Source organism: Podarcis vaucheri (genome assembly GCF_965113315.1).
Source record: "Podarcis vaucheri genome assembly, chromosome: 4".
In the NCBI taxonomy this organism is placed as follows: Eukaryota; Metazoa; Chordata; class Lepidosauria; order Squamata; family Lacertidae; genus Podarcis; species Podarcis vaucheri.
This window is the reverse complement of record NC_138762.1, coordinates 58827346-58878848: the sequence shown is the minus strand read 5'-3', so window position 1 is coordinate 58878848 and position 51503 is coordinate 58827346. Positions and strand designations below refer to the sequence as shown.

At 42.5% G+C, this 51503-nt stretch overlaps 1 protein-coding gene and 1 long non-coding RNA gene across 5 annotated transcripts; one reads left to right on the top strand and one right to left on the bottom strand.

The window, feature by feature from the left end:
- Positions 1 to 20663: 20663 nt before the first annotated feature.
- On the bottom strand, positions 20664 to 44806 carry PKNOX1 (PBX/knotted 1 homeobox 1). 4 transcript variants are annotated; one of them, XM_082219868.1, is made up of 12 exons: positions 44705 to 44806; positions 36403 to 36490; positions 33315 to 33445; positions 31937 to 32108; positions 29887 to 30057; positions 29496 to 29573; positions 27661 to 27760; positions 26803 to 26900; positions 26573 to 26701; positions 23983 to 24059; positions 23193 to 23365; positions 20664 to 22098 (listed from the first exon to the last, which is right to left on the bottom strand). In XM_082219868.1, exons 2-12 carry the CDS (start codon positions 36451 to 36453, stop codon positions 21887 to 21889), a joined length of 1392 nt encoding a protein of 463 aa, XP_082075994.1. In that variant the 5' UTR covers positions 36454 to 36490; positions 44705 to 44806; the 3' UTR covers positions 20664 to 21886. The 4 variants fall into 4 exon arrangements, with proteins under 4 accessions (XP_082075994.1, XP_082075993.1, XP_082075996.1 ...); XM_082219867.1 differs by lacking the exon at positions 44705 to 44806 and adding an exon at positions 38071 to 44231; XM_082219870.1 differs by lacking the exons at positions 29496 to 29573; positions 44705 to 44806 and adding an exon at positions 38071 to 44228 and having other exon boundaries at positions 33315 to 33442.
- Positions 44807 to 44921: 115 nt separating this feature from the next.
- LOC309530787 lies at positions 44922 to 51021 on the top strand. The gene is made up of 2 exons (XR_014218889.1): positions 44922 to 45595; positions 49969 to 51021. It is a non-coding gene; the product is annotated as an uncharacterized lncRNA (long non-coding RNA).
- The last annotated feature ends 482 nt before the right edge of the window (positions 51022 to 51503 follow it).

The following is a 51503-nucleotide window of genomic DNA, read 5'->3' as shown; positions in this document are numbered from 1 at the left end:
CCATGAAAGGTTCCTGGGCATAGGAGACCATGTGCATACCAATGGTTACTACCTCTAAGAATCTGACAGTCATAGAACTGCCATAGCAGGGTGAGGCTGAAGGAGATCTGATTCTGGTACAGATAAACACAGCTACATGTTGATGACTTCTGTAGCCTACCTATGAATTTGGGGAAATACACATAGTCACGATAGGTGAGTCCCAAGGGCCAGATACAGATACTTGGATGACCACATTTGCCCCCCTGGTCTGAGGTTCCTCATACCTGCCTTAAAAGAACTACCTATGAAGCACAATAGCGACTAGATTACTTCAATCTAGACCCCAAAATTAGTTGCAATTAAGTCCCATTGAGAATAATTTCTATCTGCCTTCACATCAAATGGAAATTTGAAAGCAGCTTTATAATTACATTTAACAGACCTTTCTTTCAACCCAAGGTGTTATATTTGGTTCATAATGGTAACTCCCCCCCCCCCCAATATAGCAGAAAACAGAACAGATGATTTTAATTCTGCAGAAGTTCATAAAGCAGAGCAGTAAACAGTAGACTTGCACTCTTAAGTGCATAGCATCAGAACTACTTAGCTATATAAGTAGCTTTCTGTCTTTGAGTAGACTGGAGAAACGGGGGCCGTGATCTACTTCCTGTTGCTCAGTCCACCTTTTTGTGAAGTTGAGGAACTTCCTTTAGCAGAAAGAAGGCTGAATTCAACAGCTATACTGGCCATTGATTGTGCACCTTTTCACCTGCGATTTGTATGTACCTTTTTCCTTTTTTGGTATGTAGTTTCTCCTAACCAAGCACTTACCTTGTGAACAAAGATGGAGGTTTAAGATGCTCTGAACAACCTGCTGTGCATGTGTAAGCCAGCATTAGATCCCACTGCAAGGATCCCCCATGAAACATTCAACCACATGTGAGGTTTATAACTGGATTCCACTGTAGATTGGTTGGGGATGGGGAATGACTGGTCCATCCAAGTAAGGAGGCCAGTTGTCAACACTATATGCACATACCTATACGATGCTGACTCAGGAACCTATCGCAGAGTAGATACGGGTACACTCTGCCCTCCATCTCTCAGTATGGGCAGAAATGCTTATCTGCATCTTGTATGCCACCACATGGGTTTTACTCCATGTGAAAGTAGTTGTATAAAACATCCATTTGCATGCATGCATCTCTGGACTGAACCCACCAATGGACTGTTCCAATGTAAACATTTCCCATGCATGAAAATTCAGATATTTTAAAATGAAGGTCACTTAATGCTGCTCATGTGGATGCTGTTTACAGCAAAATAACACTACATAATTTTGCCTGGCTAGACAATCAAGACTTCTCGGAATTAGAAGTTGGCATGCTTATGAATGTGATTCAGAGACGTGGCAGGAATTTATTCAACCTTTTTATTGGGAGCTTTAACTACGTCTCTTAAGTACGCACGTGAAAATCGCTGACATCGCTGACAGAGTGCTCCTTACAATGATAGCAACACCGCAATAGCCAGGTTAATTAGAAAAGCCTTTTGTGTTGCTGGCTGTACGCAAACTAAAGATAATTACACGTGTTCATTCATTGTGCAATATGTGAACAGATATTCCCTTTTGTGTTTAAAAAAATGCTGGCTCTTATTTTCACCGGATATCCTGTTAATTTTTTATTCCAATGTATTAACAGTTCAGTACTCACCAACACATTCCTCTCACAGAGCTACTAGTCCCAGAGTTCTCTGGGAATAGAGATTGACTGTTAAACCACTTTGAGAATTGCAGCTCTATGAGGGTAATAGTGGTCTTTGAAGAACTCTCAGCACCCTTAACAAACTTCTATTCCCAAGATTCTTTGGGGAAAGCCATGACTGTTTAAAGTGGGACTGTACAGCTTATATGTATCATGTAGACTTGGCTAGGCTCAGAGAGTTTCTTTATAGGCTAAACCAGACAGTATAAGAGGAATCACATAAGGAAAATGGGATGAAAGTATAGATGGTGGTTTTGTCATGTACAGGGGTCAGCAAACTTTTTCAGCAGGGGGCTGGTCCACTGTCCCTCAGACCTTGTTGGGAGGCCGAACTTTTTTTTTTTGGGGGGGGGGAGAACCAATTCCTATGCCCCACAAATAACCCTGAGATGTATTTTAAATAAAAGGACACATTCTACTCATGTATAAAAACACGCTGATTCCCGGACTGTCCGCAGGCCGGATTTAGAAGGCGGTTGGGCCGGATCTGGCCCCCGGACCTTAGTTTGCCTTAGTCATGTAGTTTGGCTGGATCAAAATCACCATGATTATTATCAGAATTGCTGCACGCTTCCTCAATGTCTGCTATTTGCAGAGGGATCAGTTGGAGCTTCCCTCCATTTTGAATAGAAGGCATTGGGGAGTGATTACAACTGGGAGCATGGTGGGGCCAAAAGTTTAGAGGCTCCTTCCTTCATGCCACCATCCAGGACAGCCTCACCTGCTCCACTGTGCAGGGCCAACTAGAAGACAAACGCCACGTCTTGCTTGACCCAAGGTCATGAGACAAGCTCATTTCTCCCTCATCCAGGCAATCTTTTGTTATTCAACCCAGTCACAGAAAAGGGGCAAATGTTAACTAGATCACTGGAGGGAAGGGCATGGTGTGAGGTCTGCAGTTACAATAGGAACATGCTTAGCAGGTAGAAGCAGATTTTAAGCAGGCAGGTTAGCCTACATTTTTCCTGTGAGGTAAAAAATGCTGCCTTGTCGTCTGGCAATTATTGCCCATTCTAAACTGTGGACTGACGTGTAATTCCACGTGTACAAAATGTTAAAATGTTGTTGTGGAATGGCAGGCTATTCTGAAGAAGATAAATGCCAGTGCATTTGTAATGTGCCAACCTGCATCTTGCCTCATCCCTTGCTGCTCAGTAAGCAACAGTGACCCAGCTGCCAGGAACCAACCATAGCAGCTCCATGCCGCCCATTGAGCCACTTCCACCCCCCTCCCCCGATAAAATGAGGATAGTAAAACCTACTTATTAATCAAGGCCTTATATGGGTAAAAAAATGGAGACAAGATAAAGCAAATTTGGCCCTGCTTGGCAAGGGTTTCAGGAACTATGGAATAGTAAACAAGGGACAATTACCAATTTTTTGCACCATAACACTCACTTTTTTCCTCCTAGAAAGTAAGGGGAAATGTCTGTGCGTGTTATGGAGCGATTGCCTGCGGGTGGCGGGGGGGATCTGCTGCAGTCATGAGCAGAGGATCCATGGTTCCCCTTCCTTCCCTCCTCCGTGGTTACAAAGCATGGATCCACATGGATCCTCAGGATTTTTGCATTGGGCTACTCCAAACTCACTGTCAGATCACATGTCTGTGGCCACAGCATGAACCACAAAAATCATATATCCACTATTTTGTTTAGAATATTTTTTTTCTTGTTTTCCTCCTCTAAAAACTATGTGCGTGTTATGGTCTGGAGCGTGTTATAGAGCGAAAAACACGGTAACTATAGTTCTGTATAGTTACAGGATGTACTTACATTAAATTTAAGACACTTTCTTATATAGATAAATAGAGAGGATCCCAGCTGTTAGAATGCAAATTGCTTACATAATATGGAATATAAAAACTCTTTTGACAATAAATAATACTATAATAAAAGACTCACTGGTAATAAATTAGAAAGGGCTCTTAGCTCCTCCCAGCTGTTCAGGTTTATGGGTTTTCCCTCTGCTGTGACATTATAAATAGCATACCTTCCAGCTGAACAGCTACTGAGGAAATATCACTACCTGAGGACCAAACCACTTGCAACACCCACACCTGAAGCCTATCCAGGTAAACTAAAGCTATTTCCCCTTTTCATAGATCAGCTAAGCATTTGACCCAATGCATTCCCCTTTATTATCATGGAATAAAGTTAGAAATGCTGACTGCATCTGAAGGACAGTTTGCTGTTTTTAAGAAATAGAAAGAGCTGCACAAGATCCTTCCTTCCTTCTGCAGTAATAGGTTTTTGACAGAATGTTACCAATTTTTAGCACTCCTCAAATTTTATGAAGCTAAGGCTTGGAAATGTAATACATTTTATAACTGCACACACACACACAACAGCAGGAACGAGGCCCAAAGGGGTTGTAAGTGGCACTTCCTTGAACAAGTGGTCCGAGTATCATCGGAGGCTGGAGAAGGCAACTATCAGGAGCAGCATGTTGCTTTGAAGGCAATCCATTGGGAAGTGTACCCTGAGCTCCAGTGGGGCTGATTCTGTGAGCCAATCCGCAATGTGCTATGTAATCAGTGTTTGTGCCCCTGGTGTGAGAAAATGCTATGTAAATTGGTGTTCTACTGAGAGAGGGCATTAGCTCTGTATTTAAAAAGGCAAAGTTGGGCGAGATAATAGAAAGCCATGAATGAGCAAAAATTGCTATGCTGCTAAAAGGACCTCTTTGCATTTGATCCAGAGTAATGAAGCCTAAGCACTTCCTCTGTCTGCTGCTGAGCTGCTGCTTCCTACAAAATGGTGACTGCAAGCATCACAGGCCAGACTGTACTGCTGTTCTCTGCCTAGCTTGTCCTGACAATCACAAAGCCGTGACCCGTAAGGACCAGTGCTGTCCGCGCTGCATCCCTCAGTGCAAGTGCCCTGCGTTTCTGAAGGAAGCTTGTATCCAGGAAGGCTATGAAGATGGCATCCTTCTCCTGGGACAGTCTGTGATTATTGACTTTGGGACCCGAAAGTGTACCTGTGGAGAAGATCATAACATTGTCTGCGCTTCCACTTGCCCTAAAATTTCTCCAGCTTGCAAGTATATAGGAAGACCCCAGGATGGCTGTGGAATGTGCGCATGTCCCACTGATGATGAAAATTTTGTACCTGCTGGTGAAGTCATTGAAAGAGAATGTAAAATTTGCAAGTGTCCCCCAAATGGGGGGCAGCTTCAGTGCACCTTAACCTCTAAATGCTCGCTAGGGTAAAAAGTGCCCTGTATCATGGGAGCTGGGTGGTGGTAGTTCCACAGCATTACTAAATAAGCATCCCGGTGTTTTAGGGAATACAGTAGCAGAATTTTAGCTTTGAGAGGGACTTTGAGGGTCATCTAGTTCAGTGCCAGAATCTTAAAGCTACATCAGCTCTCATGAATGTCAATGAACTTTTCCTAAGAATTAAAGAGTTACATAATCTATGGTATTATTTTAATAAAAATAATAATAAAGATTGGAGTTTAAATATGTTTGGATCCTTACTTAAATCATTATTTGGTTGAGGCAAATATAGGAAATGCTTGGAATTTTGAAAAATAACTGTGATAATAATGGTTAATAACATATTATATGCATAAATGAGGAAACCTTGGCATACCCAAATGGGATGCAATTGCTAAGTGGCACCATTAATTGGCTTTCTGTAAAAGCAAAAATGGCAAGGTTTTATGGTTTGGGATATTTTGAGTATTATTTTTTGCAATCGTTGTTTTGCCCCAACCCAGTGAGGGGAGTCATAACTAGTATGTATTCTCACTCTTCACATTATCTACAAAAGCACAGTGTATAAATTGCTTCGGTATAATGAATAAAGGGAAGTTCTTCTCCCTCTGTCAAAAATACTAGAACTTGGCATCAAATGAAATTTCATTGTCTGGGAATTCTGAAGCAGCAAAAATATGTCTCCACACAACACAGAATTCATTTATGCAATTCATTCCTAAACGTTGTAGTGATTATCATTAGCTTAAAGGGCATTAGAAGCGGATTAAACAAATTCATGGAAGACTTATCTATCAACAACTGTTTTGAATAATGCTAAATGGGGTCCTTACGTTAGGGATGGGGCACCTGTGGCCCCCCAGGTGCTACAGAAGTCCATCTCCTAGTGGCCAGGAGACTCAAGAGTTCGTTGCATTTCACATATGCTAAAGTGAACAGTGAAGCAATCAGCACTATAGTGGCACCTAGAGACAGTAAGCAAGTATGAAATCACTGACAAAGGGGGACAGCACATCACCATCCATGCATTCCATACAATGAGAGAACACCAGGAAGAGAACTACCAAATGCTTGTGGGCAAGATATCCATGTACAGAACTGCAAAAAAGCAGCTGCACATATTGAATGCATGCACTCATCTTAAAGCTGCCACTTATGCATCCTGCTTCTGAGTTAACAAAATGGGATCATAGCAACACGAAAGAATACAATCCCCTCCCTTTTGGTTTCCAATATGGGCTGTTCTTGGCTAACTGGATTGTTTTTATTACAATACAAGGGGGACTATGACACCCTGCTCTTATATACTCTTATGCTCTTCTATATACTGCACTTATATACTCCTCTCCCCGACAATCCCTCCACAAGACACTTGCTTGCTGAATCAAGAAATCATCCCAGCGTCTCCCTTCTGTTCTGAAGTCTGGTCTGCACGTGTTTTCAACATCACCCCAAGTCCATGCCTTCTTCTCCCCTTTCCTTTTCCGCAACCTCCACCTTGTTCACAGACCAACTCCAGGGTCATCTCCCGCATCTCCATCCTCCCACACATTGCAACTACTAAGCACCCTTTTCCCGTTCCACCCAATTATGAAGCCACCCCTCTTCCTTCATCTTCACCCCATGCCCATGCCTCCTGCCCGCTTTTAGCAACTCTCCTTTGCACTCCCCCATTTTCACCTTCACCCTTTCCCCTCCCTCTCTCCAACTACCCCTTCCACACAGAGCACCCCCATTTCCATACCAACCTCATATCCTGCAGCTCCCTTTGCACACACAATTTTCACCCCCCCTTACCAACTCTTCTTTGCATAGAAACAACCGTTTCCATGCCTCTTCCCTCCTATATCACACTTCTGCAAATATATGTTACTGTATGTTTAAGATGAATAGAGCAAGGCTGTTCGTTTGTTCAGCTGCAGAAGGTTGTGATGGATGTTGCACCTGTATGGGTGTTTGCTTGATAATAGAATGCCTGTCCTAGATTACTGCATTGAATTTGGAACTTTGGGCTTATCCACACTTCCTCTTGCCCTGGAGAAAACCGCTTTTTAGTGCTCAATCAGTGCAAACAGCAATTTGGGTTTTCCCTGGGTTGCTGTTTGTTCTGCTCTATTGCTAAGGAGTGGGTTTTCCCTTGGGAAGAAGCAGGGCAAGGGGAAAACTGCTTGGGCCTGTGCTTTCTAGGCACAGCAGAAGTGTGGATGAGCCTTTTGTGTAGTAGGCAACACATGGTACCAGAAATGAAATGAAATTTGAGGACTCTCACTATGAGGCAGCTGAGTGGAAGAAGGGAAGGACTGAGTAAAACAGGGATGCAACAGCGCTGAAGGGGAAAGGGGTTTTCAGACAGTGGCAAATGTCTGAGGAGAGCAAGCTGAGTGAGATTCTGAGAGGAAAGAAACGGTGGTCTAAAACAAGGTTTGAGCACAACAAGAAGCAAGTTGAGAATGACTTTGCTGTGCTGGCTTTCTGACGTTGGCTTCTGTATCATAACCATCTCTATTATTTCGCCTTGGTAATTTTTTTAAAAAACAACCAACCAACCAACCAACCAACCAACCAACCAACCAACCAACCGACAAATGCCTCAGTGTTTCTCCCTTCCCAGTCTATTCAGATATTTCCTGTTGTTTCCTGTTGCCTCTCAGTGTTAGTCCCTTCATGCTCCCATGCCACAATGCCCATTCCGAACTCAGGAGGAGGGGGGGTTGCGGGCTCACGACCCCGCCCACTCTCACTCCCGCGAGGCTGGCGCCAGCCTCGCGGGGTCAGGAAATCCCTTAGTTTGCATCCATCCCCCCGCAGCGCCAGCCAATCAGCTGGCGGCAGGGGCGGGGCCTCCCAGAGGCCACTTAAGGTCGGGGCAGCCCTGGGGCTCGCCCCTTTTCCCCTAGCAGCCGACGCGGTTTGGTCGCGAGCCGGGATTTCCGCCTTGTTGTTTGTTTGTTTTTTCTCTGTCGTTCGGGAGCGGAATTGACGGCCAGCTTTTGCCGCGGAGGATCGCGTCGGGCAGCATCTCACCGCGGATCCCTGATCGTTGTGCCCGCCCACCCGCTTGGTCTTCAGCCCCTGCCGGAACGGGATAGCGTGAGCTGCTTCAGCGCTCACGGAAGGTGAAAGCCGGAAAGCGGGCAAGCCGCGGGCGGATCAGCTGTTGGGCGGGTGGATCAGCTTTTGGGCGGGCGGATCAGCTGTTTGGCGGCTCAGTTTTGGTTTTGGGGGTGGGAGCGCGCGGTCCGGGTCTCGGAGCGATCGCGCAAGCACAGTCTCATTCTACAGGGCTCCGTCCTAAAGGGCTCGAGCGCTAGTCCGTGCGCGCACCGGTCAGCAGCGGTTGCGCGCCCTCGCCGTTTGCTTGCTTGGATTGATTTTGCCCCTCTCCGCTCCTTTACTTCGCGTTGCATCCTTAGTACACTGTGCCGCGTTGCGTAGGCTCCCCTCAGCGGCATTTCCTTGCACGTAGGCGTCCTGGTTGCCTTAACGACGACCTTGCCGGCCGCCATTTTGTTGGTACCACGTGGCATCCACGGCCGCCATCTTAAGTGAGGCATTATAAGCAAAAGGGGGCTCAGCTTGCAGCCTCCCTCGTATAACTTTACCATCGCAACAGCTGCTTTGCCTGGCAATTCCCCCTGAGGATTCTCTGTACAATTTAATAGGGACTGGTGACGGCTTCTCTCTCTCTTATAAGGGCAGACAAGAGGTTGAATTCAATAAAATAAAATAAATAAATAAATAAATAGAATAAAATTAAAATTCACCCTTTGCCTAGCTCAACTGCCGCCTGCTTAAATTTTATAATTATTTCGATCGGTTTGCCTGCTGCGCAATAACTCCTTGCCCAGCCTCTGCTGATTCATCTATCCTTTGCGTGGAGCGTGGGGGCAGTTGTTGGTCTTTAATTGTGATTGGTGCTTTCTCTTCTTGCCTGCCTTAACCTCAACTTTTAATAGTAGTTTGCTTGCACTATTTACTCTGGGTATCTAAAGGGTATTTGGGGGTTTACTAGGCTATTCTCAGCTTGTTAGTCGATTATATTTGGGGCAAATAGATAAATATAGAGTATTTTACTGGGGCGGCAGGAACCAGCTGGCCACAGAGACCACAATCCCCTCTGTTTTCCTGGCCTTTCCAGGCCTGCCCTGCCTGGAGGCTCACCTGGCGTTGCCATAGGAACGCGTGAGTGTGTCACTGAAGGTTTCCAAGCGCTGCTGGTTAGCTCGTAGGTTTCCATAGAAACCCTATTGTCTTGCCAGCCAGCAGGACAATTTAAGGCTAACGACCAGTAGTTGGAGCCATTGTTTCCTGGCAGCTTAATCTGGCCGTGTCTGTTGCAAGTTTCTAGCCAGCCATAGCAGGCTAGATTGATAGTGATTTAGTCCCACTCACTCAAATATATACAAATAGCTAATCACACATTAGAAATAAATAAACAAATAAATAAATATAAATAAATAAACAGATAATAAATAAATAAATAAATAAATAAATAAATAAAAAATAATAAATAAAAATAAATAAATAAATACATATAGATAAATTAAAAAAAAATATATATATATATATATACATTCGATTGGCTTCCCCCTCCCCGAGGCGCGGCTTTCGGCTTACTCATGGAGAGCAACAACAACCCCCAACAACCTCAGCTTGGCAATGCCTTAAGGCCAACAGGCCCTGGTAACCCGCAGGTTGTGGCTCAGCTCGTTTCCGCACTGCAAGCATTCTACGCACAGTGCACAGCGCCTATCACTCCCTCCCCGAACATCGTTGAGTTGCCACAGGATTGCATACCGGACACCCCTCCCAGCCAGCAGGGTCGGGATGGTCCTTCCACTAGTGCAGCTAACGCGGCTGAGCAGGCCCCCAGCAGGCCACGGACGCGCTTACAAGCTGCCAAGACTCAAAAATCTAAGTCGGGTCCACTAAAAGGCAAGGCACCAGCTAAAAAACCTAGGTCAAGCGCGCAAAGGGCCGGACCAGCGGTGGCCTCTACATCGGCCCCGCGCCGGGAGGTGATTGATGTTCCCAGTGTTTTCCAGGATAACCCTAGACAACCAAGCACCTCAGAAGAGTCATCTTCTGAGGAGGAGCTGCCCCCCCAGCAGGTGGCCGCTGCCTCCGACCCGGCCCCCCGTGACGATGCTCCTCGGGGCGGAAAGAGGAAGGCGAAGAAGAAGCATCGGTCGAAGAAAAGCAAGAAGAGGGACACTTCGGACTCCGAGGATGAAACAGGTACCTCTTCATCAGATGGGGATAGTGACGCCCCAATGGAAACTTATTGGGGGGAGGGCGAGGAAGTGGGAGCTCCCCAGTGGGTGCATGAACGAAGGGCCAACTCACACAGGAAGGCATTTAATGGCACACTTGACTGGAAGGATGGGGCTCTGGTCCCAGACGTTAAAGTCTCAACCAACGCTGCCACGGACTTTATTCTGGGGAACCACCTCTCTAAGAGGAAAAGGAACAAGATATTGAATGGTAATTACGTTGATATGTTTTCCTTGCTGCCACCGGCCCAGGTAAAGGGGAAAGGGGAGAAAATTAAGTACTATGGGAAGAGGAGGTACAGGGTACCCCGGGTAGAGCGATCTTTTGAGAATTGGCTCAATGGCTATCAGGTGTTTATGGCTGTGGTGTCAAGTTGTTATCCTAAGAGGGGCGCGCACCTCGTGTCCTACCTGGCTCACGTCAGGAGGGCACGGGAGCAGGCAGGTGATGAGGCCGCTTTGGCGTACGATGAAGACTTTCGGAGGAATGCCTCGCTACTGTCTTCAATGCGCTGGGACCAAATGGACAACAACTGCTGGTTCGAACACGTGGGGCCCAATATCGAGAAGAAAACCGCTCAACAGCCAAAAGCTGGTAAGGTGGAGACCCAACGCCGTAGACAGTGCTGGGACTTCAACAGGGGTACCTGTCAACGCGTTACCTGTAAGTACCTGCACGAATGCGAGAGGTGCTTAGGCAGCCACTCTGCAGTCAACTGCTTCAAAGGGAGGCAGCAGCCCTTTCGGGGGGGCAGGGGTCACCTCTCCCGGGGAAACAGGGGTGGCTCCGCCGGAACTGCACCCCCCGCCCAAGGGCCAGCCGGTGCCCGGTATTAACGTCTCCCTAGGCCTCGCGTGCTCTCCGATAAAACTGGAGCCCATGAGAGCACTCTTGAAGTTCTATCCAAATAGACGTGCAGCTCAACTACTCGAGGAAGGGTTTTCTGAAGGTTTTAGAATTCCGATTGCTTTTACACCCAATTCCGCTTGCCCCCCTAACCAGAAATCAGTGTTAGAAAGGCCCGACATCGCGCTTAAAAAGATACAGAAGGAAATTACAGCCGGCAGGGTAGCCGGTCCATTCGCAACTCCGCCTATTGAGGGGCTTCACATCTCCCCGCTGGGTATTGTCCCAAAGAAGGCCCCCGGTGAATTTCGAATGATACACAACCTGTCCTATCCTAAAGGAACTTCGGTTAATGATGCCATTCCCCAAGAGATGTGTACGGTGAAGTACTCTTCATTCGACCAAGCCGTGCGGTTGGTAAGGAGCTTTGGCAGGGGCGCCTTTTTGGCAAAATGCGACATCGAGTCAGCATTCCGTTTACTCCCGGTTCATCCGGAAGACCACCGCTGGTTGGGTTTCAAATTCCAGGGAGCATACTTCATCGACAAAGCTATGCCCATGGGTTGTTCTATTGCTTGCGCTGCGTTCGAGACCTTCAGCACGTTCTTGGAATGGGCCCTAAAGTTTAGAACTGGTTCGCTAGGGGTGGGTCATTATCTGGATGATTTTATTTTGGTGGCAAGTGACGCTGGGGAATGCAGGTCTCTCCTCATGGCTTTCGAGTCCTTAGCCAGAGAGCTGGGGGTCCCCCTGGCAAGTGAAAAAACTGAGGGTCCAGTCACGACCATGACCTACCTGGGGATTGAACTTGATACTGCAGCCCAAACCTCGCGCTTGCCAGCTGACAAATTGGTTGCCCTGAGAGAACTTATTGGCCAAATGCTGCCTTTAAAGAAGGTCACATTGAGGCAAATTCAATCCCTTCTGGGGCACCTCAACTTTGCCTGTCGTGTAGTTTCCCCTGGCCGTCCTTTCTGTGGACGCTTAGCTAAGCTGTCCACGGGTTTGCGGTCACCCCATCATAGGGTACGCCTTTCCAAGGCAGTAAAAGCAGACCTCCTTGTCTGGTTGCAATTCTTGGATAGTTTCAACGGTGTATCGCTCTGGCAAGACACCTTGGCACTTCGGTCAGATTTCCAGGTACATTCAGACGCGGCGGGGTCCTTGGGTTTCGGGGTTTACTTCAGGGGCCAGTGGTGTGCACAGCGCTGGCCTCCCTCCTGGCAAGGCAAGCCAATTCTACGAGACTTGACATTCCTAGAATTCTTCCCCATTGTAGCGGCAATCCACTTGTGGGAGGACCAGTTCAGAAACCATAGGGTTTGTTTCTGGACGGACAACCTAGCGGTCGTTTCAGTCTTGAATAAACAGTCATCGCATTCGCCTAGGGTAGCCTCCCTCTTACGGTACTTTGTCCTTTCCTGCCTGCGGATGAACCTTCACGCTTCTGCCAAGTTTGTCCCCGGTATTGATAATAACATTGTGGATGCTCTATCTCGTTTCCAGATGGAACGCTTTCGCTCATTGGCGCCGGATGCGCAGCAGCAGCCGCAACCATTCCCGGAGCACCTCTGGAGTATTGGCAACGAGAAGCATTAAAGGGAGTATTGTCTGCGCTAGCGCCTTCTACCCTGAGATCGTATAATAAGGCATGGCTAGACTTTACATCCTTCCGCGTTAAAAAGGAGCGGTTCAAGCCAGGCAGGCCACCGTCCAAGTCGGAAGTTATAGAGTATTTGGTTCATCTTAGAGATCTTGGTCGGGCCCCCAAAACTCTCAACATTCACTCAGCAGCGATATCCTTCTTTTCTAAAACCTTGTTTTCCGTTGATCCCTGTTCGCATTTTGTGGTTCGTAAGATGCTGGAAGGCTGGCGTAGATCCAGGCCCCACGGCCAGGACAGGAGAAGACCCATAACTCTAGACATACTCAACCGAATTCGTAGGAAGCTGAGGGCCCTGTGCTGGTCAAGATCTGAAGCCAGATTATTCTCGGCAGCGTTTTCTTTCGCTTTCTTTGGCGCCCTGCGAATAGGCGAGGTGGTCTGTGAGGACAGCGCAGACGCTAAGGGACTATTGCTGGAGGACGTGACCGTGGCCAGTACACACGTGTTAATAAAAATCCGTAGCTCAAAGACGGACCAGCTCGGTAAGGGAGCTTTGGTCCGCCTTCAGGCGTCTCAGAAGGCAGGCCCTTGCCCTGTTAAGGATGCCAGGAAGTATATGTGTGTAAGGCCAAATTCTAGTGGCCCTTTTTTCATACACTCAGATGGTTCCCCCTTATCAAAACAACAGTTCACGAGGGTCATGCGTAAAGCAATTGCCGCCATCGGGCTTCCTCAGGAGGAGTACGCTGCGCACTCCTTTCGCATTGGGGCGGCGACCACTGCCGCCCATATGGGTTTACCGGCGGAGAGAATTATGGATATGGGGCGCTGGAAATCTAATGCATACCGGGGTTATATCCGGAAGCCCTTCTAAATTACCCCCCACCCCCACCCCACCCCTGACACTCTTCCTGAGCCGGTTCTTCAATTTCTCATTTCAGGTTCTGGTGCGGTTCGTCTGTGGGTTATCGGCCACAGCATCGTATATTGGGCTAAACGGCGTGCCGAACATAGGGGCTGGGATGCTGAGCTACGATTACCCAGTAGGGTGCAAGTGTCTTGGATCACTAGGAGGGGTATGCGTTGGGAGGAGTTTCTCCCAGCTGTATCCAAGAAAATCGCTGCTGAGGGTCCTCCCACGGCCTTGGTCATCCAACTGGGCGAGAACGATCTGCCTTATAGAAAAGGGGTTAATTTGATGTGGAACATTATCAATGACCTAGAATTGTTGAGGGCATCTCATGGTAACATCGCAATAATTTGGTCCTCTTTGCTGGAAAGGCGATGTTGGCGGGACGCGGAGAAACCTGTTGCCGTGAATAAGGCAAGGAGGCTCGTGGAGCGCGCGGTAGCGCGTAAGGTGGCCGAGTTGGGAGGACGGGTCATCCAGCACCCATGTATACGTTTTGACAAGGAAATGCTTTACCGCTGGGATGGCGTGCATCTATCTGATGCTGGCAATGATATTTGGTTGGCGGATATTTTTCAAGGCATTAGGGATTGGTTACAGGCTTGAGGGTATTGGCGGCGAGCCGGCTTACGGCTCGGGTGGCGGTAGGCATTGGCCGGGGGTATTCTAATGTAGTGTCATGCAAATGAGGTTGGGGGGGAGGAACGCCATCACCTCCCCCAATGCTTGAAGGGTAGTTCGTTAAAGGACTCCGAGGGGCGACGCCTCGTCCGAAACCTACGGAGGCTAGGGCCTAAAGCGCGCCCCCGAGCGGTAACCCCTCGGGGAGCGCCTAGGGATACGCATCTCGGGTGGCTCCCCCTGCTGGTGTTTAACCCTTCCCGGTCAGACCGGATAGACGGTTAGGGGCCAATGCCTAAAGCCAATACCCTTCTTACCTGTAATCAATAAAGTTGTGGCCATTTACGCCCATTAACCTTAATTCTGTGTCCAGCGTCTTTATTTATTTCACCATGGGGGGGGAGGGATTAGCCACGCAATGCCCATTCCGAACTCAGGAGGAGGGGGGGTTGCGGGCTCACGACCCCGCCCACTCTCACTCCCGCGAGGCTGGCGCCAGCCTCGCGGGGTCAGGAAATCCCTTAGTTTGCATCCATCCCCCCGCAGCGCCAGCCAATCAGCTGGCGGCAGGGGCGGGGCCTCCCAGAGGCCACTTAAGGTCGGGGCAGCCCTGGGGCTCGCCCCTTTTCCCCTAGCAGCCGACGCGGTTTCCCACCCACCCTCCCTTTAGGTCTTGCCACTGACTTTGCTATGGGCTTCGGCTGGTCGCCGCAAGGGGCCTGGTAGGAGTTTTTCCATTTGGCAAATTGGCTGGTTTTCGGTGCCACTTGGTTTTTTCGCCTACCTCGTAGCAAATCGTCACAACTCCCTTGGGTTTGGCGGTAGGCATTGGCCGGGGGTATTCTAATGTAGTGTCATGCAAATGAGGTTGGGGGGGAGGAACGCCATCACCTCCCCCAATGCTTGAAGGGTAGTTCGTTAAAGGACTCCGAGGGGCGACGCCTCGTCCGAAACCTACGGAGGCTAGGGCCTAAAGCGCGCCCCCGAGCGGTAACCCCTCGGGGAGCGCCTAGGGATACGCATCTCGGGTGGCTCCCCCTGCTGGTGTTTAACCCTTCCCGGTCAGACCGGATAGACGGTTAGGGGCCAATGCCTAAAGCCAATACCCTTCTTACCTGTAATCAATAAAGTTGTGGCCATTTACGCCCATTAACCTTAATTCTGTGTCCAGCGTCTTTATTTATTTCACCATGGGGGGGGGAGGGATTAGCCACGCAACCACGGCTGTTGTGTAACCTGCCTTCTCTTTTATGCCCCTGCCCTGCCTTCATGAAAATCCAGGAGGCTACAGATCCCCCAGTTGGGTCAGCACGGTGATGGAGTAGTGCAAATATAGTATTACAATATTAAACAAGCTATCTATGACAAAGAAATAAAATTTTAAAAGCAAGAGCATTTGATTCTCAGTGCTGCATCTGCACAAATGTTCAGTAAGCAGTGACTCTCAAGTATCTTAGTAACAGGCCCCATAAGAGTATTCTGTTCCAATATTTTATCCACATAGCTACTACCATTTCTCTTGGGAGTCAGTATTCTACAAATATTGTGCCTGAAATCATACACAATTACCAGGTGGTGTCATTAAACTCACTGGGGCTTAACTTCTGAGTTTAGCATAAGATTGCCCTATTATGATCCTAACTGGAAATTTTAAACTAGCTTGGGATGGGATAGGACCTTCTAAATGGTCTTTTTAAAGGACTTAAAAGTTTGATTTCCCTTTTACTTTTATTTCAGAACAACAAAGAGAGAAAATATTTTGAACTAATTCATTGCATAGCTTTTCGTTAAGCTTGTCTACAGTTAAAAACACAACATTCCCAGATCAGTAAGAATGTTGCATTTTTGCTCCTATAATCTAAATAATGACTTGTGTAAAGAAACATGCAAAATATTTTCCAACTTAAAGACCTGGGGAAGGATTTCTAAAGAAAACTGATGTATAAAAGAAAAACAAAATTGATATCTGCATTATAGAGTATTGAAACAGGAACACAGTAATGTGACAATTGACCTTAATTAAAGCAATGTGAAACTTTACTTTTAAAACACAAAGTGAAGAAATCATGCTTTGAGTTCAGAGGTTTCATGTAAAACACATTGATGAATCATAATTATTTTGCCATGCTGGTTCAAATATTTCATTAAATGACAAAACAAACTGAACAACTAGGTTTATCAGAGTTTAGATTTTAAAGATTGTCAGTTATGAAGATAAAATATTTCCTGATACAACTGAAGACATGTTTTTTCTCTCTGCCAAAATACATAGACTCTAACAAATGGGAAGTACCCAAAACATAAGGATTAGATACTATAACTTTTTTTTAGAAATGGGGATCCAATGACTTATTTTGCAGACAAAACCCATAATCATTCATCCTACGTAGGTTATGGACCTCAAAGTCTAGCGTGCTTTCCTTTGTATTTCCTGCATCAACAAACCAATATTTAAGTCTACTTTGTATAATGCTGTTATCACAGGCAGACAAGCACTTGTAAAAGCAGTTGTCATTGACCTATATAATAGCCACAATCCAAAGAAGTGGGCATATGAATGAGTTGGAACCACACACACAGTCAAAAGCCTTTTCTAGTTGTCACTGAAGCAAAAGTCTCCTCAAAATGTTAAACAAGTTTAAGAAAATGTAATTTGGTTTTGGTAAACACAATCTACTTCCACTTGTAATGGCATTCCAATCATCAGTAACATCCAATATGTTTCAAAGAGAAAGTAAAGCACATTAAGTATTGAGAAATGGATGCTTAGCACATTTCTACCAAATGTGATGCATGTAATTGAACACACCATGATTGGCTGATGCAGCCTGAATCTCATCATGAATCCTGGATTAGTGGTCCACTTCTGGGTTCCTTGTAGAGATACTACCTCATTAAAGTGATACTAACTTTCCTACAGTTGAACTGGAAATCCCAAAACATCTTTTGTACCTTTCTCTTGTACTACAAGAATTTTTAAAACATGTCCTTTTGACCATACATGGCCGGGCTACAGTGCTATCCCAAAAACACAGCTCAAGTCTTCTGCCCTGTTTTTTGCACATTAATGGCATAGCAAGCATACAGCTAGTTCTGGACACCTACTGCAGAGTTTATTTTTCTTAACCGTGTGTGGCATTCAACTGAGCTTTACTCAGAGGAGACCTGTTGAAGGTAAGGACATGATGACTAAGGTAGGTCCATTTATTTCATAAAGTTCGACTTTGAGTAAAACTAGAATACCATTCTGTTTTGGTGGATCAGTTTACCATCTCAGGAGAAGGATGCCAATACATACACCAGTCATAAATAATAGCACCATTATAAGACACATCAAAATAAACTCATTCATCTAATGCGATGATTGAAAATGATTACTTAGCTCGCACATATTTGGATATCAAGTTTTGAAGAGTTTAAATTCTTCTTAAGTCCAGCAATGCTTTTCCAAACATTTCTGTGGATAAGAGAAAGTTTCAAGGTATCTGGGCAGAGCTGCAATTTCTAGCTCAGTGCTGTTATAACTGTTCCAACCAACTGCAATGAAACTAAACAAAAACACAACTCAGCAAAGAAAGGCAGAGCATTTGCCACCTCCCAGTTTCAGGTATATCAAGAATTTGCTTGTGCTGAAGGGTAGAAGACCCATGTCCAGAACTCAGCAGAAAGTTGGAGTCCAAACCCAGAACCATCAAACTAATATCCATCCCAAAGATACTGATGATTTGCTTAATGTGGGGTTGTTTTGTCTTCACAGAAGTCACAGCATATTAGTTACAGGCTGGCATGCTCCAATTTTGACATTTCTAGATCTGTTAACCATGGCTGTGAGAACAGACATGTGCAAATGAATTTAACATTAAAATATATACTTCAGAGGCTATGAAATAAATGAAGAATGGTTTGGTTTCCTTTTGTTAAATAACCCTGCATACAGGGGAGGCCTCTCTTTGAAATTCAACAGCATTTGGCTGATTTGTATTTTAAAAGGGCATACAGTGGCCAATATAAACTCATGTCATGTGGAAAATACTTTGCACAGTAAACTGTTTGCATGCAGGTAGTCCATCACAGTGGTTTTAATCCCTACAGCCCAAACTGGGGGGGGGGACCCAAAAGGGTGAGAGCAGATCCAAATGTGAGCTGCAACTGCCCTCTGTCTTTTACTTAAAATGGCCACAATCTACCACTTGCAAATATGTCTTGGGTACTCCATTCGACATGCCTTTGCCCCAAATCCCCTTTACTTTCAGAAAGCCTGCTTTTGCTCTGAATTACATCACAAGCATTTCGAGTCTAGGCGTTTTACAAATGAAAAGAAAATGTTGCTTTGGGTCTATCTCTTGCTAACACTTTCTAATATCAGAGAGTGTGGAAATATGCAGCTAAAACAGGGAAATGTTTTTGTATAAGAAAAAAGGGGGGTTGTATGAAGTGCTACTGAAAAAAGTCAAGAAAGGGTGCTATCCTAGGTAACTATTTTAAAGCCAATAAAACACAATGAACAGACTACCATTGAGCTATGGTACGTTCAGATGCACAAATGTTTGTTGCATTTCATTAGTTCTTTCAGTGGTGGTGTTTAAATGTTGTGGTTTTAATGAGGCCTGGTATTATTCCTATATAAACTTGCTACATTATACTAATGTTTCCCCAAACAAACCCCTTGTAAACATTTTTCCACATCTTAACACTGTTCAGAAAATTTCAAAAAGCATGAAAGAGAAATTATGGGTTAACCCAACTTTCACACAACTGTAAAAGTGAGTGTGGTGTCTATCTAGGCTTTATGCAAAGTGTTTCAGTACATTCTTGATCTAAGGTTGTCATCTCTCGGCTGTCTCCTTGCTTTGTATTCGTAGCTTTCTAAAGCTGTCTTTTTCCTCCCCTTGTGAGGCTATGGAGATCACAGCACTCTTGTCAACCTCTGTCTGCTGCCTTGCTTATCTGGTGATCAGGAGAGTACCTATGGAATATGAGATAAAAATAAGACATGTACTCTGTAAAGTGGGTCTATTTGAGCATTGTAGTAGTGTGGTTGTCAATGAAAAAAACAACACTTCTGTATAGTAGGGGCTGGTTAACATAACATCTCAGATCTTGTGCTGTCTATACCAGTGCTAAGCTACCTGGACAGGCAAATAATGATGGCGTAGAGACATTACTCACCCAGGCCATGTTTGTGGGAAATTGATTATGGATCGTAAAAGAACCTCTATCAAGTAGATAGAGCCATGCTGTCACCATAACATTTGGATTGGGTCTGATATAGCCTACAGGTAACAGAATAAAAATGTGATTTGTTCTTCCCAACTTCAGACTATACAGGAAAACAGGGCTAGTGGAGAGGTACCAACTCTTTTTAAAGCCCACCCCAAAACCCCAGGGAAACAAATTCTTTGAAGGCTTCGTAGAATCAGGACTTCCAACCAAGTTAATTTATCACATTCAGCTAGAGATAAATCTGGATTTTGTTGGTGCAGATAACGCCACCCAGTTCCTCCAAATAGCTAACCAAGCCCCCAGGGCCTATTATCTAAAGCAAGCAATGGGAAAATACCAACTCCCGGTAGTGTCAACGGCACTACACACAAGACTATAAACAAATTCAAGAGGTATGGGGTGGGGAGCTAATGACATTTATGGTGAAGGCTAATTTATCATCACTATTTTTGAGTGCTGAATGGTATAGTTAGTATGGTGAAGCATTGTTGAGATTGTGCAAGTATGGTTGTGCTTGAGAAATTCATTTTTATCTTAACCTTATCACATACTTTGGCTATAAAAACAATTGAGAAGTGGCAATAGTGTGGGGGAAAGATGTATCGCAGTTCAGGGCCTGCAAGACAGGGCCTGCAAGACAGAGCTGCAAGACATCTGCAAGACAGATGTATCGCAGTTCAGGGCCTTCCGCAGGGCCTGCAAGACAGAGCTGTTCCACCAGGCCTTTTGTCAGGGCGCAGCCTGACCCCCTCCTCTGGCAATCTGCACAAAAATTTGCTTGATGGTTGCCATTAATTTGATTTTAATTTGATTTAATTAATGTTATAATGAATGTTTTAGAATGTTGAACTATTTTTATTGTTGTTAGCCGCCCTGAGCCCGGCTTCGGCTGGGGAGGGCGGGATATAAATAAAATTTATTATTATTATTATTATTAATATCCATGTTCTGTCAACAGGTACGAAGTGTGTACTGCTATAGATTTTATCTTGATTATAAGGCAAGATTTTGGGTTTTTACTCCCTATGCATACCGATTTATCAAATCACTTGAGAAACAGGTTTCGATATAGACTGAAATGTAACATTAGTTTATACGGAACACAAATCAATGCTTAACAATAACCAAGACCCCATTAGGGACTGGGTCCTTCTCACATCACCACTTTATGCCACAATAGGCTGTACCACTATGGGATAGCAGAGATCCATAGAATATGACATAGGCATGTTTATTCAATTTGGACTGTTTTCATAACCTTCCAAATAGGAGTACTAAACATTTTTCTCATGCTCAATACAGTCATCATCCCAATTCTTAGAGAATTTATAAAAATATTTTACTCCGATAACCTGATAAGGTAAAAATAAGTGTTTTATAGCAAATTATGAACAGACTCACTAGCTATGAGTAGAGCTGCTAAGTTGCAATCCAGAAATCCCCCTTGTACCATTAAATCTACCACTGAATTGGGACACTCACTGTTTCTTTTGCCCATTCCAGTTCCTTTGTTGCCCTCCCCGCTATCGCAACCCCACATATTTCAAGTAGGATTCCAGCATGCCACAGGGCTGGTGGATAAAACGACAAGTAGCAGCTGTGTCAGTGACAAAATCCAAAGGTACAGGGGGAATCTACGGTTTCCACCGAACAACTAAATGAGAAATTAAGTTCATTTTAAATGCCATACATTCGTTACTGACTCACACGTTTCCACTTTCTTTTATGTGTTTTGTTGCCCATTTCAGACTGGCAGGTTTTTTTTTTAAGGTGCAGAAGCATCTTTCAAATCTACATGGCTAACTTCATAAACAAATCCCAAACACTAGTCTGACATGCTTTACATTTACATTGTTAAACCACCTAGAGTAATCTTAAAATGACAGGACTAATTGCATAACTCTCCAGGAGACTGAAGTACTTTCAAATTCTCCCACCAGGGCAATTTCATATGTCACAAAACTGCAGCAGAGATGATAGACAACAGCAACCATTGAGTAAGATGATGATTGTGTGATGGGTATATATTTAAACCCATGCTAATGTAAAGTTAACTCACCCGCGAGGCATCCATCATCTTTCCCCCAGGACTGCAGTCCCATGACCCCCCCCATTCCCTTATTAGGGGAATCTGGGATCAATTTTGTGAGTGAAAAAATTACCCTGAGAAAATAATGGGGTGATTATGTTTTCTCTCTCTCTCTCTTAAATTACTAGAATTTCAAAACCAAAACCAAAAACAACACATTTGAAAGAAGTTGCTGCACCTGTAAAGACACTCTTTAAGCCGACTATGAAATACAAAAAGTGCACTCTTCTATATCTACATATAAAACATATTAGAAATAAAACTTGTGTAAAATGTTTGCTGTGCAAACTATAAAAAGTCAGTCAGTCTATTGTTTCTCCTATATATTTAGGCCAGATTCTCTTGCTTCCTATTGCAGAGAATCACTGTTATCCAAGACCAGCCCACTGATGTTTGTGGTTGAGAGGTCTGCTCCGTCATCTTCAGTGCTGTCCACAGATTCATCCTCACTTTGCCCTGCCATCATGACTTGTTGAACAGCCAAAGTAGTACCATCAGACGAAAGAGATTGCAGACTGTCTACATTCATGTTGACTGGGGCTGTAATTGTTACAACGGCTCCTGAGAATGGGGAGGAAAAACAAGGGTCCAGTTGGAACAACAATTCAATTCTTTTACAAAATCCACAGTTCTTACTCTGAAAAACCTATTAATGAAAGCCAAAGATCTAAAAATTAAAAGTGAATGAAAGTTGAATAAGCTATTTGAAATATCTTTCTTCATACAAGTAATTTCCATACAAGAGATGTCAGTTTTAGTCTAGTGAGATTTCTGAGTTTTGAACATTTTGGAACACGTTTCTCATTTATCTTAAGAAACAGTGGGTTTGTGCTTTTAAAATCGGGCTGCCAATGAAAAGCAATCCCAAAGCTGTTAATTTTTAAGGCTACAATTCTATATACAATTACTTGAGGAAAAAGCCCCAGTGAACAAAGTGGAACTTGCTTCTGAATAAACATGTGTGAGGCTGAAAGTGTGTACAAGACACAGGAATGTTTAACCACAATGAGCCATTACAGAGCTCTGTTTATATGAATGGTGCCAGAACATAGGAGGGAGAAATAATCCAATTTGGCACATGAATCATATGATCCATGAAGAACTGCTGCTATGCTAAGGGCATGTTCCTAATTGCCTGATCAGTGCTGATGGAGGGAGCTACAACTGGGTAGAGGTGTCCCTCTACTTGGCTCTGGTGGGCTCCACTGGCTGCAGATGCCTATGCTGAAAGCACAGCTGACTGGGCAGTTACCTCCAGCAGTATTCCCACTGGTGGTAACTAGTGTAGACCTCCAAACAGGGTGCTCCAGTGCTGAAGCAGGGCTGGGGATGAATCTGATGGATCCTCAGCAGGCCAACTGCCAGAAAAGAGGCCCAATTCAGACCCACCCCCTGCTGCACCAGCCTGGAGCTGGCACGGCAGAAGAAGAAACTGGCCCCGAACTGGTCTGCCTTCAACAGTGTGAGCAGCAGCTGGGGGTTAGAATTCTCTGAAATCCATTTACGTCAAGGGATTATTTTTACTAGAGAGATTGCATCCCTTTCATTCATACAAACTGTTTGCGAAATTGACAGGCTCAGGAGAGTCTCTAAAACATCCAGTTTGTCTCTAAAACATCCAAAGAGTAAATAAAGTAGCTGAGGAATCTGCTCACCATCTGACATTGTAAGTTCATTTGATTGATGCTGAGCTACTCCTGATGCAATGGAGTCTGGCCAGAACCTTTGAACTGGTCGGTTTTGCGCTGTTTTCTTCTTTGTTTTTGGAGTTTCAGAACAGCTGGAGTCCAACATTGGCTGAAGAATTCGTCTTCTAGCATTGATAAACCTAAAATGACCAAAAATGAATCTTATGAAGACATCCGTAAAATCAGACTCTCTATACCAAAGCCCAGTGCTAAGCAGGATCACACACACACTTGGCTGATACAAAGGGAGTATGATTCTGCTGCCTTTGGGTGTGGTAGAGAGTTCCCTGCAGGGAGCTTTCTGGCATACTGAAATTCAGTGCTTAGCAGAATCGCCTGCCTCCACACAACATTAGTCAAAGTGAAGGGAGGGTGATTCTGCTTGGTCCAGGAGCTCCTTGTTACTCCTGTCCTGTCAAAGGAGAGGAGTGGGGAAACAATCACTTTGCCAGCCCTTTGTTCAGATCTTCCCAAAGCACAGAACGTGAGCCTGATAAAGTGGTACCAAAATGCAAATCCTGCACAAGGTATTCTCACAGCTGGGCAGGACAACACACCTGTCAATCATGTGGCTTACTCACTTGTCAAGGATGATTCCAGTAAGGATCTGGCCCAAGACCACCTCTGCCCTACATCAATCCCGTCCAGTTTTAGCTTTACATAGCAGCCCAAAGGAAAATGCTGTATATTTCTATGTCACTTTTCAACATAGGTGAATTTTGTAACACAAAAAAGTGGCATATTCGTTGTATCTTACCAGTTGTTAACCTGAAGTAATGTTAGATTGGTTTGTGCTGCTATCTGTTTTTTCTCATCCTCTGTTGGATATGGATGCTACAGACAGGAAGGGGGATGGAAAAGTTGTAAGAACTTGCTAAAGATATGCAATAAGCACAATACAAAAATCTGCAACCATAAAGCAAAATTAATACAATTTAGTGTGGGATTAATTCTATGCTAATTAGATAATTTCTGACCTGATAAACTAATTTTTGACAACACACGTCACAATGATTTCATATGTGTAGATTGAAATTTTCATTGTTTTATGTAATATGTTGATTTTATGACACCGATTACAGATAATGATTACAGATTACAGATAATCATCTAATAATGAAAGGAACATTATTATTTAGACTCCTACTTCTGTGAACTTAAAATACTCACTGCTATTACAAAAACCAACGCATTCTCATCCCTAGTACTCCAATTTCTATAGTCTCTGGCGCTAGTTCCCAGAAAAAAATTATTCACAGGTAAGGAATTGAAAAAGACTGCAAGGGAAAGGAAATCTACAATAACTTCAAGGATTCTGTCACCTGCAGGGATCTCCATACTCTTTTTCCTCTGTACTTTTTAAAAAACCCTTTAGTCTCAATTTTTTGTTGCTATATTAACTTTTATGAAATCATAAAATGAACTAGCCAGTTTCCCCCAGATGTAATGAATGTATTTTTTTTCCAGAATTCTCACAGAAAATTTAAATTCCCTATCTTTTCAGCATAATAGCTGGCAGACCAATCTTTGCTGATATCCCTGATTGATTGACAGTTACTGGCCCAGTTTAGGCATAACTGATAAGACAATTAGTAATTGGGTGAAATATAAACTGAGATTATTAAAATGCTTAGTAACAGAAGAAGTAGATAGTAAACTGTCAAGCATTTATTATTTAAATGGGTGCAATAAAAAAATTCCCTCCCAGGAAAAAAAGAAGGCAAGTGCTAGCTTCAGAACATCTTTAACCTAGCTCTGTGCAATTCTAATATCCAGTGAAGTCATGAAACCTAAAAGAAAGCCAGAAAGGACTTCAACATCAACCTTCAAATGATAACCAGGCTAACCACTACATTATTTTTTAAAAAGAATTAACAATATAACTTTATCCTTAAATGTCCATGTGGGGGAGGGGGTTATTCTCCCAGCTGTCCTTGCTAGATGGCATGATCCTTGGGGAACACAGCATGTGATAAAGCTGGATTTATCACATTGTGTCATATGGTAGGGATAAAATACCGTGTGGAGTTAAATAAAAGCATTACCAGTTAAAAACCTACAAGAGAAACATAGCTATTTCTAGTACTATCTATAATGTACTTAGTATAGTAATTCTAGTAATTTATCAGGAACTGTTAAGAATTAATACAAACCCATTTTTGTCTCCTTGTAGTTTCATAAGATGTTATGCAGTACAGTTCAAAAGGGAATAAGATAAAGGGACCCCTGACCATTAAGTCCAGTCGTGGCCGACTCTGGGGTTGCGGTGCTCATCTCGCTTTATTGGCTGAGGGAGCCGGCGTACAGCTTCTGGGTCATGTGGCCAGCATGACTAAGCCGCTTCTGGCGAACCAGAACATCACACAGAAACGCCGTTTACCTTCCTGCCAGAGTGGTACCTATTTATCTACTTGCACTTTGACGTACTTTCGAACTGCTAGGTTGGCGGGAGCAGGGACCAAGCAACAGGAGCTCACCCTGTCGCAGGGATTCAAACCGCCAACCTTCTGATCGGCAAGTCCTAGGCTCTGTGGTTTAACCCACAGCACCACCCGTGTCATTCAAAAGGGAATACTGGATCACATATTACATTTAGCCATGCAGAAAGTTCAAGTTATTTTAATACCTTTGGATGAAGCCACCAGCACTGGTAGCTTGTTACATATATTGCTCTATTTGCTAGAGCTGAAAATACTGCTGCCCAAACAGTACAATTTGAGGGGGCTGAGTATAATAAATTTGATCACAAGTACATGGACTGTGGAGCATTCCTGTTGAGCGTTCCTCCCCCACCTCCAAAAACATACAGCCAAAGGGACTGAATTCTTTACAAAAGTACATATAACATGTGAATTAAGAAGAAAACCTGTAAAAACTTTTGTCTGACCTTTCAGATCATAACGTAACATACTATGCATGTAGGTATTACAGGAAACATGTGTGACCCTAAGCTAACAAGGCCCCTTTTGAGAGTATGGAGTGCATTTAATACGTCAATCTGCACAAAGAAACATGCTACTGCATTCTAGCCCCCTAGGAACTGGTTCAGATTAACAGAGATATAAATATATCCCTCAAAGGACTACTGTTCAAGGGAGCACAGGATTAAAAAAAATCCTCAGCATGATGTAATAAAACCAAAAATATCTCTAAAATTTAAGATCACAAGGTTATATAATAGACATCCACTGAATTTGTGCCTGATTCAACTCTAATATACCAAGTTAATATATTCTGAGTAGGTAGTTAAAAGCTTCAGATTTTGCCAAAACATTTTCCCCTCATGCAGATACCAGCAGAAATTATCAGAATAGTAGTGATTCCCAAATCACTGTGATCAACCTTACCCCTATGTGCTGAAAAAGCCAAGACCTCATCACATTTGTAGCATGCTTTGGAAGAACTCCTCTTTTATTTTTTGATGACCCGTCATCTTGATGCAAGATGCTTAAATCTTGGTTTAATTGTAACTGGAGCTGAACAGAGATTCAGAAGTAGCAGGCAGTTACTAACACACCATAATATTACCATGTTTTTTAAACATTTCACTAAAAAATGCTTATAATATAAAACAAACCTGTGAATTCTGGATCCTGATGGTTCCAGGTGACAAAGCTTGTGTCACTACTTGACCTTGAGGTGTGACCACAGTCACTGGCTGATACACCGTACCACCTTAAAAGAATATTATAGCAATATTACACTACAGCAAACATTTTTATATAGATGTCATTAAACAAAGAAAACAATAAACTATTTACACAACACACAAAACTTACTTTAAAACTTCACTATAATTTTACATAAGCTTGTTGTATTTTTTAAAAAAAGAAGAATAGACAATTGCATCTGATTCACCTTTCCATACAGCCATTATTGTGAAAATGCTAGGCCAGCTGGTTGCATAATAATTTGTATTTGAATAATATAAAATAATAATGTTTTCATCAGCAGCCATTACTATTATTATTTATTAAATTTGCATACTGCCCTTCATCCAAAGATCCCAGGGCTATTCACAACAGAAAAATAAAAAATGAGGATACAAAAAACTTAATAAAACAAACATTCCACATGGCTACTTCAATAGGAGAGCTATAAACATGGCCCATTTCATTGGCTTGGCTCCCTCCCTCCCATAACTGTCTGCTTCAGTCAACCTGGTCATTTTATCAGTTATTTTGTATGCATTTGTACTGAATGTTCTCATTTTCCTCATACTTCCCCATCCTCCCCATCCCATTTTTTATACCATGCCAACCTGCTTATATGCCATTATTTTAAATTGTAAATGACCTTGACTGCACAGGCAGAAAGGCGGCATATAAACATAGTAATCAAAAAATCTCAAGAATTCCTTTTCTTAGTCACTTAACAGACACAAACTACATCTACGATGAGTGCAGTGTTTGCATTTTTATTCAGTGCTTCCTACCTGCAACGGTTGCCATAGTTACATTTCCCTGCTGCAAGGCTGATGCAGGTACCATAATCCCCTGGGGACTGAGCGTACCTGTGATGGCACTTTGAATTGGCTAGAAATAGTAAACAACAAAAATTACATGAACTTATAACAAAGGATGCTCCTGTCACTTTAAGTTGAAATGGTACTGTACCAAATATGAGATGTTCAAAACATAAACCCGATGAGGATAATGATGATGTCATCACTACCAACCAGTATGATCAAAAACAGTGATGAAACTAGTATGAGAAGGAAATTCAATGAAAGGAGGTGGTAAATAACCTAGATATTTCAGTTTGACAGTATGTTGCATTTATATTTGGTTTTCCAAGTGTGGGTTTTCTTCTCCACATTGAACCACCTATCAGAATATAGAACATATATGCAAATTCTGGATCAGAAGTAACCCAGCTGACAGTGCTTATCCCGTTTAATATTAGGCTAGTCACATGCTACTGTAATCAAAGTGCTTGTAAAAGAGACAATTGATAAATTTTAGTCAATGCACTACATACTTAGGAATTGTTATTCTACAACAATTTAGAATATCCCAACGTTTCTTTAAAAAAAGGTTATGCAAATATGCTTATGGCTGCAACCCTATTACCTGGAAGTACATCTTACTGAACTCATTGGGACTTCAGAATAGACTTGTTTAGAATTGTGTTATAAGTAAAAAAATATGGCAACCACATGTACAGTCAGAATATATATAACACTGTATTGTTGGGGATGAAATTCTAGCCCTTCTAAAGTTGATGCTAGAAAAATGCATGAATCCTCACAATTAAACATGGTCAATAGTTCATTGTTTTCCACAGGAAATGTAAAGTTTCAAGCACTTAAAATTTGAACTTTTTGGATCTTTTGCCAACTTAAAATTTATCTGATTTATTGAGGTATCAGCCAAATCTACAGGTAAGTCTAGATGACAATGCAATTTACAATTAGTACATTGACATGGGGCTGGCATGATGGATGTAATGAAACACAATGAAGAAGTTCAAAAACATACACCAGTATCTCAATACTAATCGTGGTAAACTTAATTTATGCCATGGAACTTGTGAGCAGATGTTGTCTGACTGGCTTCTAGGAGGAGAGCTCTCATGGTATGAATGGTGAATGTAGCCATATGCTAAAGTTTTGAGAGGTGTGCTCTGAAATTATAGCAATTCTGATGGCATTTTGACTTATGTTCAAGGAAAAGATAGGGAATGAGCAAGATACGAAATTATCTACCAACTTCTGTTCCTCCAGTTACTAGCAATTCAATTTAAAAAAATATAATACTTCTGTGTAGCAGTTGATTTTTTACACTTTCCAATAAATTAAACAAAACAGAGTGCCTGCATGGACACATTTTTCATTATAGGTGTTATGTATAGGAGGGCCCATAGCTCGGTGGTAGAGTAAATATTTTCCAAATGGTTCCAGGCTTAAAGTCTGGTATCTCCATGAAAGGATATAAAGTATCAGGTACCTGAGGCCTTATAACAGACTCTGCCAAACAGAGCAAACAATTCTGAGTCCAAGAGATCTGAATTCGTATAACACAGCTTTTGGGCCCTTATGTGCATGGAATGCAGGCTGTGGGATGTGAGGAGCTTTATTTTATGTCCTGAAGCCTTGTGTATGTGATGAGAGAGCAATCACAGAACCCTATTTCTACATACAAATCACCACTTGCTGGGATGGGGCCATTATCTACAATGAGATGAACAAAGCCAACCCCCAAATTAGGCTAAGGAGGTAGTGCCAAAGAGGTGCAATGATAATCGTGTCATTTTTGCTCTACTGCTCACATTTTCTGGTGACTCTTTCCATGAAGACAGCTGCTCCAGCAAATCCAAGCTATCTCTATCATGTTTAAAGTTGCTGGACTGCAGACAAAGAGTTGATAGATTATGATCATTCTTTAAGAATTACATTTCCATGTACGTGACTACTAAGAAAAAGGGAGATCTTATAATCTTAACAATATCACAAAACCTTAAAAACTGCTAGCTTGCCAGTCACAGATCATCTATTTGTAAATTGCATGGTTTACAAATTCAACCAATATTAACATAGTAATTTATATTTTATCTGCTCTTTGTTTGTTTTAAAAACTAATCTTACCTATCCTGAGTCTTTGGGATAATGTAGATTATAAATCAAATAAAGAAAATATATTTCAGTTAGCATGAAAGGTACCTGGGGTTGTACAGGTGAATAAGGACTCCCAGATTCTCCACTTAGCAGAGTTTCACTGTTCATTTTCGTTTTCAGACAGGCAATATAGCGACTACAGAAATCCTTACAGAGCTCATTAACTTTTTCTAGCTCAAGCAGATGAATTCGTAGAACCTGAATTGCCTTTACCATCTAAAAGAGGGAAAAGAGAAAGAATTCAGAGACAAGTAAAAAACCAATGAAAACAAACATTTGCATATGTCATTTACAGTGTGCTAAGTTGTTCAATATATGTTTGAGCTACTTTTTTGCTTATTTTCAACAGGGCGGTTTATAATTATTGTTGCTTTCTCCTACCCAGATATTGTCTCAATGTAGGAAACTATGTACACTGTTAATTGCTTGCACAAAGCTGGGGACTGCCCACAGCATGTATAGGCTATATAAATGCATTTTTCTACACAGATCTGATTTGTGCAGATTATCATGTATGATGCAGCCCTCCTATTTAGCCCACCTTTTCCATTTTTCTTCTTGAACAAGGCTACAAGTTTCAAATGAACAACATGGAGAGATTTTCACATACCCAACTTCCTTATGATAAGTAGTTGAGCTGATCAGAAATAGCAATATGCATTATCTTCAAGTGTCAACTCAAGTACAATCAGATGTGCATTTGGCACAAAGCCAACCACTCAATTTATTTTACTTGTTAAGAAAATGCAGCCTCAGAGTGGCTTACACTTACGGAATAAAAATACAATAATTAAAACATAAAATTACAAGATGATGCAATCTACAATCAGTGGCAGACGAAAAAGTGGGAAATAATCAGGAGTAATCAACACTAAAAGCAGAAAAGGCATAAAAGAATAAAAGCTCTGAGTAAAAAGGAATCACAAAGAGCACAATGAAAATCCACTTGCACAACAGGACTTCTGGTTTCTCATCTTTATCCACTGCAGCTGCCCACGCACCCCAAGAATCTTGAGCGGATTTTGAGGCTGTGTGGAAGGATAGAGGAAAGTAGAAGCCAGGGGCGTAGCTAGCTGCTCCGGCACTCGGAGCGGCGGGAGCGAGGTGATCCACCCAGGGGCGCTGGGTGGCGATCTGCCCAGGGGGGAGGCACAGTGAGCTGCCCACGGAGTCTGCCTGGCGGGCGCAAGTCCCACGCTGCCATTTCAGGCAATGCGCAGCCCAGAGCCACCACGTCACTTCCAGGAGAGACGCGTGGCCTGGGCGCACTGCAGGCCAGGCCCTGTGGTAAGTGCCCTCCCCCGTGGTGTGCCATTTTATCACCCCCTCAGGGATGACACCCAGGGTGGTTCGCACCCTCCCCCGCACCCCCACTTCCTACACCCCTGGTATAAGCCATATTCCACAAATGGATGTTCACACAAAGGAGAGAGTTCAATAAGCAGACTGCATCTCTGAATGGGTTCTTTGCCTGGTCACTACCTGCCCCATATCAGAAGGCAGTGGCACCAGGAGAAGAGCCTCTGGAGATAAGCTCAATATTCAGGCAGCACCTCAATTGCCAGAATCAGCAAGCACAAAATATCATGAAGTTTCCACTTAAGGAACTACATGCACAGCAAAGAGCCAATCAGGGTTCTTTCAAGCAACCATATTAAATCAAATGGTTTGTTGAGATGTAAACCACAAATCCCAGCTGGGTGGATGGGGAGAGAGGAGGAGAATGGAAAGAATTGAGGAAGTAGTGGAGGAGGACAGCAAATTAAATGCAAACAACCAAAACCCTACAAATAAGAACATCTGACTCACTGGAAAACATATTGATATGTCAAAAGAGTCTCATGAAGCAGACAGATTAACTACAAACAAACAACTATCTAAAAAAAGAAGCTAGCCAAGTTGATAATTTGCTATGTGATGGAGGAGCTTCTGTCAGTAATACTGACAGGGAATGTCTGCTGCTACCAAGGGCTGTAAATTTCAACTTCTTTAAGTTGACATTTCACAATTCAGTTTTCTCAGTATCAATTTACTTTTTTCAAATATAAAGATTTTATAAATAAATTGAAATCTTATCTAAAATGTTTTTACTTACTAGATTATCTGTTTCCGGATCTTCACAAAAAAATGGTTTTCCTTCCTTCTCCTGCTTCCTAACAAAGTTTTCAATATCTACATCAAAACTTGCAGACGTTGTGCCTTCTGAGCCTTGTGTGGATTGTTCACATTTTTCAAATAATAGTGCTAATAAGGGGAACAGTGGATGTCTAGGAATAAAAAGACAAGCAAATTGTAGGTTTGTGGAAATATCTATGTGCAAGTTAGTTTGATGAAAAATTCTGAGCAATCTGGACATTGCATACATACAATCCTATTATTTTAGATTATTACATTAGTATTACATTTAATGTAATAAAGTTACATTAGAAATTACTATGCTAGGATCAGAACTGAATATACTGTGATCTCCCTTATTTGCTCTTCTTTTTAGCATGGATCAAATACTGCTAATTATAGAATCATTTAAATATCAATGTCATCCCACAGTTTGATGTAAATGATACTGATGGGTAGCTTGTACTATTGGGTCTCACTTACATTTTTATTAAGCTTTGCTCAAATAAAGACCCTAAAAAGCCTGAAATTTAATACAATTGTATGTTTTAAAATAAAAAATAATCTAGTAGGGATGCCATTCTTTATTTTCTTAGATTGTAACGATGTAGCTCTAACAGAAAGCAAGTTTAGACAAATATATATAACTAAATACAAAGACAATAAAAAGCTTTGCCCTGAGACGCAGGTCACAATCCTGAACACTTAAGTATGTTCAACGCCAACAGAAGTCAGCAGAACTTACTGCACAAGCCTTCTGTCCTCAATAGGGCTTAGTCTCTTGTAAATGTATAGATTTCAGTCTTAAGCATGAAAACATGTATTAACCATCTCACAGTAATTAGAAAACCCCAAATGTATGAACTTCTTGACAAATTACAATACACTGGCTGATTTAAGCTTAGGCCTCCTCTTCTAAGCTTATTCTACTTTCTGAGTCCCCCAACCTCCCCAGCTGCACTGATATGTGGAACAAACTTTGGTCTAGGCACTAATTCAATACTGGTATTAGGAAGGGAAAACTGAACAAGTTATATTTGACACCTCCTAAAACCACAAATAGGAAAACAGCATTAGTTCAAAGTAGCACCTTTTCCCAAGTCAATGAATGGGGGAGCAGTTGCCCCTACAAATCTAATGAGGATATTCTAGAGAACCCCACTCCCACCCATGACTTGGCTGGTGAGGGGGGAAAGATGCATCAGCCTCAAGATCTTATCATGTCTAGAACAGTGTGTGCCCCCTTCCACATGTTCCATGTCTCCTGCACACACAAGCACCACCCCATGATTTGAGAACCACCCATGACCAAAGAGAATTTTACTGCTAGAAACAGCTCATCTTGTGAATACTGCTACCTGTAAATAGCCTGCTTATCTGCATCCATCGGAGTCTGGGACTCTACCGGGGAAGGACTCAATCCTCCTGCATCTGCTTCCAAGCAGTTTGGATCCTGCTCAGTTTTTAATTCTGTTACTACTTGCATCTGCTGGAAAAGAAAGATGCTTTATATTGCCAACAGCATAGATTCACAACTAAATGGTTCATTTTCTAAGCAAAGAGAAAGCCAAAGGCCTAGTAAGTTGCCAGAAGGTTGGTATGACTTGGCAACCACACAAAAAGAACAAGCATTTAACAAACAACTCATTTAATCCTTGCAACATTTGGAGGCAGGAAGATAGTGGAAAGGTCACTACAAGTTTGACTTCCATTAGTAGGTTTCTTTTAGTCAATTGTCTGTTACAGAATCCTGCGTTTCATAAGCCAGCTATTTTTGGATAAAGCTACACATACACTGCTTCAACAAAAATCACTTTAAGAAAGCAGACCTTGAAAACATCTGCAATAGGCAAAGTGTCATTTGCAAACAGAAATTATGATTAAAAATAATTCTGTATGCTACACATTTACTTGAAAACTCAATAGAGCTCATTTCTAATTAAGAATGTTTAAGATTTCAGGCTTTATTTTGGGCACTGGAGTGCATATAATTCTTCAGAGATATTGCAAAGGAGGGACCATTTCACAATTATTGTATGAAAAGCTTATAGCTTTATTTTTAGGTGTTTCAATATTAAAAATTAAATGTTTCACTGTTTGTTCTGTACTGAATATAAATAAGGACTTTTGTATATATGTTAAATAGTTTGTGGAAAAAATACGAGAAAGATCTAATACCGTATTTTTCGCCCTATAGGACGCACCGTCCCATAAGACGCACCTAGTTTTTTTGGGGGGGAAATAAAGGGGAAAAAATTATTTCCCCCCCAGGCGCGGGGCTGGGGCAGCCCGAGCTTCCCCCGACCCCAGCCCCCAAACAGGCAGCTCTCTGCAAGCCGTGGGAGCCCAGCGGTGGCGCCCGCTGCTTGAGAAGAGGTCCGCGAAGCCTGAACGCGCTGAGATCAGCGCGCAGGCTTCGGGATGCCAGCAACTCTCCCCAAGCAGCGGGAGCGTTCCCGCTGCTTGAGGAGAGATCCGCGAAGCCTGGACGCGCAGGCTTCGGGATGCCGGCAACTCTCCCCAAGCCGCGGGAGCGTTCCTGCTGCTTGAGGAGAGATCCGCGAAGCCTGGACGCGCTGATCTCAGCGCGCGCAGGCTTCGGGATGCAAGCAACTCTCCCTAAGCAGCGGGAGCGTTCCTGCTGCTTGCCGAGAGGTCCGCGAAGCCTGGAGAGCAAGAGGGGTCGGTGCGCACCTACCACTCTCGCTCTCCAGGCTTCAGCGAAAGCCTGCATTCGCCCCATAGGACGCACCCACATTTCCCCTTCATTTTTGGAGGGTGAAAAGTGCGTCCTATAGGGCGAAAAATACGGTATATCTACTTTTTGATAGGATGTTGCAGTTTATTATGAATTAGACTAATTAGTAAGGGCAATAAAACAATCTAACTGTAGGACTATGGTCACAATATTTCCTTCTGTCCGTGAAATCTGGGGAGATACTAGTAACTCCTAGCTGCAGCTCTGCACAATGCCCTTGTACTGCTGTGGAAGACCTGGATAGGACTACTGCTTCACAATTTGAACAAAGTGAACATTATGTTTAAATGCTATTACCCATCTTGTAACGAGCTGAACGATTTGAAAAATTAAGAGATAGCTAAGTAAGTCGTGAAACCATTAAGAGCAATGCCAAACGAATGCAAGAAGGAGCTATTTGGGTGCTTTTTCTGGAGTTGCTGAACAAACCCAAGCATATATAAAATCAAAAGTAAACTGAGGATGGAATCCTATGCACTCTTACCTCAACAGGACTTACAACTGAACATATATAATATACATGATTGCATTGTAATTAGTTTACAAATTTCAAGGAACAGTACAATAGTCACTTCCTCTGTAAAATCAGAAGTACTGTATACAGAAAAAAAGCCTCTCAAGAATCACCTAGAAATTTGTTTATGGCCACATGCTGTGATATTTTCCTTAAAGTAAAAAAAGACAACATAACCTCATCAGGTGCCTAGACACTTCTCCCCACCCCCACCCCTTATTTATTCAACAAAATAATTGCTAACAGTCAAAATACCACATAGTTAAGTACAACATTATATGGTTGACAACCCAAGCAGCTAAAGAAGTTCAAGTTTGATAGCAACGTTTAGGCAATATTTCACAAAATAATATTTGTGTATACGTGTGCGAGAGAGAGGGGCTAAATGACAAAACAAAATAAAACCTGGTTCAGCAAGTTTAGAGCAGAAGCTTAGTGGCTGAACACATGCACCGCATGCAGAAGATCCCAGCACTGCCGGTTAAAAGCATCAGGTAACAAGTGATGGGAGCTATCTTTGTCCGACTCCCTGGGGCATTGTCTCAGTCATAATAGGCTGTGCTGGGCCTATTCTCGCATGCTCTGTGGTATGCTCTCCCCAGGAACAGATGCCTAGAGTCTTTCTCATTAATCTTTAGGCACCATGCTAAGTCCTTTTTCTTTATCCGGATCTTTGGTTAATTAATATTACCTCCTATGGTGATGCTTAGCTTTGAGTGGGGTAGGTAGGACTTGTCCTTATTAATATAATGCTAGATAAGCAATTTATGTATGCTTTGTATTGTTCATAGTTTTATATTTCTTCTGGTTTTGAACTGCTTTCATGCATTTTACCTTGGCAAGTCACTTCAAGAATTTTGATTGTATAAAGCGACTGATAAATGTAATAATAATAATAATAATAATATAAAGGAATCAATCCTAAATAATTTTTGCTTCTGAAAATTCCGTTGTTTCCTACCTTTCTAGGAAACAGCTAAAGAGCACTAGAAAATGGGCAAAGGGCAAGCCAGTGGCATGACTTAGGTACCATATTGAAATAACAGCAGATGAAAAGTAATATAGATCGGACAGAAGTAGTTTTATGTCTTGGACACCATAATTATTTAACATATTCTTTTTACCTACTATGGTGCACTTCACATTTTCATTTTTTATTTAAAAATGTTCTTACTTGTTGCCCATCTTGATAGTTGTCTATACTTAATGTCTGCGTTGCCATCATGGTTACTTAGGGTTCTTATAAAGTCAAATCATCATACCTTAGGGGGGAAATCCAAAAAGGTTAGTATTTTTACAGGATGTTATCAAATACAAATTACATAACTGACATCTGTATATGCAGCAGCAGAATAGGGGCAGAGGGGATTGAGAGTGCAATCACATGTATTTGCTATACCAACCTACAAGATCTCAGGAATGTTCTCAAACCCTTTTTGACAAAAGCAGCCAAGGTGACTATTAAATCATATTTGCCAGAAAAGGTGATAAATGCAATATGGTTGGCCACTTGATCTTGCTCTTTATTACAATAAAGAGTTGCACAACAAACACGCAACTAAAATCACAAGTTAGTGGCACAAAATAAATGACCAAAATTTTATATATGAATACCATATAGTGGTTTCACTAGCAAATATAAAAGTGTCGAAAGGGATATACGACAAAAGAATGCAGGACAATGAACAATGCAAACCCACTGTGAAAATTTTTGTTTTTCATAATATTCCCTCGTAAGGAATATTTGATACTGGTCGTAGTCACAAGACCAGATGGCACATACCCTGAAGTTAGATCTCTTTTTACATTTGGAGGTTATAAAGAAAGTTGAAAATCATCTAGTAGCTGCACTAAGGAACAATTATGATAATTTTAAAAATAAATGGAATCTCTCACATAGGACACATATATTTTTCGGTGGCTGCAACAAGGAATAGCAACTAAAAACGCCTGGCATTTCTCATATAGAACACATATAGTTTTCCTCTTGTGTATATGCTACACAGAGGTGGTGTCTCTTTGTATGCCAAAGAAAGCATTGAGTTCAGCAAGCCAGAAATCCCAAAAGGGATAGACTCCTCCACATCATCATTGTGGATGATATTACTAGGCCCCATTAGGAATTTGGTATAGTGAGCTGCTTCTTTTCTTTCATACACATGTCAAGCAACTTTCCCTAATGTGATGCCCTACAATGTTTTGGAGTACAACTGCTATCAGTCCCAGCCATCATGACCAGTGGTGAGGGATGATGGATGGGTGTTAAGAGTCTAAAGCAGGCATCTCCAGACTCAGCCCTCCAACTGTTTTAGGACTGCAATTCCCATCGTCCCTAGCCAACAGGACCAGTGGTCATGGATGATGGGAATTGTAGTCCCAAAACAGCTGGAGGGCCAAGTTTGGGGATGCCTGGTCTAAAGCATGTTGCAGGAACAGGTTTGGGAAAGTTGATGCAGCACAACCTGTGTAAACTGGGCTGCACAAAAATACAGCCTGGCACCAGTCGTTTCTCCTACTACAGGGACACTTTTTCTCCTGCTACATATTATATCTGTGTACATTGTAAAGCTTGGTGTACAATCTGGTTCACAAAGTCCCTATGAATGAAATAAGCAGCCAGTTTAAATGTGTGAATCAGCACACAGATGCAGGCATACACAGCCCTTGAGGATATACATTGTGAAGATATATAATCTGTGCACTAAAAATGCGAAGATCACTCACATGATGCATCAGATACTGCAGAAAACATGCAGGAGACGCAACATGGAGACTTTTTACATTAGAAGAGCATAATTTGTTCCCAAATTACTAACTGCAACTATGCTGGGAGAAGTTTCACCTGAAGAATTTCTGATGGTCAGGTTTATCTTCCTTTGCTTATTTTCATATGCATTTTCAGCAACAAGCAGAGAAGCCTCCATTTTTCTTCCCTAGGCAAGCAAAATAGCATAGAAAGCAAGCAAAAACTTATCATTCCTTTGAAAACTCACTCCCCACCCTGCACACACACATTCAATGGGGATAGGAGTGGGCAACAAGCAGAATGTTGTCAAATTTGGAGCCACAAAGAGCCACAAGAAAGTCATATGGAAACAATCTACATAAAATACAGGTTGTCAACAACAAACAGCTCTTGCAACAGAGGCTCTCAAGCTTTTCATACACCAGGAAGCTTCATTGTCCAGCACCATTGCTATCAGGCTGCTTTCATCTGTATCCATCAACGTGCAAAATATAATCTGTGGCTCTCATGAGCTTGTTTCTCAACCTGTTGACCAAGCATGGTCCTGAAAGTTCTCAAACTTTAGCGATAGAAAGTAGCCATCAGAGCTACTGTGTCTACTGGTTTTACACATATCTTATTCATGCTGTTAGCTCATTAACCAGAAAGATATGTGAAGCAAATGCCCCAGTTTTAAGTTTTGTTCTGGAAATGTACTTCAAACAAATCAATTTTGGGACAGATAGGGCTCTGTTTAAAAATATATATACATGCCTAAGTTCTCAGGAAGTAGCCTTTCATTTACTACCTCATACTGGATTAGAGAATGTAATGGAGACACGTAAGATCATGAGAGAAGAGATTCCCAAAGGAATTGCAATCTATTTTGTTAGCAGCTCCTCTATTTTCGGCAGTCTACCCTGGGGACAACTTTGGAAGAAATCTTGCAATCCTTAGTGTACAATTTCAAATGGTAATTTCAAAAAGTTGCTGGCTACCATAAGCAATGCTTTTTTTATGGCGGGACGCCGGGGTACACATACCCCTAAACATTTTGTGAATCTAAGTTTGGCCTCATTGAGAGGCAGTATTTCAATGAGTAGGAAAATGCGAGCACCCCTAAACATTTTTTTAGAAAAAAAGCACTGACCGTAAGAGATTAAAACCCCTGGGCTGGTTCTAGGGTGAGGAATTTCCTCAGCTAACGAGCTGTTTTTTAATTTGCCAGGAAGGACTGGGTAACTGATTTCATATTTATAAGAGTTATGGTACTTCAATCACAATTTACTACAAGTAACTGAAGTCTCAACTGATACATTAAACTGGTTTCATAATTATATTTTTTCCTAATTTTCTATTCACTTGGAGTTCTTTTCTGATGAGTCTCTTACCTTGATAGCAAATAGACATGTTCACACCAAAATGATTTCCACAGTAAAAAGCTGATTGCACAAAACAACACAATACTATGGCATTCAAACACTAAATTAGGAACTTGAGCAACTCCTTACTACTAAGCATTTTGCCCCTTAACATTATCCAATGAGACTTATCTTATAATAGATTTGACTTTTCAGTGGGGTCGTCTCTAGGATATATGACCTGCAAAATGCACTTTAGAAAAACTGTTAAGCATTTTGCCGCTTTATATTTCACTAGGGGTTGCACCTCTGCTCACTCCACTTGCCCTTAGAGCACCCCCTTCCTACCCCATGCAATTACTATGATCACTTTCCACCTTCCCACACCCATTTCTGAAGCCACTTTCCCCTTCACTTCTGAGGTTCCCTTTTGCACCCATTTTCACCTTCATCTCCCCACTGCCTTTGTGCACCCTCTTGCACACAAACCACCACCATGGTAACTCCTGCATCTTCCTCTTCCCATACACTTTTACCTTGCATCCCATCATGAAGCTACCACCCCCTTCTTTTCTTCAAACCCTTTCATGCCCCTGCTTTAATCTTCAGCAGCTTTACCATACCTCTCACTCCCTTGTTTTTTTACAACCCCCATTGCACCTCCATTTTCACCTTCACCCCTTTCTGTCATGGTGACTGCTATTGTGCAAACTGCCTTCTTTTTTGCTCCCCACCTCATTCTGCATGCAAATCCAGGATTGTAATGCAGTACTAGTAATCCTCCAAATGGGGCTGCACAATGACAGCCTTACAATAACACAAATTATTAGAACCCCAAATGTGAGTTTTTTGTGATGTTGGATGTGTATGTACTCTCCTTTCACTATGCAGAGGCGTAGCTAGGGGAGCATTGGGCGCCACACTGCAGGGGCAGCACTTAACATGGGGCCTGCAGCGTACCCAAGCCACGCGTCTCTCCTGTGAGTGACACAGTGGCTTGGGCACCTGCAATCTGACCACAAATCTTGAATGAAGAGATCAATAATAGCAGAGTGTAGAAATTTAGATATGGGAATCAAGCTGTGCACACATCATTGCTGAATAATTTCAGATATCATAATTGGCATTCAGCTTAGCCATCTACATATGCTTGCTGAACAAAACAGTAGCAACCCAAATTAAAATTACTTCTTTATAAGACCTAATCTTGCAAGTCTGAATTCATCGGAACTTAAAGGTACAATTATACACAGTTGCACACTAAAATCAAGAAATGTTTTCCATGCAGCAAGCACACAAGCAGTATTTCCACTGGGCTATTGCACTGGTATCCTAAGGATGGAAGAAGCAACACTGCACTACCTCCGGCCTGGGATAGACCAATACAGTGGAAAGTCAACAGCATATTTATTCACTCAAAGGATTTATAATCCACATTTTGAAAACATGCTCCACAGAGGAGCTCACATCTAAAAATACAAACTTGAAATACAGCATATACACTATTTAAAATAGCAAATTTTAAATACTAAAGGGAAAAAAACTCCAACAGTGATAAAACAATAAAGCTCAGTGAGACCTGTGTTAAAACTGCATTTACCAGTATAACCCACTCTGTGTCATTAAAAGACACAGAAAAAATGTCTTCAAGACCTATTTAAATGACATAAGGGATAGAGTCTGCCTTCTTAGACTTTTTATCAGCCTGGTTGGTTTTGGGTGGTGAGTACCTGAGTAGGCCCTTTAATTTGGATTTCCTTGCGTGGGCAGGCTAGCATGCTTCATAGAATCAAAGAATTATAGAGTTGGAAGGGACCCTGAGGGCCATCTAGTCCAACTCCCTGCAATGCAGGAATCTCAACTAAATCACATGTGAAAAATGCTTGAAAACCTCCAAGGAAGAAGAGTCCACCACCTCTTGTGAGAGTCTACTCCACTGTCAAATAGCTCTGTCAGAAAGTTATAACTGGTGTTTAGTTGGAATATCCTTTCTTATAACACGAATGCATTGGTTCAGGGCCTAGCCTGCAGAGCAGCAGAAAACAAGCTTGCTCCATCTTCCATGTGATAGCCCTTTCTATATATTATGTTGGAGTAGTTAGGGCAACCCAGTCGAATAGGTGGGGTACAAGATTATTATTATTGAAGATGGCTATCGTATCTCCAACTCCACAATTCTGTGATTCCTCTCAATCTTCTCTTTACCAAGCTAAACATATCCAATTCCCTCAACTGTTTCTCATAAGGCTTGGTTTCCAGACCCTTTTATCATGTTGGTTACCCTCCTCTGCACACATTCCATCTTGTAAATATCTTTCTTAAATTGTGCTGCCCAGAACTTGACACAGTACTCCAGGTGTGGTCAGGACTATTACTTCCCTTGATCTGGACACTATCCTTCTGTTGATGCAGCCTACAACAGCATTTACTTTCTTTGCTACTACGTAACACTGTTGACTCATGTTAAGTTTATGGTCTACTGAGCCTTTTCAGTTATATTATTGGTAAACCTAGAGCCTTTTCACATATATTACTTGGTAATCCAGGTGGCCTCCATCTTATATTTGTGCAGCTGGTTCTTCCTACCTAAGTATTCACTCACCGTTATGGAGGGAATCCCATTTATTTTCCTCCAATATGCTTAAATTCAGCGTGTTCTCACATCTTATCTGAGATCTACCTAAGTGTAGAACCTTACATTTGTCCCTAATGAAATTCATTCTTTTAGTTTGGGCCCAGTTCTTCAATCTGTTAAAATAATCATGAATCCAGATTCTATATTCAGCTGTATTGGCTACCCCTCCCAGTTTGGTGTCATCTGCAAATTTGATGAGCATCCCTTCAACACCTTCATCCAAGTCTTTTATAAAGATGTTGAACAATGGACCTAGGGAGAACCCTGTGGCCCCTCCCTTGTCCCTTTTTTTTCCCCTGAAGAGGAATCATTAGTGAGCACTCTTTGGATTTGGTCAATCAACTACAAATTCACCCAACAGTTACCACATCCAGCCCACATTTTTTTAAGCTTTTTTTCAAGATAACACACTGGCAACCAAGGTAAGTGGTACAAATTTGGTGCAATCTGTTCTGACCTCCTAGTCCCAACTAGTAACAGGGTAGCCATATTTTGCACTGCTGAAGTTTCTAAATCATCTTCAAATGCTGCCTCATGTAGCATAAAGTCCATTAACATAATCTGTACTGGGTGGTAACAAGAACATGGACAGTGAGTCAAGTTCTGACCTCTTTAGATAAGGTCACAGTTCTATACCAGCCTCAACTGATTACCAGCTACTAAGGTTATGTGCATACTGGCAATAGCAACACCAGTCTCAATCCCCCGTACAGGAGCATATTTTGCAAGTATTTCACATGGCTCAATTTATATGCAAATCTGAGCTAGTTTTGCATACCAATCTTTCAGAATCTAGTGTCCTTGAGAGGGACTTTATTCTCTTTATTCATGTGAGTCATGACCAAATGTCAATGTTTACTTATTAAACTTATAGTCAGGGCTCTGCACATATTTTTGTAATGCGACTCACAAGACCAGAATTAAATATCCTGAGAATCTTAGTTTCTCTTAAAAATATGACATTTCTGTTAGGTTTGCAAAGATAGGCTTGAAAGTATATAGACAATTCTTGCTGACATTGATGGAACAGCTGAACAAGATTGCTGGAGTGCATTTCAAATGGCTTTCTTAATGTATCTACCACGCTCTCCCCAAAGTGACCAAGAAAATTATGCAAAATTAGCAAATCCATGCACATCTGTTACATTTGTTTGATTTATACATGTCAAGAGATCAGCCCTTTTTGGTACAGAATATACATTTATTTATATACAGAACTCTTGTATGATGGTTTAGCACAAAACATGCATACTTCCACTTATACCACAAAACTAGTAAGAATTGTAGACAAGGGCAACAGTCAGTTGCAGATCATCAGCTTGGTGAGGCGATTTCTCCTAGCCTCTGAATTTGAGTGCCTGCAAACCAGCACATATCCTTTAAAATTTGGTGCTTTTCTTAAATCCCAGCACTGTTGTGTTACATATACTGCTTTTCCTGGTTTTCAAAAATGAATTGAAGGGATGCCCAAGGGAAGCTCTGAAGCAATTTTTTCTTCAATGTGTTTTTAAAAGACAGCAGTTACCATTTAAAATTCAAATCATTTTATTTCTTGGTTTCTTGATTAATGCATTTGAACACTGGAACCTGAACAGGGTTATAGGCAATGACCTAGTGCAAGAATAGTGAACTGGCACCTCATGATGTTTACCAACATCATAATCAAGCTGAGCCTGGAGAATATGATCACACACACTTTTTTTTTTTAAAAAGTGGTACTTGCATCAAGGAAAATGTCATACTTTCCCAGTTCTGTCAGAAGGTGGCACTTGCACTTTCAATGCCAGTTCCAAACATATCTTCTCCCATATATAGCCAAGTAAAAAACTGCTAACATTTACTCAGGGGACAGGTGGATGATCTGTTGTTTTAGTCCTTTCTATCGTGTATGGGTGTATTTACGTCTCCACCACTATTTTTTTATGTGAAATACATATTCCTGGCTTTCATTAGGACTGAAGGCAGGTCACTAAGCAAATATCTGGGAAAAAAGAAACGCTCAGAAACCAGGAGGCGGCAAAACGCCTCACGTTTATTAGCAACAACCGGGTTACACATAACGACAATTCCCATGGATTTTCCCAACACTTAACAACGTTGCGTACCCGCCCGCACCCCTCCGCCCCGGTTTGTGAGGTGAGGAAAAGGAGGGTTGTTTGAAACGACGAAGAAAGGCTCTTCCCTCACGGGGAGGGAGCCCGAACCGCACTCGAGGAAGCAAACGGACGCGCGGAGCGACCACCAAGCAGCTGCCACAACCCCCCCCCCCGGCTCTCCCCGCCGCTTCCGAGTCCACAGCGCAGGAATGTCCCCGAAAATGGCCCCCTTTTAAATACCGCCCTCCGCGCCGCCTCGCGCCACAAACAGCTGTTGCCCTTTCCCTCCCCCCCCATACCTACTCCACCCCCTGAGGCGCGCGACACCTTCCCCTTCCATGGAGTGAGCGCGCGCGCGCACGCGCCGCCTCCTACAAAAGCCAACGGCCAGTCGGCGGCTGTTCCAGAAATTTCCTCACTCCCCCCTCCCCTCCCTTTCCTCGCGCCTGCCTGCCGACGCCCCTAACCCCCCCCTCCGGGTAGGTTACGGTGCGGATGCCCCCGCCCCGCTATTCCGTATGGCGGGCTCGCCTCCCCCCACTCTGCCCCACATCCCCGGGCCTGTTTGCGCGGCGGAGCCAAGACGGCCGACAGCGGCGGCGGGCGCGCCGTGATGGATGGCTGGCTGGCTGGGAGCAGGTTTGAGTGACAGCGCTTACCTGGGTGCCAATCTTCGTCACACTGACAAGCGGCTGCAGCAATCGGGACCCGCACCGCCGCGACGCGCGTCACCACGCACACACGGCCTCATCCAATCGCCTGCCGCGCTGCGCCGGACGCCACCGCGCTGCACCAGGCGTCTCATCAATATTCAGCGAGGGAGCGGGGCACGTCGTGTTTTTAGATACGCCCACCGCGACGCACGCCTCGGTGAAGGGGCGGGGCGGTGGCAAAGGTGCCGCCCTCTCGGGCCTCTGCGCGCGGCCGCAGCATGCTTATGAATACTCATGAAGTGGGCGGGGGGCGCCACGCACCTCTCTTCGGACGCTCTTTGCCGCTTCCTTCAGTTTGGTCTGGAGGGACTCGGAGGTGGAAGGGGTGCTCGAGGTGGCGGGTGGGGCGTCGTCGGCAAAAGGCTCCGTCCCTTGGGAGCCATTTAGCCCACAGGCCGAAGCCGCGCATGACGTCAGCTGCCTTTTCCCTCAGTGGGGAGATGGCCGAGGCGAGCCCCGTGGGCCGAGATGCGAGGGGAGCCCTTGGCTGACCAGTGCCGTGAGGAAGCCGCGACGTCCTTCGTGTTATTATCTCACTTACCCTACGTAAGAGGTGGATGAGCTCTAAAACAGTAATTTTTTAGGAAAAATGGAGAAGCAAAACAGGCGCACATCCCCCCCCCCCTTTCCAGTATTTTTAACTTTCGCCTTCGGTTATTGGGAAGAAAGCAGCCTCGGGTGGCGATCAGCAGTACCGGACTGTTGGTTGTGACTTTGCCATTCTTTATTCGGATCGTGTTGCTCATTGGCAAGCAAGACCACTGAAAACGGCAGAAGGATTGCGGCCCATCTCTCCTCAAAATGCTACTTATCCTTTATACAGTAGTTCGATAACAGGTAGTTAAAGGGCTGGGGAGCTATACATAAAATTTTAGGAGCTTAACTGAGAACAGTCATACATACTAGTTTCTGCTTTTGATTGGGATTTTTAAAATTTTAACGTATTTGTATCTTGGCCTTCCCCTATAAAAACTTTGTTAGAGAAAGGTTACAAACATAAGAGTGAGCGAAAACAAAGCATGGGAAACATCTCTGGAAGTCAGCCCTTCTCTACTTTCGCTTCCAGCCTTCTCTGGCTTGAAAGAAGGTGGGGATAAAAGAAAATGCACGCCCTTGACATGTTGCATATCTGGCCTCTTTAGTTGCTGTTTTACTTTCCACTGAATCCTACAGAAGTGAGCACCACCTCCTTAATCTGTGCTCATATGAGAAAATAGGCTGTTGCCCATAAAAGCTCAATCAGAACTAGTTCTTAGCGGAGATGTGTAAACTACAAACATTTGGTAGACGTGAATAGGGATCTACCTACTTATATAAACATTTAGTTCTTCGTTTGCAGGGTCAACAAATTGTTGCTTACCTAGAGCCTTCAGGCATAAATTGGGTAGATTAATAAATAAATGATCCATCTATTTTCCTTTCACAATGGCTGGAGTTTCGTAAACGTTGGGACTTTAGAGTATATATTATTAGGCTTGAGCTGCTGTGCCCAGCTGTCTATTCCCATTAAAAACAATGCAACTGTTGGATGTTAAAGGCTGTGGGCTAGCAATCAGGCAACCTTTTCAAAATAAAATTGATAACAAAACTTGTATGTTATTTATTAAGAAATCTAAACATTTGTAAAAGAAAAAATACTGCTGCACCTTCAAGACTAGACGACTTATTGCGGCACAAGCTGTCCATAAGACTCTTTCATCAGATAGAAAAATTAGTGCCAAACATTTTACCACTTGGGTTGGAATAGGCCAGATACCTTACAATGAGGCTAGCAGTGCTCATGCTTGCACATGAGCAAACTTTAAGGGAACAGATAAATATTTAAACAGGCAGAATTAGAGAATTGCATCCAATGATAGCTTCCAGCTAGCAAATACGCTTCCTGTGTTAGGCAAGGCACTTGGGTTTTACTCACAATTTTTACCCAGCGCAGCCCTTTGGGTCTCCCAAAATCTGCTCCTGGTGGTTGGGAGACCCTCTGGAGCAGAAGGGGATTTGATAAGGCAGAGGTCAGCAACCTTTTTCAGCCGTGGTCCACCATCCCTCAGACCATGTGGTGGGCTGGACTGTATTTTGGGGGGGAAATGAATGAATTCCTATGCCCCACAAATAACCCAGAGATGCATTTTAAATAAAAGCACACATTCTACTCATGTAAAAACACACTGATTCCCGGACCTTCCAGGGGCCGGATTGAGAAGGTGATTGGGCCACACCTGGCCCCTGGGCCTCAGGTTGCCTACCCCTGCAATAAGGCATAAACAGAAGGTTGAAGGTTGCAATTGGTAGTTACAATTAGTGAAAATAGAGTTCCTCAACCTTGCATCAGTTGAACCATTTTATTATCACAAAGCCACTATTGGAAACAACCAATAGTATTTTCCCACAAATTATTGTTGAGTATTTATTTACTGTTTTATATGTTCAAGGGCATTACCCCCCAAAAGTAAGCAGATATTGCAAACTTTGTGATAAATGAAAATTTATAAATGTGTACATGGGAGTAACCGTTGTTAGCTAACCATCTTTAGACTAAGGTAGGCAAAACCAGCTGGGTCTTTAGACTCAAGGAAAATTCCAGTATGGCATCAGCAACCAGGATATAACAATAATTCTATTTGTAATGTTTCTAGGTATCTCACAGTGTTGTAAAGTATCAGAGCAGGTAGCATTTCTACAACAGAAAAAAAGTAAGGACATAAAATAAAAACATAGCCACTTTTAAAATAACTCCCTGTTGGCTTAACTCCCAGCCACCAAATGCCCGTCCAAATGAAAAAGGGCTGGCATTGCTTTTGGAAAATGCTTGAGCTTTGGCGAAATTCCAAAAGAGAGGAGAAGCAGTTGCTGCGATTGCCTCTCCAGGTGTCCTTGACCTTCATAGGTTTTGTACAGCTGATATTGCAATAAAGGCCATCTTAGTAGGTCTGAATGATCAAGTAAAAAAAAGAAAGCGAAAGAATTAAGTGCAGTTTCTACTTAGCTAATGGTTGCAAATTTTCGCATTTAAGTCCTGTTTTAAAGCTTTTGAGGCTTCCTGAACTCTTGGGATATAAATATAAAGTGCTGTACAACCAAATATCTACTGGGAGTAGATACAGTGATCTCAATTGGTCTACTATGAGTAAGACTAAGTTGGATGTCACCCATAATAAGTCACACATTTCCTCTATTTCAAGTCTATTGGTCACTGTCATGTTTAACAGGTGGTGCTAACAGCTGCTGTTCACCAACGCCACCTTGGTCATACATAATGTGCATAGTAAATACTTGCAATACCTTCTTCCAAATGCAGAAGGAAACCACCGTGTCTTTTGATGAGGGCCGGGGAGAAAATAGTTGCACCAAAAACATTGTGAAACTGATCCAGTGTCATGACCCGACTACCACAAAAAAAGTATTTTGTTAAGTTATACTGCTAATTAGTTAACACATTTTCTTAGGGATAAGTTCCCTTTAACTCAATTGTTAAACCTCTGACTCCCCTACAAATTATAGCATGGGGCACCTTTTAAGCCTTTGGGTTTGCATTTTTGCAATACATTCCTTTTTTTAAAAAAAAAAAGAGTAAGAAAATAAAGTGTTAAAAAGGGGTTCCCATAGTATTTCAGGTTTAAAAACAGGGTTGCATGGAATGGTACATTGTGTCTTTTATACTTTTTTTAAAGTCTTCAATCACTGCCCTTTGTTTGGAAGGTATTTAACTCTGCACTTCTCAAGTGAACAGTTGAAAGGACAGTCTGTAAAAGAATTTTCCTTTAGATATTCAGTGGCTGTCCATTATATGTTACTTCTTCTGCTTGGGATTCTTTTCTCTAAGCATGTCTGCCTACTTCTCCGTGTTCTGGTAGTAACACGAATGACTAAGGATTTAGCTGAAAGTACTAGGGGAAACTGTTTCCCACTGTAATTCTGGTTCTATTCTGGAGAACAAGCTCCTGTCTTGTCTGGTAGAGCAGTCAGAATAACACATTTTTAACTAAAGCACGAAAGAGCCAAGTGTGAATAATGGGGTTACTATGTAGTCATGACAGCAGAATGCTGACATGATACTCAAGAGAGCAATGGACATGGGGCCAGAGTTTCACTAGAAATCATGTCACTTACTGGTTAATTACTGAAGGATTCCCATGAAGGAAGGGAGAAAGAAAAGGAAGGATTAAGAGACAGTTGATCAGCAAACTTCAGTTTCCAAGGAAGAGAAAGGAAGTTTGCAGCAAGGCAGAGAAAGATTTAGACTGAGTAAATGATTTAAAGAGAAAGAAACAATTGTTAGCCATTTATTCTGTCTGAATCTCAGGAAGGAGGCTGTTTCAGGGAGGCGAGGATGAACATAGCATGTGGTTTACTGCCATTTAACAACAAAACATCATGATGAAGAATTGAAACAACCCATTTCAAAGTGAGTGATGTGTATTATAAATGATCAGCCTCATTCTGAGCCAGCACAGTTTTGATTGGATTAAAAGACTGTGTGACAATCGCCTTCCTGCCATGCAATAAACATAATGGCTGCAAGATCCACATTTTAAATTGGGCCAGATTAAAGCTGGTAGGAGTCCTAGGGTACAAATTAAATGGAAGTCCTTGTGACATACAACAACAAAAAAACTTCATTTGCAGTAGAGAAATATACTGGAACACTGGATCTAAATCAGAGATGGGGAAGCTGTGCCTCCCCAGATATTGCTGGGCTACAGCTCTCATCACCGCTGACGGTTGGTCATACTAGTTGGGGCTGAAGAGAGTGAAAGGGTCAAACTTGGAGGGTCACAAGCTCCCCATTCCTGGATAAAGAGCTTTATTCTGCTTCCAGTTTCCTCCTAGCTCAACACCAGCTCAAAGCCTCTTCACCAGCTGCGTTAAAAAAAAATCACTGAAAAATGCTGTAATGAAAAGAAAACCATTTTATGGCGGATTCTTTCCCTCATATTCTCTCTCTCTATAATTTTTTTCTGTTTTACAATTTCAAATACTCACTTTACATCCTTAAAATATAAACGTCTGGGCTCACTCGTCTGGGCTATGGCATTGCTATGCTTAATTCTGCTAGAAGGTATTCTATGGATAGAGGAACAGCAGCTTTTCTAGGGCCCATAAAGAGCCAGAGAAAGGTTTGCTGCATGGTTGCCTTGGTATGCGCTACAAAGTGCTTAATCTAGCCCTTAAATTGTCTAAATTGAGGGTCATTTGGGCAATCTTTTTTGCAGGCTTCTTGATTACAAAGGAACTTTTCCCTACGCCATGTGAACTTCCTTTCTTCCTGTTCCTTTGATCTTCTTCAGGGCTGAAGAGGAGAGTGAGCACTTCCAGATGAACAGTGGGCTTTGTTTCCTTAAGGTTACATTTAGGAAAGTTTGAAAGTTGCTTCCTGGATTGAGGGAAACTCGTTGCGGCACAGCTTTAGGAAAGTTGGGCCCAATTTTTAGATATACATCGCATACACCACAACATACTGGCAGCATAATGGCCTTGCTCCTAGACAATAGGGGAGCAAAGATATACTGCAATAACTCCCTATTAGCCATAATCATTCTTATTCTGGAAATCCACTGATTTCATTCTACCGGGGGGGGGGGGAACCACCACCCCAAGACCCTGTCCAGGAAGCTGACAAGAAATATTTACCGGTACTTTTCCTGTGGATCCCGTGATAATAGCTGTAACATGTTGAGTGGGCAATTTAATGGTCACATAACGCTTATGGCAGGCCTTTGTACAAACTTATTGGAACTATGGGAATTGTGATCACAAAAAGGGCCTTCCTTCCCTTTCCCTTTTGGTGTTGTGTGTTTTAGATTGTAAACCTGTGGGCAGGGACTGTCTTGTTTTAACTGAATGTATGTAAGCGCTCTAGGAAAGCCTTTTTGGCTGAAGCTTGGGCACAAATGCTTAAAAAAAATTAAAAGGGGCCTCTGCTCTGCAAAGTTTTCCTCTATAGTCACTTTCTCAGTCAAGCTGTTAAAATAACAAGAAAGACGTGCAAGTTAACTGTCTTGCTGGTCTGATACAATGTAACTCAAACAAAGAGCACTTTGTCAGGTCAATACTAATATTTTCTGGCTGTTACAATTCTGCGCACTGTAACAGAAATACGCATAGGGAACATGCTTGGCTTTTCCTTAGAAGTCAATGGATGAGTATAATAATGATTTTAATTGAACTGGAACTGTAATAAAAGGGTTTTTACAAGTTTGTAAATAAAAATGGAGACATGTTCCCATGCTGTATGACATTAAAAAATTCTCTTTCCTTTGGCTTAATTCTTTTGTGGGTGAAATGTTTTGGTTTGAACTGTTTAATTTGTCTTCTATAATTTTACTCATTTCATTCATTAATTTATGCACCACTTGATTGAAGGGGAAAAAAACCTCAAAACTGTTTACAAAAAGAATAAAACAATGACATTATCAGCAAAAATAGTTTAAAATTATTTAAAACATTCAGAAAATGGTTAAAACCAACAAGTTGAAAACAGGTAAAAACACATGTCAGTATTTTGCATATATGGATAGGTTTGCCTAAACAAAAATGCATAAATAGTATTATTCTTTTGCAACATACCATGTGTCCATATGATGAAGGGTGTGCTAGAGTGCTTGTGAATGAAAAAATAAAAAATAAAGTCATCCTCAAATATTTGAAGGGCTGTCACATAGATTATGGGAAACAGGGTTTTCTGTTGCTTCAGAGGGTAGGCTTCAAATTGCCAGAAAAGTGTTATTAGAGTAACTTAGTATGAGTT

Coding starts and splice junctions, on each gene's coding strand:
- PKNOX1 (XM_082219868.1), bottom strand. CDS start 36,453: ATGATGGCAACGCAGACATTAAGTATAGACAACTATCAAGATGGGCAA. Junction 26,702..26,802: donor TCAGGATCCAGAATTCACAG/GTTTGTTTTATA, acceptor ATCTCTGTTCAG/CTCCAGTTACAATTAAACCA. Junction 22,099..23,192: donor TGAACTTACAATGTCAGATG/GTGAGCAGATTC, acceptor CCCCATTCTCAG/GAGCCGTTGTAACAATTACA.